General features: G+C 43.8%; 2 protein-coding genes across 6 annotated transcripts; both read left to right on the top strand.

The window, feature by feature from the left end:
* Window positions 1-10,034: 10,034 nt before the first annotated feature.
* CHI3L2 (chitinase 3 like 2) lies at window positions 10,035-34,815 on the top strand. 5 transcript variants are annotated; one of them, XM_059885039.1, is made up of 11 exons: window positions 10,036-10,225; window positions 20,558-20,587; window positions 21,093-21,294; window positions 21,592-21,648; window positions 25,787-25,937; window positions 26,448-26,572; window positions 27,018-27,147; window positions 28,414-28,596; window positions 32,340-32,456; window positions 33,335-33,474; window positions 34,341-34,815. In XM_059885039.1, the coding sequence occupies exons 1-11, from the start codon at window positions 10,117-10,119 to the stop codon at window positions 34,342-34,344; spliced, it is 1,248 nt and encodes a 415-aa protein (XP_059741022.1). In that variant the 5' UTR covers window positions 10,036-10,116; the 3' UTR covers window positions 34,345-34,815. The 5 variants fall into 5 exon arrangements, with proteins under 5 accessions (XP_059741024.1, XP_059741022.1, XP_059741023.1 ...); XM_003585850.6 differs by lacking the exon at window positions 10,036-10,225 and adding an exon at window positions 11,882-18,427; XM_059885041.1 differs by lacking the exon at window positions 25,787-25,937 and having other exon boundaries at window positions 10,035-10,225; window positions 21,093-21,325.
* Window positions 34,816-38,547: 3,732 nt separating this feature from the next.
* On the top strand, window positions 38,548-51,697 carry LOC101903127 (acidic mammalian chitinase-like). Its single transcript, XM_024989854.1, is given in 14 exon segments — window positions 38,548-38,563; window positions 43,336-43,359; window positions 43,454-43,655; window positions 45,166-45,222; window positions 45,319-45,325; window positions 45,826-45,953; window positions 46,403-46,526; window positions 47,375-47,402; window positions 47,405-47,559; window positions 48,382-48,457; window positions 48,460-48,497; window positions 49,359-49,390; window positions 49,392-49,498; window positions 51,471-51,697. Coding segments are annotated over 14 exon segments (1,221 nt in total).
* Window positions 51,698-53,205: the final 1,508 nt, after the last annotated feature.

Here is a 53,205-nt window from a genome sequence, read left to right as displayed (position 1 = left end):
AAGTATCAAGTTTACTTTCTACTTTAGGATCTAATCTACTTTTATGCCCATCCAGTTCATCATTTTGAATATTATATTTTTTAGCTCTTGAGGTTCCTTTTTTTTTTTTATGGTTTCTATTTCTCTCTTCATTATTTCAACTGGTATACAAACACAGTGTGAAAGATATGGGTTACAGTTTTTTCTGGGGACTTACTGAGGACTCTAACCATAGAGACAGTCTCTCAGAGAGCTCTGAGGGCCTGCTTGGAAAAAGAAGGGGGAGACAGCATACATGTGATTTTGCAGAAGGGGGTACATTCAGTCAAGCATGCTGTTAGTCACACGGCAGGAATATCTTAGCTAATGATTTTAGTGCTTTCTAAGTATGGGAAGATGCAATAAATTGGGTTCATAAAATTATCTCCTGAAAATATCTGTCTGAAGGCCTGTTCTGCCAATTTTCACAGAGCACAAAGTGCCTCATTCCTGATTTCTGCCCTAAACTGCTTTCAGGGCATGTTGAAGGTCAGTGACTTTAGTGGCTAATGACTCAATCATTGTAAGGCCAGATGGTGAACAGCATTCTTTAGTTGCCAGTTGTATTTCTGTTTTTCTTTAAGTTCCTGGACGTGCTAATTATAGCTGCTTTAAGGACTTTGTGTGTCAATCTCCATTTTCTATGTCTATATACATATAACATTCTCATCCTGGTTGTTAGTCATATTTCCTGTATTTTGGCATATCTAGTAATTTTTTTATTGGATGCTGAACACGGGAACTGTTATGTCATTGAGTGTGTAGATTTTGTTGGCAGGCAGTCAATTTACTGGCAGATTGGCTTCAGTGTTTTGAAGCTTGTGTTCAGGCTTTGTTAGAGAAGGTCTCCAGCGTCTTTGGGCCAGCATGTCCTTTACTAAGGATTGAACCTTCTGAGGTCCCAGTTTAATTTACCAACTGCTCAACCAAGACTTTCTGCTCTGGTCAGTCTTACTTAATGTCTCCCAGCCCTGTGCAGGCTCTAGTGGGTGTTTAGTTTTCGGCTCTCTAGCGGTTTTTTTTTTTTTTTTTTTTCCCCTCTGTGATACATCTTCACCCATTCTTCTAGAGTTTAACACTTTGTGCATACACTTTGCGTTCAGTGAGGATCCAGAGGAAACACAGATTCCTGAAGCTCTTTTTCTGTATTGCTCCCTTGTCTCTGGGACTCTGTTGCACAATTTCTGTATCTCCCAGCCTCTTCCAACTCTAATCTTTGTCCTCTCAGCTCAGCGAGATCACGATTCTCTTAACAGGTTACCCTTCCTTGTGCTGCAGTCAGGAAATGGTCCCAAGGCGGAAATCCAGGAGAGCAGCTGGGCTCACCTCACTTGTTTTCCTTCTCTCTGATGTCATAGTCCTGCACTGCCTGCCGCCTACTGTTTGCCTGCATTTAAATATGTGAAATAATGGTTTCACAGTTTGATCTAGTTCTCTAGTTTATGGCATGAGGGTTACTCAGTCATCACTGGAAGTGGTGACAAACCCTTTTTAAACGTACAGTGCATTTCAGCCTCTGCACTAGCTACTAGGATATGGAGCTGAGTGTAAACATACTGGCACGTGGTGGAGGAACTGAAACTCAGAGTGGGGAAATAATTTGCCTAAGATAAAGCTGTTGCTGGTAACAGAAGGTGTGTCCAGGTGTTTTTCATTCTCAGGCTGGTCTTTATGTTCAGCCATATCATTTTTTCCCCCAACTTAGCGCCTCTGAGCACTTTTCCCTACTTGGTCCCTGTCTTCTAATGCTTGGAATACTGACTCTTCTTCAGCCAGCTCCCTTCCAATGCTTCCCCAACCCTGCTTTCAGACTATCTGGGAAAGGTCTTTCAGGTCCACATGTAACAGACCATTTATTTATTTATTTTGGTTTGAAACATAAGAAATCTGTTCTCCAGAAAGTTCTGGAGGCCAGAAGTCCAAAATCCAGATATTGGCTGGGCCACACTTCCTCCAGAGCCCCTGAGGAAGGACCCTTCCTTGTCTCCTCCAGCTCTGGCAGCCCCAGGTAATCCCTAACTTGGGGCAGTGTGACTTAATCTCTGCTTCTGTCTTCATATGGTCATCTACCCCCTGTGTCTGTGTCTAAGTCGTAACAGACAATTTAGAAGCACTGAGACACTCCAGCGGCAGCCAGTGGGATGAGCTTTGTGATTCTCCCCACTTGGACATCTGCTTCAAGTCTGTCCCAAAGGCCCTTCACACCAACATGCAACAAGATGAGCCCGGGTCTAGGAAACTGTGAACAGTAACATGTTAGCAAACAGCATGCATCAAAAAACAAGTAGAGTAATAAAGACCTGCCTCTGTGTGTCAGGCCTGGAGGGGCTGAGAGTCACAAATAAAAGGCCTCTTTTCTCCAGGAGCACGGAGTTCGAGGGACTTGTGTTTGGAAGCACATCTTGCTGCTGGTGCTTCAGGGCCTGCATCAGGTATAGATGTCTCCCTTTGCCAAGGTCATGCCCTTACCAGGGCAGCCCATATATGGGGGCTAATTTAGGTGGGAGGAGAAAGGCCTAGGCATTTCAGTCTGAAGGAGGACAACTCAGCTGGACACCACTTGTTCTAGAGCTCCTGGCCAGGTTGGCCAAAGCTTTGTCAGGGCTGCATCATGAGGCAGCTTCTCCCTCTGCCCCGTCCTGCCCCCATCCCTTCCTTTCACAGGTGATGACTCCTGATAAATGACTTGTGCTGTGATTCCACACCTGTTACTGGAGAACCTAACCTGTGTCATAGGGAACCACAGCTGGGCTTGGGCAGCTATGTGGAGTCCAGGTTCTCTGCAGCCAGGGTCTCGAGGTCAGGCAGTGGGTGATGACCTCACAGGAAGGTCACCCTACTACAGGTTCTGTCTCCTCACGGCTCTCTACCTCCCTTCTTCATCAGTGTGACAGAAAATGGAAATAAACATCCAGAAGGTGTTGGAAAATAACAGATTTATTGAGTGTACATTCTCATACAGGTACTATACTAAATGCTTCACGTGTATGATCAGATTTAATCCCTCAGACAACCCCACAGGGGAGGTCATCTTATTATACCTATTGTGTAAAGAACTTTGTCTTCTCTGACCTGCATCTGCAAGAATTGGAGCAGGTCCATGGGCAATGATGTACGCTTATCTCAGGCCCCTCCAGGACTCTGACTCCAACTTCTATGGCACGAACCCCCTCACAACAGCTTGCTTTTCATCTCTGGCTGGTGCTTACATCCTTCTTTTCCTCCTTCCTCCCTCGACTTTCAATTCTGCAGATCTAGCAGCCCCTGCACGGGGCCCACTAACAAATCAGAGGCTCTTTCAGTGCTCAACCCCCACCCTCAAAAATAGAAAGGCAAGACGCACTCAGCCCACATCCTGTATTTGAGCCAAGTTCCCACCAGTGGTTCAACCTAGGCAAGCCTTTATGCAACATCTTTCAGCTTCCCACCAGCTTAGCAACCACCAACTTGGGGTCTCAAGAGTTCACTTGCTCATTCATCTGTTCAACAACGATGCACTACTGATAATGGGCCTACTGTGGACAGCAGCCAACTGGAAGAACACAGATGAATGGCTTATTCATTTATTCTCACCCCTGTTTATTTAATAAAGACTTAACTGAGATCTTATTCTGTTTGAAGCAAAGCCTTGAAGTGATGGAGGAGGAGGGAGAGAAAGAAACAGTATTTTAAATTGAAGTATAGTTAATTTGCCATGTTGTGTTAGTTTCTGCTATCCAGCAAAGTGATTCAGTTATACATATGTATGCATGAGCACGTGCGTCTACTCAGTCATGTCTGACTCTTTGCGACGCCATGGACTATAGTTGCCAGGCTCCTCTGTCCATGAAATTCTCCAGGCAAGAATACTGGAGCGGGTTGCCATTTTCTGCTCTAGGGGATATTCCTGTCCCAGGGATCAAACCCACGTCTCTTGCATCTTCTGCATTGGCAGGTGGATTCTTTACCATGAAGCCATCAGGGAAGCCCCTATACATATCTATACGTTCTTTTTTATATTCTTTGTTTAAAAAAGATTTATTTATTTATTTTGGGCTGTAGTGGGTGTTTTTTTGCTGCCTGCAGGCTTTCTGTAGTTGCGGTGAGCAGGGTCTACTCCCTTGTGGTGGAGCACAGGCTCTAGGTGACCAGGCTTTGGCGGTTGCAGCAGGTGAGCTCAGTAGTTGCAGCCCCTGGACTCTAGAGCACTGGCTCAGTAGATGTGGCACACGGGCTTAGCTGGTCCTCAGCATGTGAGATCTTCCTGGACCAGGGATCAAACCTGTACCTCTGGCTTTGTGAGGCAGATTCTTAACCACCGGACCACCAGGGAAGTCCTTATATCTTTTCCATTATGATTTATCACAGGATATTGAATATAATTCCCTGTGCTACACAGTAGGACCTTGTTTTACACACACACACATCCATTCTATATATAGTAGTTTGCATATGCTAACCCCAACCTCCCACTCCATCCCTCCCCCTTCCCCCTTGGCAACCACAGACCTGTTCTCTACGTCTGAGAGTCTGTTTCTGTAAGAAACAGTCCTGACCTCACACTCCACTTAGCAGAAAGGAGAAGGGCTGTTGTTGTTATCGTTTAGTCACTAAGTCATGTCTGACTCTTGGTGACCCCATGGACTATAGCCCATCACATTTCTCTGTCCATGGGACTTTCCAGGCAAGAATACCAGAGTGGGTTGCCATTTCCTTCTCCAGGGAGAAGGGCTGCTGCTGCTGCTGCTAAGTCGCTTCAGTCGTGTCCAACTCTGTGTGACCCCATAGCCGGCAGCCCACCAGGCTCCCCCGTCCCTGGGATTCTCCAGGCAAGAACACTGGAATGGGTTGCTATTTCCTTCTCCAATGCATGAAAGTGAAAAGTGAAAGTGAAGTCGTTCAGTCGTGTCCGACCCTTAGCGACCCCATCGACTGCAGCCTACCAGGCTCCTCCGTCCCTGGGATTGTCCAGGCAAGAGTACTGGAGTGGGGTGCCATTGCCTTCTCTGAGGGAGAAGGGCTAGAGTCCATTATTAAACTACATTACTGTTGTCCTGTCTCATACACAAAGTCCAGAAGACATTTTTAGTTCAGGTTTAACAGCAAAAAGGGTTCTCAGACAGATGGGTACTTCTTTTGAGAGGTATGGGTCTTTCTGTTTAGGTCCTCTGGGTGTGTCACAGGCCAGTTCCTCTCACCAGGGAGGAAATACCTCTTTCTGAACCTGCTCTCGCTCCTCCCCGTCATGGGCCCGAGGCCTGGCCTCATTTAGCCTCCCTGCCCTGTAGTGGGGCCTCTCTCAGCACACATCCCATTTGTCCCCAGGCTGACATGTGCTGAAAGAGCCTGTGTCTTCCTCTGCCTTGAGACACATTAACAAAAGCCCCCTTTCTGTTGCACCAAGCCTAGGCCTGAATCGGGTCCCAGATAGCAAAGTGGGAAGGTGCCAAGCCTCAGGAATGTGTGCAAGTTGGGGCAAACAAGAAAAACCCACTTGCCATATTTAAAACAGAACATTTCTTCATCCTTTTTCCCTCTGACTTTCCCTGGTGTTCTACCTGTTTCTCCCCACCACCCCCGCTTTTTTGGTTTGTACCTATTTCCACATTGAGTGGTGTCATTGACTCACTCCTATCTCCCTATTCCCTTCCCTATTAATCCTCCCAACTTTTCAGACATTTTTTATCCCAGGAAGAAACCGAGGGCGAGGGGGAGACAGTGCCCAGGAGTTGAGCCTCCCACAAACTACCACCAGAGGGCGCTACTCCCCCTGGCCTCCTGCTGCCCGCGCACTCTCCCAGTCCAGGCTGGTGATGGTTCAGCCGCAGGGCAGGGGCCTGGACCCAGAATTCTACCTAAACCAATGCCAGTGCCTCACTTTCCTCACTGACTCATAAAAAGTCATCCTTCACGTGTATTTCCTCTTCTGGCAGAACTGGGTTCTGAATTTCCTCCTCAAGCAAATCCCTAAAAAGTGTATTTTTGACCAAACCTTGACTTAGTAAATAAAATTTTTTTCCCCACCTTTAGAAATTTGAGTCTTTCCTGGGGCTTGAAACAGAGCTGAACTTTGCCTTCCTCAGTTCAGTCTCTCAGTCGTGTCCGACTCTTTGTGACCCAATGGACTGCAGCATGCCAGGTTTCCCTGTCCATCACCAAATCCTGGAGCTTACTCAAACTCATGCCATCGAAACATCTCATCCTCTGTCATCCCCTTCTCCTCTTGCCATCAATCTTTCCCAGGATCAGGGGCTTTTCCAAGGAGTCAATTCTTTGCATCAGGTAGCCAAGGTATTGGAGTTTCAGCCAAAGTATTGGAGTTTAGTTTTGCCTTCCTGGCCCCTGTAAATCAAGGTGACCCAGAGTTGGCATTGAAATCTGGCTGTATAACCAAAATGGACATCCTCACACTCCCACTCCCCCGCCCCCATCTGGTGATTCTCGGTTCCTGTGATGCTGGTGAAAGCTCTCAGTGACTCTTGTTTCCACCTGAGACTTGCCTGAGGTCTGGCTGCAGTGCATGTTTCTGACTCTTCTTCTGCATCCTACCTAGCAAAGCCCACACCCTCTCTCTCTCGACCTATCTGAAGGTTTGCTGTTGGCAGGAAACCAGTCCTGTTCCTTTCAGGGCACTGCAGCCATTCTCCGGTTAGTCTTCATTTCAATTTGCACTACTCTGCTGGGTGCATTTTATTCTCTCTTCCTTCATCCTGCGTCTGACATAGCCCTCACCTATGTCCTCTTTCCTGGCTTAAATGCGTAAGACATAAATGAAGATCAACAGATAAGATTTCAAAACAAATTTTTTTAACTGCACAAAGAAGATATAAACAAAATATAGAGTAAACAAAATGATAACAATTGAAATAAATATGAGAAAGAAAAGGTTAATATGTGTAATATAGAGAAAACTCCTAAAAAACAATACCAAAAAAAAAAAAAAAAGGACGATCCAGTAGAATGGTCAGGCAATAGTACTGGCCAATAAATAAATTAAATAGTTACCCAATATTTAATTTTAATATAAATTAAAATAAGGCATCATTGTTTAATTGAAAAGATATAAAAAACTGATAATAACTATTATTTGTTAGAAAGGGGATGATGGACACATTCTACATACTGTTAGAAGGAATATAATCGAGTAGCATTTTGAAGAGTAATATAGAAGTAGCAAATGCATGTTTTCTTGGTACAAACTCATCTCATTGAAGTATTTACTGTAATTGTGAAGTTTAGGAACTAAAACATCCGTCAGTGAGGAATTGTAGCTGTTGAAAAAGGCATAGAAATTGATATATCCTGATTGACCATTGTGAGGATGCTTTATCATAAATGGTTGAATGCATGTGTGTGAATGTGGAGAGAGAGAAACAGGGAGAGAGAAAGAAGAGAGTTAGGTGTGATATGTATTAAACAGTCACAGTGGTTTCTTTAGAGGATGATGAGCTACTTTAATTTTCTGCTTGGTATACTTTCTTACATATTGAATACTTGCATATACTATGCCAAAGCCTTTGACTGTGTGGATCACAATAAACTGTGGAAAATTCTTCAAGAGACGGGAATACCAGACCACCTGACCGGCCTCTTGAGAAATTTGTATGCAGGTCAGGAAGCAACAGTTAGAACTGGACATGGAACAACAGACTGGTTCCAAATAGGAAAAGGAGTACGTCAAGGCTGTATATTGTCACCCTGTTTATTTAACTTATATGCAGAGTACATCATGAGATACGCTGGACTGGAAGAAACACAAGCTGGAATCAAGATTGCCAGGAGAAATATCAATAACCTCAGATATGCAAATGACACCACCCTTATGGCAGAAAGTGAAGAGGAACTCAAAAGCCTCTTGATGAAAGTGAAAGTGTAGAGTGAAAAAGTTGGCTTAAAGCTCAACATTCAGAAAACGAAGATCACGGCATCTGGTCCCACCACTTCATGGGAAATAGATGGAGAAACAGTGGAAACAGTGTCAGACTTTATTTTGGGGGGCTCCAAAATCACTACAGATGGTGACTGCAGCCATGAAATTAAAAGACACTTACTCCTTGGAAGGAAGGTTATGACCAACCTAGATAGCATATTCAAAATTAGAGACATTACTTTGCCAACAAAGGTTTGTCTAGTCAAGGCTATGGTTTTTCCTGTGGTCATGTATGGATGTGAAAGTTGGACTGTGAAGAAGGCTGAGCGCTGAAGAATTGATGCTTTTGAACTGTGGTGTTGGAGAAGACTCTTGAGAGTCCCTTGGACTGCAAGGAGATCCAACCAGTCCATTCTGAAGGAGATCAGCCCTGGGATTTCTTTGGAAGGAATGATGCTAAAGCTGAAACTCCAGTACTTAGGCCACCTCATGTGAAGAATTGACTCATTGGAAAAGTCTCTGATGCTGGGAGGGATTGGGGGCAGGAGGAGAAGGGGACGACAGAGGATGAGATGGCTGGATGGCATCACTGACTCGATGGACGTGAGTCAGAGTGAACTCCGGGAGTTGGTGATGGACAGGGAGGCCTGGCGTGCTGCGATTCATGGGGTCACAAAGAGTCGGACATGACTGAGCGACTGATCTGATCTGATATACTTTAGGGTTTTGTTGCAATGTACATTTGCTACAATTATCTCTTTTTTCCCCCCAAATTTTCAGTTTTGAATGAAAAGAACAATTTGTTTATGCATTTGTCTCCACCACTAAGAACATAAGTTATTGGAAAGCTGGAACCATATCATATTAATATTTATAAAGTAGATGACATAAATTAAACATTCTGTTAATCTATTTTGAATTGATTTTCTTTTACACAATTTAAAAGTTGCTGTTCAGTTTAGCATTCCTCCCTTGCCTATGGAGTATAATTTCTAAGACCACCAGTGAATGCCTGAAACAGTATATAGCACTCAACCTGATATATACTTTTTTTTTCTATACGGACATACCTATTGTAAAGTTTAGTTTATGAGTTAGGCACAGTAGGATAGTGTCCTAATGGCCTGCATCTCTACTCTTTCACTTTGGGCTATTATAAACTAAAACAAGGGTTATGTGAACACAAGTGCTGCAGTGCTCAGACAGATGTGATATCCAAGGCTCCTAAGCGACTAAGCGAGTGCAGTGGGTAGAGGACATTTACACTCTGAATAAAGTAATGATTCACATACCAGGTGTGCTGGAGAGGGATGGACCAAGGTTTTATCATGCTGCTCAGAACAGCTCTCAATTTTAAACTTACGAGTTGTTCATTTCTGGAATTTTCCACGTAATATTTTCAGATCCTGGTTGACCACAAGTAACTGAAACCGTGGAAAATGAAACCAAGGAAAGCAAAACCATGCAAGAGAAGGGACCACTATACTTCATTTCCTGTAACATTAGTATTATACTTAGACGTAGAATTGATTCTTGAATAATGTGGGAGTTTGGGATGGCAGCCCTCTGCACAGTCAAAAGTCCACATAAAACCTTTACAGTTGGCCCATGGGTTCATGTCTGCGAATTCAACCACAGATTGTATAGCACTGTAGTATGAGCTTATTTTTTAAAATCTGCATATAAGTGGACGCATGCAGTTCAAACCTGTGTTGTTCAGGGGTCAACTATATTTATAAATTTGTCTCCATAAGTACAAGTTTGTTGAGGCAGACCACATGCATCCTTTATAAAGCCTCTAGCAATTCATTGCAAAGTATAGACTTTGCATAAAGTTTGCTGAACTTGTTGAATGCTAAATAATTGCAAACCTTACTCACTGCTCAGACCTCATTTTTTTTCACTCATATTCTTCTTTTCCGCAGCGGAGCTTTGAGTCTAGAACATACTAATGCCTGTTGTAAAAGCATGAATCTAGTAAAGAATGTCTGTAATATAAGCTTTTTGAACAATGTAACAACAGAGCAGAAGTCCCTCTATTGTGGGACTTCTGTGAATAAAATCCACAACTTGAATCTGGAAGACTTGTTTAAGAAGAAAGTCTGCAAACAACTGCCATGACCTTGATAGAGAAAAGCAAAATATTATTGACTAAGTTTCCTTTTTTAGTCTGTGCTGTGTGCTAAGCTGCTTTAGTCATGTTCGACTGTGGGACCCTATGAACTTCAGCCCACCAGGCTCCTCTGCTCATGGGATTCTCCAGGCAAGAATATTGGAGTGGGTTGCTATGCCCTCCTCCAGGGGATCTTCTCAACCCAGGGATCAAACCCGCATCTCTCACGTCTCCTGCATTGGCAGGTGGGTTCTTTACCACTAGTGCCACCTGGGAAGCCCTTTTTCAGTCTTGGGGACAAATTTATTATTTTCCAGAATTAAGATAAAGGGAGAAAGAAAAGATACATCTCTTCTGCTGCTGCTGCTGCTGCTGCTGCTAAGTTGCTTCAGCTATGTCTGACTCTGTGTAACCCCATAGACGGCAGCCCACCAGGCTCCCCGGTCCCTGGGATTCTCCAGGCAAGGACACTGGAGTGGGTTGCCATTTCCTTCTCCAATGCATGAAAGTGAAAAGTGAAAGTGAAGTCACTCAGTCGTGTCCGACTCTTAGCGACCCCATGGACCGCAGCCTACCAGGCTCCTCCATCCATGGGGTTTTCCAGGCAAGAGTACTGGAGTGGGTTGCCATTGCTTTCTCCATCTCTTCTTCTACCAACATATTAATAATAAAGTATATTAACTTTATTATTATATTATTATTATATTATTAATATTATTATATTATTATCTCCTCTTTCCTGGAAAGAGGAGATAAATCCTGAATTACTTTGTTTAACATACTGTCTGTGGACCTGGCCATCTGATTAAAAAACTGAGATGAACACGATCAAAGAAATGCAAGCCAGTGTATAATTCACAGAGACACTCATGAAATACTAAGGTTAATTTTCTAGAAAGGCAGGAAATACCTGCTACAGGATGGGAAGACCTCCATTCAAACCATATAAATTATTGGTCAAACAAATTAGATTAAATGATGAGATCTTGTGGAAATATCAAAAACAACCAAATTGATGTTAAGAAGTCAAGGGTTTAATTTCAGGTTCTGTCTTTAATTAGAGGTATAATCTTGGACCTGTAATTAAACATTTATAGGCCATGATTTTCTCTTCTTCCAAATGAGGAAATTAAAACTGATAGGTTGTTTACAAAAAAAATGTGTTGTTGTTTTGAATAATCCAGCACGCTGTCTTAAAATATAAGTTTAGAGAAGCTGCATGTATACAAACATAAAAATGAAACTGTTCTGATTGAAGCTGGCATGAGTGCCTGGAACCATCTGTTCGCACAGGCTGCCTTTGAGGGAATCCAAGGAATTCCAGACTCCATGAAGCTCAGTGTCAAAGTTGCTGGACAGCATAATCCTTGGAGTCACCTCCATTTCTGACTGACTACAATTCAAGGGCCCTCATAAAATTAACTGCTCAAAGTAAAAAATTCAGGTGATATGTTGGGTGTAGATTTCAGCCTGGGAAACACGGAAGCACCACCATCCAGTGATGACATAGTTATTTTTCACACCTTGGTTGCCCTGTGACAGAAAATCTTTCATAAGTACTAGGAAATTTCTATAAGATCTTGACAGGAATCGAGTAAAGGGACAAAGCATGTAGTTAAATAGTTAATCCCACTAGGAGATTGTAAGTAGAAAAATATAGGAGACCCCTGTAAGTTAATGATCACTCAGGAAAACAAGTTTGCTTAACCTCAAAACCAAGCAAGCTTGCTTAGCAATGAAACTATGCTGCAGAAGCACAGGACATGACCCCAAACAATAAACGAGTAGTGGCATGAGCCTCACCTCCTGCCCAGCGAGCTCCATAAGTTAATGACCCCTAGGACATGCTCTCTACACACAGTAAAAAACAATTTGTGAACCTAACTTGACCATTCAGGAATAAGAAAACTCCCCTGCTTAACCTGGAAAAGGAGCTGATGATGAAAGTATGACATCTGCTCAAGAAAGGCAAACAAATTCTTCTTCCCCTCCCCACTTTTCCTTTGCTTATAAAACTGTAGCCCAGTAAGTTCTCAGGGCACGGTCTCCACCTGTAAGCCTAACAAGCATCCTATTCTAATGTTGTCATTCAGTTGCCCGGTCATGTCTGACTCTTTGAGACCCCAGGGACCGCAGCATGCCAGGCCTCTCTGTCCCTTACCATCTCCTGAAGTTTGCCCAAGTTCATGTTCATTGCATCGGTGATGCCCTCCAGCCATTCTAATAAATCACTTACCTATCACTTTGGCTCACACTCAATTCTTTCTGTATTAAGACATAAAAGGCTATGGTACTGGAGTTCTTTGGAGCCCCAAAAATGACACCAAAACAGTTTCAATCTTATCACCTATTCTAGTTTACTTGACTAAGTATAAGCCACTGGAAAGATCCTAGGTGATCTTTGTCTACTGAAACTACTGAAATCTAATTCTGATTTTTATAGTAAGTCCCCTACTTTTCCAAGTTCTAACTAAACAAATGTGATTGTATTAGGATAAACTTAACTTTTCCCAGGCTACCTAACTCTGACTGTAGCTAGTTCATCACTGGCCAATGACAACTATTTGGGAACCATTGATCTAGTCCAGTTTCAAAAAGTACAAAGCTCTATATTCACCCAAAACACAAACACACTGGTTTTCTATATAAATTCTCAGATCTCCATACTGCTTTCTCCTAAACAATAGATGAACAAACAAACAAAAATGCTTTCCAAAGTCTCACTTTAATTTGCAAGGAGAATGAACACTTTTGTATGCATAATGCTAATACTATACACAATATTAATATTTTTCTCTGCTATATTTTGTAAAACTCACTGAAGAAACTAGAAGAAAATCAAGGCTTTCTACACCATTTTCTTGACTCCCTCTTAGTGGACTGAGCTGAGTGATTTTCAAATTGAACCAGGTTCTGCTGGCTTCTGGGGCCATGAAGAATCAGCATAGGTAGGAATGGATTCCAGAATTAAAACTGTTGCTTTTCGTGTACACGTCCCTCCTCTACAATATGGCTTGATGAATATCAGCTTTTTAATATTCTATGATTTGGTATCCACACAAAATGACTCCATTTAATATTTTATTTTATTATCTTGGGTCTATGTTTCATATCTAACTCATTTGGAGAGCTCCTTTAGATATGCACGCATGTAAGAGAAAATGTTCTCAAGAAATGTACATGGCATAATATAATGTTACATATTTTAAAAAGCAGAAATAAAGTGTAATGAGATAAGCTACATGTTAAAATGCACAGATTCATCAATGAACAGAATATAGGGGCAAAGAATAAGGAAACTTACCTAGTCAGTTTGCCACCTGAAAGTGACATTTCAAGTCAATGAAGAAAAAAAGAATTTTCAATAAATAATATTGAAGCATGTAGTTAACTTTCTGGGGGAAAAAAGCTGGATCTACATACATTAAAAAAAAATTAACTCCACATAGATCAAAAATGTAAAAAGTAAGTCACAGATGTTAGAAGAAAACATAAAGTAACTTTTAAAAATATAATCTTGGGTTAAAAAGGCCTGTTTGCTTAAGCAAGATACCAAAGCTAAAACTCACTAAAAAAAAAAAAAAGATTAGTTTTCATTACATAAATATAAAAAATACTATGTGCAAAAGCACCACAAACGAACAAAAAACTGAGAAAATACATTTACAACATATTGACAAAGCTCTAATACACTTTATATATAAGTCAGGGTTAATTCATTCATTGCATAGAGGTCTTTCAAATAAACAAGTATCCAATAGAAAAATGGACAAAAAATATTCAGGCAGTGCTCTGAAAATGAAATGTAAATGATTGCTAATATAAAATACTTATTTAAAATAATGCAAATTAAAATAATGAGGTAACATTGTCAACTATGAAATTGGCAGACATAACAAGTTGAGAGATATGAAACTCTTTGGAAGGCAGTTTTACAATAGTTCTCAAAATTTAAAAATTCAAATGCCCTTTGACCTATCAATTCTACTGCTAAGGATTTCTCCTATAGTAGACTCCTGCACATATAAAGAGTAGATATTTTCAAGGATGCTCATTTTAGCTTTATTTTAAATAACAAAAATATCTAGAGATAAGTTAAATGTTTATCAATGGGAAATGGGAAGTAAATAAAGGTATAGCCATACAAAGGAATGCAATGAAGTTGATAAAAAAAATTTAAAAAAAAAGACTGAGTTAGACAGGGGCTGATTTGGAGGGGTATCTAAGTGTATTGCTGTTATTGTTTAGTTGCTCAGTTGTGTCCGACTCTGCAACATGGACTGCAGCATGCCAGGCTTCCCTGTCCATCACCAACTCTGGGAAGTTGCTCAAACTCATGTCCATCAAGTCAGTAATGCCATCCAATCATCTCATTCTCTGTCATCCCCTTCTCCTCCTGCCTTCAGTGTTTCCCAGCATCAGGGTCTTTTCCAACAAGTCAGCTCTTCACATCAGGTGGCCAAAGTATTGGAGCTTCAGCTTCAGCATCAGTCCTTCCAATGAACATTCAGGGTTGATTTCCTTTAAGATTGACTGGTTTGATCTTGCAGACCAAGGGACTCTCAAGAGTCTTCTCCAACACCACAGTTCAAAAGCATCAATTCTTCAGCGCTCAACCTTCTTTATGGACAACTCTCACATTCATACATGACCACTGGAAAAACCAGTCCATATAGCTTTGACTATGTGGACTTCTGTCGCAAAGTAATGTCTCTGCTTCTTAATATGCTGCTTAGGTTGGTCATAGCTTTTCTTCCAAGAAGCAAGCATCTTTTAATTTCATGGCTGTAGTCATCATTTGCAGTGATTTTGGAGCCCAAGAAAATAGTCTCTCACTGTTTCCATTTTTTCCCCATCTATTTGCCAGAAGTGATGGACCAGATGCCATGATCTTAGTTTTCTGAATGTTGAATTTTAAGCCAGCTTTTTCACTCTCCTCTTTCAATTTTATTAAGAGGCTCTTAGGTTCCTCTTCACTTTCTGTCCCAAGTGTGGTGTCATCTGCATATCTGAGGCTATTGATATTTCTCCTGGCAATCTTGGTTCCAGCTTGTGCTTCATCCAGCCCTGCATTTCGCATGATATACACTGCATATAAGTTAAATAAGCAGGGTGACAATATATAGTCTTGATGTACTCCTTTCCCAATTTTGAACTAGCCCACTTTTCCATGTCCAGTTCTAACTATTGCTTCTTGAGCTGCATGCAGGTTTTTCAGGAGGCATGTGAGGTAGTCTGGTATTCCTATCTCTTTAAGAATTTTCCACAGTTTGTTGTGATCCACACAGTCAAAGGCTTTAGCGTAGTCAATGAAGCAGAAGTAGATGTTTTTCTGGAATTCTCTAGCTTTTTCTATGATCCAGTGGATGCTGACAATTTGATCTCTGGTTCCTCTGCCTTTTCTAAATCCAGCTCATATATCTGAAAGTTCATGGTTCACATATTGTTGAAGCCTTGCTTGGAGGGTTTTGAGCATTCCCTTGCTGAATGTGAAATAACTGCAATTGTGTAGTAGTTTGAATACTCTTTGGCATTAGAATGAAAACTGATCTTCTCCAGTCCTGTGGCCACTGCTGAGTTTTCCAAATTTGCAGGCATATTGAGTGCAGCACTTTAACAGTATCATCTTTTAGGATTTGCAATAGCTCAACTGGAATTCCATCACCTCCACTAGCTTTGTTTGTAGTGATGCTTCCTAAGGTCCACTTGACTTTCATCTCCAGGATGTCTGGCTGTAGGTGAGTGATCACACCATTGTGGTTATCTGGGTCATGAAGATCTTTTTTTTGTATAGTTCTTCTGTGTATTCTTGCCACCTCTTCTTAACATCTTCTGCTTCTGTTAGGTCTCGACTGTTTCCATCCATTTTTGCATGAAATGTTCCCTCAGTATCTAATTTTCTTGAAGAGATCTGTAGTCTTTCCCATCCTATTGTTTTCCTCTATTTCTTTGCATTGTTCATGTAGGAAGATAAGAAATTATCTCTCCTTGCTATATCTAAATATATTAAGTGGGAAAAAAGTAAAGAAAATGAGTATTTTATTTTATGCTTCTATTTAGATATAACTCTAGATTTCTTGGCTCAGTGGTAAAAAAAAAAAAAAAAAATCTGCCTACCAATTCAGAAGATGCTGGAGATGTGAGTTCAAGGATCCCTTGGTCAGGAAGATTCCCCTGGAGGAGTAAATAGCAACCTACTCCAATATTCTTGCCTGGGAAACCCCAGGAACAGAGGAGCCTGCTGAGCTACAGTCTATGTGGTCTCAGTCTCGTGTCTCTTGTCAGACATGACTGAGCACTTATGCACCCACACAGTAGATTTCTTAAGATGTGAACCAGTACGGCTGATACATTAAACTAGCAGGACTTACTAGAATCATCAAAACAACTTTATTTTTTGTTCTGGTCCCTTTAAGCTTATTTCTCAGTGGGGATAGTTCTGCCCTCTTCCTGGATTTTTCTCCTGACTTGTAGGTAATAAAAGTTCTGTAGTCACTAAGTTCCAAACCCAGTTCAGTTTACTAGCCAGTCCAGATGGTAATGTCACCTAAAAAAAGATGCACAACCTGAGAGTTGAGAGTTAAGTTTCATTTGAGGGAAAATGGGGACTTCAGCCTAAGAGACAGAACCTCAGATAGCTCTGAGAGACTGCTCCAAAGATGTAGTGGGGGAAGGTCAATATATATGATTCTAGCGAAGGGGGAGTTCAATGCAATCAAGTGTTTAATTTATAAAAGGTTTTCTGCTAGTCATGAGGAGCTGATATCACCATAAGGAATTTAGTGCTTTTCTAGATATGAGGAGATGCAAGGACTGGGATCACGAAATCAGTTTCTGAAAATAACTATCAAAAGACCTGTTCTACCAGTTTCCCTGGAGCACAGAGTGGCTCATTCTCCACCCTGAGCTTCCTTGAGGCGTGCTGAAGGTCAACAGCTGCAGCAGCACAGGGTTCATTCTCCACAGAGGCAGACAGCAAACATCCTTGTTTTTGTTCAGTCACTGGCAAATGCCCTTGGCAAGCACCAATTTGTAATGGACAATAACCAAGACTCCAAGCTTGATTGAATGTTGAGTTGGATCCTGTTCCCCAGCCCAGCCTGCTATGGGATGCTGCTTAAACTCACCTTCCTTTTCTTTTTTCTTGGTCTACTCTTCTGCCCTGTCTTTTTGCAACTTGCTGTTATGATTTCTAAACCAGCACTAGTCAGAGGTAGGGGAGGGAGAGGAGTGGAAAGAGGAATAGGATAGTTGTCACTTAACTGGAGTGGGCTTAAGAGGGCATCATGCCTCCAGGACCTAGCCGATGTTTGAAGCTGACATTTATCCCTCCTGAGAGTCGAACATGACAGAGAGACTGAACTGAACTCAGAGAATTTGTGCATTTCCCTCCAGGTGCTGCTTCCCATCTGCCCCAGCTTTTCAGGTGTGTCCCTTCAAACAGCAGACTTTCTCTGTTGGAGTCCCGTTGCTCTTCCTTGGGCAGGAATTTAAATGGATCTAGCCCATTTTTCTTTTCCATGTGACCCACATCTGATATGTGAAAAACAACAGGCTCAAGGCTGGAGAGAAGCCTCCTGGGACTAATACAGAGCGAGAGAACAGGGATAGGAAAAGGGAGAGACACACCCATAGAGAAAACCAGGAGATGAGAGAGGAATGCAGGGAGCAGACGGCATAGGGCCTTGAGAGTCTGCACCTTAGAATCTGGGGTACTATTCAATTCTAACAAGTTAATGGAGGTTCCTCAATAAGTACTTGTCGAGGTTTTTGTTTTTCTTGTTTCACTTAATTCTTGTACTTAAGAACTACACAGTCAAATTGGGGAGATAGACATGTACACCAGTGCATTACAGTATAGTATGGAGACATGAGAAGAAATTCATTGCACTGTGAGCAGAAGAGCCAGCTTCCCTGGGCTCAGGGAAGAGCAAGAAGGGCTCCACAGAGAAGGCATCACTGGGTGGTATCATGTGAAGAAGAGCTGCTAGGGTAGAACCAACTGGGATGATGACCAAGCATAAGTAGGCCACTGGTGATGTGAGTGTGGAGGGAGGTGAGGGAAAGAAGAAGGAGACAGATCCTGGATGAAGGGGTAGCAAGATTTGGGAGCCAGAAAGCAGTACAAGGAGGCAAACCAAAGTACCATCTCCTTCCCTTCCCAGGGACCATATACCTTCGGGTGAGACTGGAGGAAAAGGACCTCTCAGTGGTTTTCCCCACTGCAGCATATTTTTTTGGACAATTGGCATTGCTCAAACCTGAGTCTCATTGCCAGGAAGTTTCACAAGGCAGCTTTGCCAGGGGAAGTCCCTGGAATGTCCTGGACTTCTTGCTTCCTTCCCATAAAAACTCAGAGGCATAAAAGGCCCAGAGAATGAGCATCCCAGAGAAACTGACCAGGGATATGGGAGTGATCGCCATGGATCAGAAGTCTTTCTGGGAAGGTGAGCTCTGGGCTGATAATTCAGCAGAAGGTTGGAGAGGAGAGAAGGTATAACCTAGATAACTTGGACCAATAGAAGAAGTGGTCGTCTTCTTCTGGGACTCCAATCTCTCTGTTTACCTCCTTATCAATACCTATTGAGCCAAGACAACTGCATCAGGGACCATTGGATCTTTCCCAGATGGGCAAGGGAGCAGCAGAGGCCAAAGCCCTTCAGCCCATCAAGGGTATCGTCAGTCTGTATGCATTTGCACAGAGGTGTCTCTTGTCCAGATGGTGATGTATGAACACTGTCTTGGGAGTCCCATGATTCATGGACTATACTTTCTGCACATTTTAAAACTTTGGAGACCTCATATTTCTTGTCTGCAGAATGATTCATTGGTAGATGCTTTCTAAAACCATCTCTCAGTTCTAAAGTTCTGATCCAAAACTCTGACTTTCATGGTGGCTGGGAAATTGGATAAAGGTGAGGATGAGACTAAATACACAGGGCTATGGGTGAAGAAGAGAAGTGTGCCAGGAGGAGAAAGAGTGTGCCTTATGGAGGAAAAGGACCCATTTCATCATGTCCTTACCTCTTCCTGCTTGTCCATGCTCCTGAGCCATGCCTACCCACTTGGAAATGGCAAGAGCATTTTGAGTTTCCTGTTGAGGTTCTCAGCCTTGAGTCCTTGGGGGAGCAGCCCACAGGGAGCCTGCATTTTGAAAAGGGCCTGGAGGCCAACCTGACAGCAGATGAGGCAATGAGCATTCTCCTACCTGCTTAGCTGGTGTGCGGAGGACCAGATCCCTACCTGCTCTGCCTAAAAGTGACATGAATCAGCAGGACAGAACCCTCGAGTTCAGTTCCCCAGCCCCAAGCTCTGTGAGGAAGGCACCCACTTCAGCAGCTGTCACCCAAGTTTCATCTCATTTTTTTCCAAGGTTTATTTATTTATTTTTGGCTGTTCTAGGTCTTCATTGCTGTGCGTGGGCTTTCTCTAGTTGCGATAACCAGGGGTTACTCTGTAGTTGTGGGGCACAGGCTTCTCATCATGGTGGTTTCTCCTGTTGCAGAGCACAGGCTTTAGCGCATGGACTTAGGGGTTGTGGCACATGGGCTTTGTTGTTCAGTGGCATGTGGGATCTTCCCAGACCAGGGATTGAACCCTTGTCCCCTGCATTGGCAGGCAGTTTCTTAACCACTGGACCACCAGGGAAGCCCTGTCTATGAATGTTTTATGTTCTTTAAGACCTACCCCAAGACTATAATATGCCAAGCAGCATTCAGCATATTATATGCCAAATGTCATATGTCACTGCCAAATATCTCTTCCATTGCTGTTCTTGCCACCATTCATTTCATTTTTAAGTGCCTTTTCCTTCATTTTCAAACCCTTCAAATGTCCTAGTGTGGGTAATTCTAGACAATGTCCCCAGGGAAGGGGTCATAGTTCAAGGTCTCTTGCCTTTTGGGTGAGGTTTCCAGGACAAAAGTCCTGCCTTAGCAGAATAAATGAAGTCCTTCCAGGGGAGGTGTCCTGTGGAGAAGAGGCTGGACAGGACCTCAAACAGGAAGGCTTAGAGCACTACCAGAGCCAGCTCACACTCCTCAATTCACCTTAAGAGTTAGCTGTCTGTACACAGGGTGACTATTCATCTCAGTTCACCCAGGAGACTTCTGGTCCCCACTGTTGCCCACAGGGAAATGATTAATAATGCTCCTTTTCACTCTCCAAAGAGTCCGATTGGACAATAAACTATTTGGTCACCTTAACTTTATTCAGTTCTAGACTAGGCTGTGAGCCCCTTGAATACAGGGACGGCATTGACTTCATCCTTGTTTCTCTAGTATCCAGGGCAACACTTGGCATAGAGCAGGTGGTTCGATAAATTTTTGTTGGATTAATGAATGAGCGAATGAATTCCCAGCTTGGAAAATGTTTTTCTGTAGGGCTGTAGACTCTGCAAGACACCCAAGGGCTAGGTACCTCAAAGCCTATAGAGGGACCTCAGCAGCTGTGGTTGGATCGCTCAGAGGAAGCACAGCTATATGTTTCACGTAGGCACACCCACACACTCACTACCACAGTCTGAGGCAAGAACCACGTTGGGCTCAACAAATGTCCTTCCTGTCCACCTCTTACAGGTTTAGTGGTCTTGCTGCTTCTTCAGGAAGGTAAGTAATCTGTGAGTTTACATCTTCCTGGGTCCCTTGGGCTGTGTCCTTTCTGCTGTTGGGTTTATGTCTCTTCTTACGACTCTCCTAAGTTCTGACATTAACATATTGATGACTCTGAGTTTTCATTCTGTGTATCTCTTTGTGCATCCATGGCTCTGTTCTGTCCTTTGAGCCTCTCTCTATGTCTCTCACCAACCTCAGTATTGTGTATCATCTCTCTATCCACTTATATCACTGTGACATCCATCTATCCATCCACACTAAATCTCAGTGCTCTGGGAATGTTTGCCACGTGAATGATATATATGTCTCTCAATATGTCTCTTAACTGCAGTCTGGATGCTCAAGAGACTCCAGCACAGAGGGCCCAGGCTGAATGACCCTCAGAGGCTCTGACTGAATAAGTAAAGGAGGCAATGGCTTTGGGGAAGAAACTTGTGGCAGTCTGGGCTCTGAGGTCATCACACTGGGTTCCCCATTGTCCCTCTTCCCTCTCCTCCAGGATGTGCCTACAAACTGGTTTGCTACTTTACCAACTGGTCACAAGACAGGCAGGAGCCAGGGAAGTTCACCCTTGAGAACACTGATCCCTTCCTATGTTCTCACCTCATTTACTCATTCGCCAGCATCAGTAACAACAAGGTCATCATCAAGGACAAGAATGAGGCGAAGCTTTACCAGACCATCAACAGTCTCAAAACCAAGTCAGTAGGAGAGGAGTGGGGAGCACCCAGGGTGGGTTTTGGGGGAGAGAAGATAGCTCTAAACTGGGCCTAAGGCCTTCTGTCTCCATTCACTCATTTGTGCATTTATTCATGTGTATTTCCTTGGGTATAACCCCAATCCTTCCTGTTCTTCTTCCCTCTGCCTCGTCCTTTCACTAAACTTAGCTGCTAAGCAGACAGGGCCCATTTATCCATACTCTAGCCCTAACTCTCTAGGCAAAGTTTTCCCTGGCAGCCAGCAAATAAATGATCAGCTTATTTATTCTTCTATTCCAGGAATCCCAAACTGAAAATTCTGTTGTCTATTGGAGGGTATCTGTTTGGTTCCAAAGGGTAAGTTCACAGTCTCTTTATTTTTTGTTCATTCCGCCATGTTCATTCTTCTCTGTTTTCCTTTTCTGGGGGTGGTGTCCTGGGTCTTTGTTGCTATGCACAGGCTTTCTCTAACTGTGGTGAATGGGGCTGCTCTTTGTTGTGGAGCTTAGGCTTCTCATCGTGGTGGCTTCTCTCTTTGTGGAGCACGGGCTAGAGCACACAGGCTTCAGTAGTTGCGGCATGTGGACTCAGCAGTTGTGGTGCACGGGCTTAGTTGCCCCATGGCATGTGGCGTCTTAGTTCCTTAGACCAAGGATCGAACCAGCATCCCTTGCCTTGGCAGGCAGATTCTTAACCACTGGAGCACCAGGAAAGTCATGGTACGGGCAGTTTCTAATTGTCACTGCTTTTCCTACTCTTCAAAAGAGACACTGAATTGGGCTTTAGAAAGGTCCTTCCTTGGCTTAGATGGCAAAACCGATCTGAGTTTTGTCACAGGTTGGGAGGCATCGCCCTGTGTTTTCTGACATCTTGGAAGGAGCTCTGCAGGAGCTTAGGAAACTGAGCCGGGAGCGGCGTTCAGTAAACTCAATTATTCACATGAAGGTTGCTCACCTGATGGACTATGGGGAGACAGCTTTAGTTGGGAAATTTAATTTTTTAAGGGTTTAAGGGATTTGAAGGCTTGCCTTTCACCTTGAGTGGGGGTCAGGCGAGTGCTTTCCTAAAACCAAGTCCTTGACTAGCAGCTGTCAGGAAACCATAGTTTCCTGGGCCATGGTTGTGTAGCTGGATGGCCTGAAAGTGCAGAGCGTAGGAACAGTTGGGTCGGTCTTGCTTAAAAGCAGAACAGCTATTAATTTGAAACATATATTACAAATTATACTTCTATTCACAAGCAAATGATACTCCATTGGCATCAAGAGCTAAATAAACACAAATCTGTAAAGAAGAAAGGCATCTTTTTGCAATTTTCAAATGCAGTTAATCTAACTTTGAATTTCTTCTGCTTTAATTTTTTTTTAAGTGCCAGGATTTTAAAAAAGCTGAGAGAGCTTAATCTTAGCCAGCAGAGGTTTTCAGCTTTCACAAGAAATCTGATAAGACTTTTTTGTGCAGCTGGTCTGTATTCTCTATAGCTGGAGTAAGCAGGGGAAAGAAGTAACATCAGAAGACCTATGTAGATGAGTTACCTAGGGGAAGTTAACATACCTCTCTGAGCTCAGTTTACCCATCTGTAAAATGTACATCACAACATCTATTTCATAAGGTGTGGGCAAAGATTTTGAATGAGGTAACGTATATCGTGTGCCTGCCTTGGTTATCATTCAATTAACTAATGCCAACTTTTCCTTCCTTTCTCTTCTTCTTTTATCCTGAATACATTCACCTATGAAATAATAGGATTGACCTAATTAATTTTTAAAGTCTTTACCAGTTCAAAACTTATAAAATACTTAGCAACACAATTTCTACACACAGACAGAAAAAAGATCAACCTATCTAACTTATTTGGTTCTACATTAACTTCATAATGATCTCCTGTCAGTTTTTAATGGGTTTTCATGGTAACTATCCTTCTGATTCCCAAATTCTCTCTCATTCGTAATACTTGGTTATCCTTGATTCAATTAAAAATATCTTCATTCATTCATTCTTACGTGCGTGCATTCATCTTTCAATAAGTAATTTGCTAAGTACTCCTTGTATATTAGTTTAGTGGTTGAAACCAGGACTCTGGAGATTAAAAAATTTGGTTTGGATTTCTCTTTAGCTATATGCAAACTGTGTGCAAGTTGTTCGACTTTAGGCGATTTCTTCTCTCATTTTTTAAAGGCAATTTTATAATGTCACTATGCTTCATTTTCTAAAAAAATCCACAATGAAGAAAATAACAGAATCAACTTAAAGATGAAGTTGTGAGGGCAGGCAATACAAACAAACTGTTTATGCTGTGCTGGTGTGCAATAAGATCCCAGTGGTTGCAATAATTATTGTTATTCATTAACTTTGTCACTATTATTAGATAAATGGCAGCCTTTGTGTCAGGTGCGTGCAGCAGTGCTTCAAAATGTGTACCACACAGACTTGCTTCTCTGTTGAATGGTTGTCTTTCCTTAAACTGGAGGTTTCTGCCCAAAGCATCAGAACACCTCTAATCGAGCATCAGATGCAACTGCTCTCTAAAAGGGGTATCCCTTGCTTTTCTTCTAAGCACTGGGAACACGTTTGAAATACAAGAGAAAAGTTACAAACCTACTTCTACCATTGGTTTTCAGCTAATAGGCCTGGTTTTACTATTTCCTCCACTGTGCTGCTGAGTTATATTCAGGAACAAAATCCTCATTTTTAAAAAAAAATTTATGGAAGTATAGTTACAATATTATATTAGCTTCAGGCATACAACATAGTGAATCAATATTTCTACAGGTTATACTCCATTTAAATAATGCCTATATTGTCTTATACTGTATAATAATATCTTTATTTATTTTATACATAGTAGTTTATGTCTCTTAATCCCATACCTTTATCTAACCTCTCTACCATTCCCTTTCCCCACCGGTAACCACTATTTTGTTCTCTACATCTGTGAGTCTCTTTCTCTTTTGTTGCATACACTTGATTGTTTCATTTTTTAGATCCCATGTATAAGCTATAACATAGAGGCAAATCCTCTATTTAATATTGATTGAAACAAATGAATTCAAGACTCTGAATCTTTCTGGGATGGGGGGTATTGCGAGAGGTGGGAGGTGATTCAAGTCAAAGGATATATCCTCTGGAAAATACTGATATCTTGTCTACAGATTTGGATTTTAAATCTTGTTGTGGAGCACAGGCCCTCTGCATGGGCAGCTCAGAGTCAACTTCCTGGTTTAAGAATTCTAGTTCAGATGAAAGCCCTGGAGGGTTGCTGTGGCTCAGGGTCCTCCTGGTTTTTCACGAGAAGGGACTGCAGAGACCTGGGTTGCTTATTCAGGACTGGGTTGCTTGTGGGGGGAAAGAGAAGTTCCTATGAAGTCCAGCTTTCTTTTTAGGAAGCTTTCCAAAATAAGGTCACTTTGAGATAGATGAGGCAGGATCAGTGTCTTCAGTCCCATTTTAAAGATGGGCCAGACTGAACCCAGAGAGCTACTTGGTGACAAAGAGGTCACTAGAAAGGACTCTGACCTGGAACTCAAATCTAGATCTCTTGACCCTCAGCCCATCACATTGCAAATTGCTTTTTCAAGGGTGTAAGGTGTTAAAGAAAGTCAGAGGTGGATAGTAATTAAAGAGAGAAAAACAGATTTTATTCAGGAAGTATTGTAATAGGGGAAAGGAGACCTCAGGATAGTACTGGACTCAATGCTGGATATAGCAGAGACAAAAGTGGATTTATAGCCAAGAAGCAGGTTGTTTGTGGGTGTTGGTGGATGGAAAATTCCTAAGAGGAAACATTAGGGCTAGGGAGATTCTTGCTAAACTGACTCAACAGAACTCTTGCTAAAGGCAGGCCAGGATGATAAGATATCACCTGGGGGATGGTGGGGGATGAGGATGATACTGAGGGTGATCTGATATCAAGGGTAGGGGATTTTCATTAAGCTGATTTAGGATTCTGCAAAGATAGGGACAGAAGCCCAAGGTCAAGGCCAAGTTGAGAAGAGAATTCAGAGGACTTGGACTAAAGTTTGGGCTTCCCCAGAGGCTGTGGTCAAGAATCCATCTGCCAATGCAGGAGATACCGGTTTGATCCCTAGGTCAGAAAGATCCCCTGGAAAAGGAAATGGCAACCCACTCCAGTATTCTTGCTGGGAAATCCTATGGACAGAAGATCCTGGCGGGCTATAGTCCACGGAGTTGCAAAGAGTCGGACATGACTTAGTGACCAAATGACTTAAGTTTGGTCAAGGAGAGTCTCTGCCATAGGCAGCTCCATTATCCTGCAGAAAGGGCTGCACAGAACCCAGTCCTCCTCTACCCAACTCCATTGATTTTCTGGCCTAGCAATCCTTTCTCTCCCCATTTGTTCCAAAAGAGGCAGGGGTTGGGATAGAAAAATGGTGAGAAAATATTGGGGAAAGGAAGACTATATCAGGATTTCTGTAAAAAAAAATGTGTTGTGTTATGTCTACTTCTTCCCAAGAAACAACTGTCTTGCTTCTACCAGGTTCCATCCTGTGGTTGAATCTTCTTCATCAACCTTGAAATTTGTCAACTCTGTAATCCTATTTCTGAGGAATCATAACTTTGATGGACTGGACATAAGTTGGATCTACCCAAATGTAAAAGACAACACTCATTTCACTGTGCTGATTCATGTAAGGCAAACTCCACATTACCCTTATGTGAAACCCACAGCCATATCAGGAGAAAAAAAGGAAGAGACTGGCTCTTGTTGGAAGATAGTCCCTTCCTTCCAGAAGCCCCAACTCATGAAGGAAACCTAGTTTAGTGCAAGGACAACATCAAAGAACAGAGTCTCCTTATAGAACAAACAACACCGAAACAAAGCAACATCCATGTAACAGAGTATAGGGCCATAGACTCTCCTGAGCGCCGGGATAGTCTCATAAAGTTCTATCACATGGATCAGAGAATCTACTAGGAGGAAACCCAGATAGTTCTTCTTGAGTACAGTGAGACTGGTGGTCCCCCTGCGTAATGTGGACATTCCTGAGCTTGAGGCAGGAGGCATCCCCATATGGGAATGGGGAGAAAAGTTTCTATCTTTCCATCTAATGTGGTTCTAGAAATTTCAAATCAGGTAAGAATCTTAGGTCTGTGCTCTGGGAGGGAGCACTGACTTGTGGGCTTTTTGTTTTTCACAGAAGTTAGCAGAAGCTTTTCAGCAGGACTTTGTAAAATCCACCAAAGAAAGGCTTCTCTTGACTGCAGGAGTTTCTGCAGGGAGGCAGATGATTGACAACAGCTATCAGATCAAGGAATTGGCAAAGTAAGTGCACTGGATCACCCCCTCCATCTCTTTGCCGCCAGCCTGGCCGACGCAAGTGATGCGTGTCAATATGTCTGAGGGATGAAGGGAGAAGGGAAAGCATGAAGTCACTATCCTAACCACATCATCCAGCCAGGAACTTCCCCTTTATGGCTAATTTCAATCCTTCTAACAGCATCCAAAGCTCTACATAAATATGTGTACAGTTTACCCTCGAACAAAGCGAGGGCTAATCCATGTGTAATTTACAGTCAGCCCTTTGTATCCATGGTTCCTCCTCATCTGTGGATTCAGCCAACCCCAGACCATGTGGTTCCATAGTATTTACAGTTCTGTAGTATAAAAGTGAACTGTGCAGCTCAAATGTGCAGTGTTCAAGGGTCGACTGTAGTTGCTTCTACCTCTGCTCATCGCAGAATCTCTTCTTTTGCTTTTGGCAATCTAGAGACCTGGATTTCATCAACCTCCTGTCTTTTGACTTCCATGGGTCTTGGGAAAAGCCCCTTGTCACTGGCCACAACAGCCCCCTGAGAAAGGGACAGCTGGACAGAGGGACAAGCTCCTACTACAATGTGGTGAGTCTTAGGGAGAAACAGTGCTGGGTACACTGGCTGTGAGAGGAGCTGAGGCCAGTGCAGGTCATCTAGAGTTAATTCTGCCTCGAACTGAGGAAGACATGCATTGCCCAAGAGGGACTCAGATAACCCTGTAAGCTGGGTTTCCCTGAGAACAGGGAAAATGCATGGACCAGGCATAGTAAAATGTCACCTAGAAAATGTCAGAGGACTTTGCAACTAAAATGTCCTAAACTTTTCTCTGACTCGAGGCGTCAGTCACCCCAGTCTTCTCTTAATTCTCCATCCTCAATACATTTCCTGAAACCCACCTGGATGCACAGAACTTAGTACTCTCCTGTATGTGCCCACATTCCCTATTTAATTTGATCTTCAAAATAATCTGAGGGTGGCTGGTCAGGAAGCATTAGTTTCACTTCACAGATAATGAAATGGAAACCTGGCAGATTAATTGGCTCTTCAAGTTCTTGCTGATGTGAATATCCTGAAAAGGTAGAAAATGGAAAATCAAGGGGAAAAAGTCATTAACAAAACAGTTTTGTTGTCATGGTACATGTGGATGTATTCCTAAAATTGGGCAGGAAGAAATGTCTGGGTTGTATATTTCCAAGCCTTCATATTTAAAATTACAAAATGGATCAGTCCAAGCTGGGTATACTGATTTCTAGTCTGGGGTTTTGTAGAACACCATATGATCAAGTCACATCAAACCAAGCCCCCTTCATTCTTTCCTCTCTCTCGACGATTTTTAAGGATGAGGAGACGTACCCTTACCTTCTGTAACCCCTTTTTCTTTTCTGGAAGCCAGTAAGGCCCAAACTAGCCTCTAACCTCTTATCTTGCCTCTTGGACCTGATATTATTGTAAGGCCTCACAGGCTAGTGTCTGATGGCCACAACCCCCATCACCTTCATCAGTAATACAACCCATCATAGTGTAGAAAAATTCCACAGGCTGTTGACTCAAAGGGGAAAGATAGATGGTAACAACCTTGATTTCATGTTTTCTAGGTCACTTGCCTGATTTCTTTTCTGATTCATTGTTCAGTTTTCTTTCATGATTAGAAAAAGCTGACTTGGTTACTTAGTGCTGAAGAGCATTAAGAGCATTAGAGTAAACACTCTGGTTCCAATGGGATCCTCCATAGTTACTGATGTAGAGAAGGAATCATGGAGTCCCTTCTGTGAATTTGGGTTGGAGGCTTAGTAAGGCCTAACATGTTTCTTTGCCATACATGCTGTGCCTCAGTCTATCTTCTCTTTCTAGGAATATGCTGTGGGATACTGGATAAACAAGGGGATGCCTGCAGAGAAGGTGGTCATGGGCATCCCCACGTATGGACGTTCCTTTACACTGGCCTCTGCAGAAACTGCCGTGGGGGCCCCTGCCTCTGGTCCTGGAGCCGCTGGCCCCATCACCAAGTCTTCAGGCTTCCTCGCTTATTATGAGGTATCTGGAGCTTCCCTGTGCCCTTAGCTGCCCCCTGTGTCTAGATAGGCATTCCAGCTTCAATCTGACAATAATAGAGTAACACATCCTGAGTGCTGGGAAGGAAAGTATGGAGTGCTATTGGAACATGTAAGAGGAGCTCTGCACCTGACTTGAGAGGGAGTCAGGGAATGCTTCCTGGAGGAAGTAACGTTAGCTGAAATCTGGAGAGGAGGTGGCACTAGTGAGGAATGGGGATAGGTGAAACAGGTATGGGAGATTGAAAAAAGGAGACTGTTTCACGTTTTTGACTTGGGCAACTAAGTAGAGGGTAATGCCATTTTTACTGAGTTGGGGAAGATATGAAGGAGCAGAGTGGGCATTGGTCCCAATCATGAGATCAGTTTTGGACATTCTGAGTTTGAGGAGCAAGTGGGACATCCAAATGCCTGTGGGATGTATAAATAAAAGGTGAGTAGTTTGGTATGTGGGTTTGGACCACAAGAGGCCAGCCTGTGCTAGAGATGTAGCTTCTAAAGCTATCAGCATAAAGATGGTACGTGAAGCCAAAGTGCAAGAAACAGCAAAACCCAAGGACCTCTTGTACTTAAGTGTTAGGCAGAGGAAGAGGAGAACTTTAATGAAACTGACAAGATCTACAAGAAGGTAGGCAGAATCCAGAGTGTTCTGTGCCAAAGAACAGAGTGAGAGGTGGGTGTTTCAAGAAGAGAGGAGCCAAAAACCAACACAATACTGTAAAGCAATTAACTTTCAATTAAAAATAAATAAATAAAAAGAAGCAAGGAGCAGTCAAATATGTCAGATTCTGTCCCACAGTCAGACAGACTTAACATCATAGAGATAACTATCAAAGGTGTTTGGCTGTTTTTTTTTTTTTTAATTTATTTATTTTAATTGGAGGCTAATTACTTTACAATATTGTATTGGTTTTGCCATACATCAACATTAATCTGCCATGGGTGTACATGTGTTCCCAATCCTGAACCTCCCTCCCACCTCCCTCCCCATACCATCCCTCTGGGTCATCCCAGTGCACCAGCCCCAAGCATCCTGTATCCTGCATCGAACCTGGACTGGTGATTCGTTTCTTATATGATATTATACATGTTTCAATGCCATTCTTCCAAATCATCCCACCCTCTCCCTCCCCCACAGAGTCCAAAAGACTGTTCTATACATCTATGTCTTTTTTGCTGTCTCGCATACAGGGTTATTGTTACCATCTTTCTAAATTCCATATATATGTGTTAGTATACTGTATTGGTGCTTTTCTTTCTGGCTTACTTCACTCTGTATAATAGGCTCCAGTTTCATCCACCTCATTAGAACTGATTCAAATGTATTCTTTTTAATGGCTGAATAATACTTCATTGTGTATATGTACCACAGCTTTCTTATCCATTCATCTGCTGATGGACATCCCTGGCTATTATAAACAGTGCTGTGACGAATGTTGGGGTACACATGTCTCTTTCAATTCTAGTTTCCTCGGCGTGTATGCCCAGCAGTGGGACTGCTGGGTCATAAGGCAGTTCTATTTCCAGTTTTTTAAGGAATCTCCACACTGTTCTCCATAGTGGCTGTACTAGTTTGCATTCCCACCAACAGTGTAAGAGAGTTCCCTTTTCTCCACACCCTCTCCAGCATTTATTGCTTGTAGACTTTTGGATCACAGCCATTCTCACTGGCATGAAATGGTACCTCATTGTGGTTTTGATTTGCATTTCTCTGATAATGAGTGATGTTGAGCATCTTTTCATGTGTTTGTTAGCCATCTGTATGTCTTCTTTGTTTTTTTTTTTTTTATGTCTTCTTTGGAGAAATGTCTATTTAGTTCTTTGGCCCATTTTTCGATTGGGTCATTTATTTTTCTGGAATTGAGCTGCAGGAGTTGCTTGTATATTTTTGAGATTAGTTGTCAGTTGCTTCATTTGCTATTATTTTCTCCCATTCTGAAGGCTGTCTTTTCACCTTGCTTAGAGTTTCTTTTGTTGTGCAGAAGCTTTTAATTTTAATTAGGTCCCATTTGTTTATTTTTGCTTTTATTTCCAATATTCTGGGAGGTGGGTCATAGAGGATCCTGCTGTGATTTAAGTCGGAGAGTGTTTTGCCTATGTTCTCCTCTACGTTTGACTATTTAGACCATCATTCCTTTCTGCTCCTCAATCTTGAGAAAAAAATTTTTTAATGTATAGGAAGCTCTAAGATTCAAACAGTAATTCAACCAACAGAAACTCTTGGGTTGCTCCCATATCGCAAAGACGGTCCTGTGAGAGCTAGAACTCATTCTTCATCCTTATCTCAAAGGGCTTACAGTCTAGGTGGAAAGAATGTAGAATACAAATGAAACTAGTTAAATAAGAGTTTTAAAACTATCAGAGTTAATAACATTACGTAGGTACTGCAAACTAGATATGATTAAGTGGCCAATGTGGAGGGCCACAAGTTCAGAAATGAGTGATGGGGAAGGCTCCATAGAAGAGGAGAGATGTATTCTGGATCTTGAAGGATAGGAAAGAGTTTGATCAGGTAAGGAAAGAATAACACCCTACATCTTGGTTTCCGCTTGGAGTCCTAGTATATTCCCTCATCACTGGCATGGGCATGCTATGAACTGCTACTGATGGTCTTGGCATCCACTGAGATATTCTGAGTGTAATGCTCAATTTTTTGTCTCACCTCACACGGGAGAATGACTGAAGAACCATCAGTTGAGTTGACAAGGGGAAAAGGGAATGAGTCACCATCAGAGTCCTCACTGAATCACTTAATATAATGAATAAGAGAGGTCAGAGCTCAGAGTCTGCTGGAAGGATTTAAGTGTAGACCACTGGATACACACTCCCCTATTGCATGGAAAATTTAAACTGATTGTTCAGTGTATCACCCTACATCATTATAACTTTGACAAATTTGTATTTCCTTAAATATTAAACTTTCCATTTATCACCCTCATTGAGGCAATAGAGAAGGAAATGGCAACCCACCCCAGTATTCTTGCCTGGAGAAACCCATGGACAGAGAAACCTGGTGGGTTATAGTCCATGGGGTCTCATCGAGGCAAACATGAGTGTAAATAATCTAAAAAGAGTAAGCAAAACAAAATGAGTTTTCTGTGTGGCTTTAAAATGCATTTTTCAATGAAGATTTATCTTTTTTAGTAGCTCTTACTTCTGCTAACAAGAAGAGAAAAATAGCTGATGATAGAAGGGGAATCCCAGCACAGGCACATTGGGAGGGGGAAGGGACAGAGGGAGAGTAGTGGAGTTGAAGTGGGGATAAGCTACAAGGTGGGGAATGATGGTGATGGGCATTGTGACGCTACGTGTCTGTAAAGCACTTTATTGTTTTCAAAGTTGTCTTTTTTTCCTAACATGTATTAGTTCCGTTGATCCTAACAATATGGTAAGGTAGGTATATAAGATGCATAATTATAATTGCTTCTGTTTTGCAAATGAAGACATGGGAAGATTTACTGATCAATACTGAGGCCTGATGTGGAATTCAAGTACTCTCTGCCCTCTATCTGTTTGTGGTTCCTCCTGATGAGGCCTTAGCATCAACAGTTTCCAAAGATTGACCTTGAACCATCCATTCTGCGTGTTGTATCTGATAATTTCTCTCATTGATTCCTGGAGTAAAGATTCTGATATTGTCCCCAAGACCCTTACCTTCCCCTTTTATCTCAATAAACTTAAAGAAGAGCCCATTAGTGAACCTCTTGCTCCTCCTTTCCTTACCAGATCTGTCAGTTCCTACAAGGAGCCAAGATCACAAGACTTCAGGATCAGCAAGTTCCCTATGCGGTCAAGGGGAACCAGTGGGTGGGCTATGATGATGTGGAGAGCGTGGAGACCAAGGTACGTCTGGGTTCTGGGGGAGCAAGAGGCTCTGGGACAGTTGTCCCCAAGCGAGAGGCTCTTGCTTAAGCAGCTCTAGGACAGCAGAACACTCTGGTGCTTGGGGGATAGGGTGTGTGATCAAATGCCTCAGTACTCTGTGCGGAAGGAGAGAAGCCTCTGTGGTGCAAAGCTAGTCATGATTCTAAGTCATACCTGTGAGCACCTGATAGAACGTGCAGGAGAGGTGGAAAAGGTGCAAGAAAGAATTAGGAATAAGGGAAGAAGCAAGGAGTGGAGAGAAGGGAGGAGGGAGAAGAAGGGGAAAAGAGCAAAGGAGACATTGGTGCCTATACAGAATGGTCACCCATCTGGTTGACCAGGACAGACCCTTCAGTCTTTCTCATGGATTACGAGGCTCCAGATTTCTGAGACTACCAGTTCTTTGGAGAAGGAAATGGCAACCCACTCAAGTTTCCTTACCTGGAAAGTCCCATGGACAGAGGAGCCTGGCGGGCTACAGTCCACAGGGTTGTTCTTAGACCTTGCTAAGATGTTTGCTTTCCAGGTGCAAAGTGGGACAAAGGCATCAGTGTAATTGACAACCCAATTGTAATTGAAATCTTGCTAGTGATTTCCTAGTTTCTACTCCTCATCCTAGAGGCCTAGGTTTTGGACCTGGGATGTGATTATTCCATGACAGGTGGTTAATAGTGGGTGGCTCTGTCTTCATTTTATAAGCCTTCCCAAGTAACCCTTTCCTTCAGAGAATCCATGACTCCATAGGGTGCAAATCTACTGCTACATTCTAAGCTCAAACCCTCCTGCAAACCTGACTTGGGTCTTGGGCCTTTAAGGACCCCTTCTAACCTCAGTATACCCTCCTGTGCTCCACTCAGGTTCAGTTTCTAAAGAATCTAAACCTGGGAGGCGCCATGATCTGGTCTATTGACATGGATGACTTCACTGGAAAACTCTGCAGCCAGGGCCCCTACCCTCTTGTTCAAGCTGTCAAGAGGAGCCTTGGCTCTCTAGAAAGGTAACAGAATTTAGGACAGACTGAGAGTGGGCAGAGAGCTGGGCAGAGCGGGACACAGGAGACTGGGGGAGGTAGTCTTCATGTATTTGGACTGATGAATTCTCAAATTCCTTTGGACCTTCTGTTCTCCTTTTTCTTATTGATTAGTCTGATTCTGTTCTTTTGGTGAGCTTCCAAAGACTTCCAATATATAACAATAGTAATTTGGCTACCATTTATTGAGCACAGTCTAAGCTAAGGGTTTTCTTTTCATGTAGAGTGGGCATTAAATATTTACTCCACTGCAATTCTTCACTACAAAATCATCAGCCTGTTTTAATTTTCTAAATCAGAATAAATCTGACTTTATGCTCCCAATTGACTGCTGAGAGATCCAATCTCAGTTGTTATTAATGGTCTATTCATCTCTCCCCATCCACAGTTTTTTTTTTTTTTTTTAATTGGAGGAAATTTGCTTAAAAATGTTGTGATAGTTTCTGCTATACAACAATGCAAATCAGCCATAATTATACATACATCACCTCCCTCTTGGGTCTCCCTCCCCTCACCCCAGCCCACTCCTCTAGGTTGTCACAGAGTGCCTGGCTGGGCTTCCTGTGTTATACCGCAACGTCTCATCAGTTATCTATTTTACACATGATGATGTATATATGTCTATGTTACTTTCTCCATTTGTTCCACTCTCTCCTTCCTCCGCTGTGTCCACAGGTCCATTCTCCAGATCTTGCTTTAGTGTGGACAGTCAGGAGGTCTCATGGTCATTATTGATGACCATGCCCATTATTGCCTTAACAGCAGGTGGTTTGGCTGCTGCTCCATCCCTGGGTCCTGGGTTCTGTAAGCAAATCCTATATCTTCTTGTGCAGGTGAGGGTGCTGCTGACCAACCAGGTGTGCTGACATCATCTCAGTGGAGGAGCAGGACACTGGAAATCACTGCAGACAGACAACTGGAGAGGACTGGCCATATTGTCCTGGAGAAGGGCCCAGAGCAGTGCAGAATCTCCTAAACTATATGATTGGGCAGCAGCCTTTCAACTCTGAACATCTATGTCTTAGTAACTTGACTGAGGCCTTATGTTACTGATTGGATTTGAAATACTTTCTTTTTCTTTCCAGGCTTAATTCATAGCTAAGTAGGAAAGGTGACCTTGCTGCGTACTCCTGCTACAGGAATTCATGTGTGGGATTCTTGGAGGTTAGATGAGGCCCTCAGGATGTCTCTTCTCCAAGTCTCCCCTTGACTTTCTCTCAGACCTCAGACTGGGTCTGGCTTTGTTCTCCTGCAGCGCTGACTGCTTCCCTTGAGGCACAATAAAGAAAAAGCATGTTGTTCCAGCCAGCGTGGCCTCCTCTGTGCAATCTTGGACCTTGTGGTATAAGGCTGTCCTCTCCCACCATTTATGGGTACAAGTGTAGGCCTGCGTATCATATGTCTAAATATTTAAGAGCCAAGGGTTAAAATATGATTTATACTCTTAACGAACATGATTTTGCAATGACCCAAAAGACCAGGTTTGAAGTTAGAATTCCCAGACTCCTGGGAATTCTGTGCCAGAATGCAGCAGCTTGTGCCCTTGGTTCCCAGCCCACTGGTAGCCCCTTTCCCTTCACATCTAAAGCCCTGACTCAGAGAGCAAGGACCTCACATACACACTGGCAGATGTTGGAAAGGGGAAGTTGTTAGGGGAAACAATGACTGAAACTGCCCACCCTGTCAGGCACTACAGTAACTATTTGCATGAGTTATTTTACAACAGGAGGTCCTGGTAAGGAACATAGAACTAACAAGCCATCACCAACTGGAAGAATTCAGGAGAACTCAAAAGGAGACTCCATGTGTCCTACCACCTCCCAGAATCCTCACTGAAATCCATCTCGGCTGAGCAATGCATGTGCCACCAAGAAGCACCCTGATTCAGAGTGAGTGGCTGGAAACAACCCAGAAACTAACCCCATCGCCATAAAATCCGAGACTGAGGGCCATGTGGTAGAGCAGCCCTGCTGGGTTCCCCTTACCTTCCTGCTCTCTGCCTGGGTGCCTTTTTCCAATAAAATCGCATGCTTTGTCAGAACATGTGTCTCCTCGGATGATTCATTTCTGAGTGTTAGACAAGAGTATACTCTTGGGTCCTGGAAGGGGTCCCCCTTCCTGCAACACAGACATCTCGGCTTTTGCATCCAAAGTTTGTCTTCACTCCACCCCAGTGCGCGTGCACACACACACGCACGCGCATACACAGATCCTCTGGCAAGGGTGTTCACACCAGCCTTGTGGTCCACACTCAGGATAGGTGAACAGGGAAAAGGGCTGCACAGGATCTGAAAGTGGGAACAGGCTGTTTGGCTACTTGTGCAGGAACCCTGGGTATTCGGATTAGAGTTAAAAAGAGCACAGGTGTGGGCTTCAGGGCTAAGGATGTGCCCTTCGCCCTGCCATCTACTCAGGTCATAGTGAAGGCTGCAGCTGGAGGAGGACCAAAGTGGAAACACCAAAAGCAGGGAGGAGCAAACTGTGGCAGATGGGTCAAATCTAATTCACTGCTTGCTTCTGTGAATAAACTTGTATGGGAACACAGCTGCACCTAATTTGTTTACATATTGTCTATGGCTGCTTTCTCTCCACAATGGCAGGGTTGAGAAGCTGCAACAGATTCTGTGTCCGTGCATACTAAGTCACTTCAGTCATGTCTGACTCTTTGCAACCCTATGGACTGTAATCCACCAGTTTCCTCTGTCCATGGGTTTCTCCAGGCAAGAATACTGGAGTGGATTGTCATGCCCTCCTCCAGGAGATTTTCCCAACCCAGGGATCGAACACACATCTCTTCTGCTGCTGGCATTGGCAGGTGGGTTCTTTCCCACTAGCGCCACATGGGAAGCCCTCAGAATGGCCTGCTGCTGCTGCTAAGTCACTTCAGTCGTGTCCAACTCTGTGCGACCCCATAGACGGCAGCCCACCAGGCTCCCCCGTCCCTGGGATTCTCCAGGCAAGAACACTGGAGTGGGTTGCCTTTTCCTTCTCCAATGCATGAAAGTGAAAGTGAAGTCGCTCAGTTGTGTCCGAATCTTAGCGACCCCTTGGACTGCAGCCTACCAGGCTCCTCCGTCCATGGGATTTTCCAGGCAAGAGTACTGGAGTGGGTTGCCATTGCCTTCTCCCAGAATGGCCTACAAAGCCTAAAATATTACTATGCAATTCTTCATCTAAAGCATGGTACCCAAAGCAGGGTCTAATGCTGCTTGAAGTCTAAGGCTGTTTTTTAATTCAGACACCCTAATTCCAGGATAAATTGTGTTTCCCCTCTTTTCCCTTTCTTTATTGAAAATGATTTTTACCCTAAACTTTCTTTTATCTGTCTATCTATTTACTTTTGGCTGTGTAGCATATGGCATCTTAGTTCCTCAACCAGGGATCCAACACATGCCCCCTGCAGAGGAAGTGTGGAGTCTTAACCACTGGACTGCCAGGGAAGTCCCTTATTAAACTTAAGCAACACTTTGCTGTGCACATTTAATTCACTTGGCTGATAAAGGTGGTATATAAGCCCAATTTGCAGATGAGCTGAGTGGGGCTCGGGGAATGTAAGGTCATATATTTAAGTGGTGGCAGGACCAGAATTTCTGCAGAGGAGGTGCTTAGAGATGGCTATAGGATCTGAAGGAGAGTGAGAGTGGAACTACTTGGGTGTCAACTCTAAATTGGCACTTGACATGGACACTTGCCATCTACCTCTAGAGGATTAAATCATGTGCTGCTGCAGTTGCTGATTTTCAATACCCCCTGAAAGGAGCTCAAGATGGAGAGCAGAAATGAGGCACTCCATGCTCTGAAAACAGACAGAGCAGGTCTTCAGATAGTTAGACATTTTGAGGAGCCAATTTTATGAGCCCAATCCTTGTATCTGCTCATGTCTAAAAAAGCACTAAAAATCCTTCATGGTGATGACTGCTCCTCGTGACTAACAAAAACCTTCATTAAAATAAATATGTGCTCGATTGCATGTATTCCTCTTTCACCAAAATCACATGTATACTGTCCTTCCCCCTACTCCTTTGGAGCAGTTTTGAGAGGAGAATCTGAGTTCTTGTCCATGGAGCCGAAGAATGGAATCCAGGAACATGCAAACACTCACAGAAGCAAGCAAATAGAATTTATTAAAGAGGAGGAAAGTACAAAGCCCTCAGTATAGATACTGAGAGGAGGTAAAAAGTTCCCCCAAGGTGGATCTTACACCAGTTTTTATATCCTTCCTTAAATCACATTATTTCTAACCAATCAATTTAAAGGTCAAGATACTTAATATCTTTATGGCTTCTCTTGATCCTTGGATTAAGTCACCACCCTTTTTCATGCCCTTTGGCCATTTTACCATGGACCAGATGTATGGTTTAAGATTAATGATCCTCAGTTGTTTTACCCTCAAGCATATGGAACAGAATTTGTTTACTGCCCTTCCCTGGATCTGAGTGCTGATGATTTATTAGACTAAACACACATTCCAGGAATTCAGGACAATGGAGTTGGATGTTTACTGAAAACAAGACCGAGGTCTCAGAGTTCTACACTGACTGCCTAGTAATCTCTACTTCAGTTTCTCAGAGGTATCTGAAGTGCTATCTCCTAGGCTATAGTCCTCATTTTGCCCCAAATAAAACTTAACTTGAAACTCTCATATTGTGCATTTTTTTAAGTTGAAAAGGGGATTTATTCCTTTATGATTGAGAAAATGTCAGATGCACTTGCGAAAGAACAGAGGTGGCAAGCGGTGCTGGAGACTAGGGGAACTTTGTCCGCAGGGCCCCCTAAATGCTGCCCAAGATCTGCAATCTTTTTACTATAAATTAAACATTGCTTGAGGGCACTTCTCTGATTTTCTAACACTGGCTCAGTCCTTTGCTTCCTCTGATTATTGCATTCTCCAGAAGCAGAGGAGTGAAATAATTGAGTCAGGCTGCCTGAGTGCACATCCTGGCCTTGCTCTAACTTGCTGACCATGTGACTTTGGTCAAGTTCTTTACCCTCTCAGTGCCCTGCCCCTGCTGTTTTCTCTGTACAATGGGAATAATAAGCATGCTTGCTGCCAGAGGTATGAGGGGTAAGGAATGCTGGTACTTGTGTTTGTTGTTACTTTGGTTTTCATGGACAGCTGCCCAACATATTAACCTTGGCCTTTCATGGAGCCCAAGAGTCCATGGAAGGTCTGTGTCTTGAGCTCTAAGCCCTGAACTCTATGCATTCCTTTCTCATACTTGCTGTGAGGAGAGAACCATTTGCTTTGCAAATATCCAGGAGAAGGGTAAGGATATTAGGACCTTTTGTTCAGCTGGGATTGGAGAGAAACCCTGATCAACCTTCTCCTCCTCTCCCCCACCCCTAAAACAACTCCTTTAAGGAGATCTTTTAAGGCTAAGTGTTCTCTACCAAAGAGGAACCATTGATGTTTTAAGAGCATTTGCCACTTGCCTCTGCAGACACTGAAGCCTGTGCTGCTGCAGCTGGTAGAGAATGAGGCCCTCTGTGCTCCAGGGAAACAAACATAAATTCTGCAAAAGTCTCATTTGGAAAATTCTCCTATTAAGTGACCGATCTTATCTCATTAACTCTCAGTTCAGTTCAGTCACTCAGTCGTGTCCGACTCTTTGCAACCCCATGGACTGCAGCACACTGGGCTTCCCTGTCCATCACCAACTTCCGGAGTTTGCTCAAACTCATGTCCATCGAGTTGGTGATGCCATCCAACCATCTCATCCTCTGCCATCCCCTTCTCCTCTTGCCTTCAATCTTTCCCAGCATCAGGATCTTTTCAAATGAGTCAGTTCTTCTCATCAGGTGGCCAAAGCATTGGCCAGCTTCAGCATTAGTCCTTCCAATGAATATTCAGGACTGATTTCTTTTAAGATTGACTGATTTGATCTCCTTGCTGTCCAAGAGACTCTCAAGGGTCTTCTCCAACACCACAGTTCAAAAGCATCAGTTCTTCAGTGCTGAGCTTTCTTTATGACCCAACTCTCACATCCATAAATGAGTGCTGGAAAAACCATAGCTTTAACTATAGCTTTGACATAGCTTTGCTTCATATCTAGGAAAGTACTAAATCCCTTCTTGGTGACATCAACTCCTCATGACTACAGAAAACCTCTTATAAGGTAAGCACTTGATTGCATGGAACTCCCTCTTCACCAAAATCTTATATATTGACCTTTCCCTATTACCCCTTTGGAGCAGTGTCTCAGAGCTAACTGAGGTGCAGTCTCCAGGGCTGCAGTCCTCATTTTGCTCCAAATAAAACTTAACTCATAACTCTCAGGTTGTACATTCCTTTTAGTTGACAGTTGCATGAGATGGTATGGATGAAGGGGAGTGGAGTAAGAGTTTCCAGGTCCCAGGGGCAGGCTATCTCTGCTTGGATCTGAGCTCTGCTTCTCAGTGTGACCTCGGGCATTTTACTTAAGTTCCCTTAAACCTCAGTTTCCCCAATCTGTAAAAGGGATGGCAAGGCAATAATAGTATCTGCCTCAAAGGGGTTTTTGTTTGTTTGTTTGTTTGTTAGCATTAAGTGAATTAATCACCTGGCACATTGCATGTACTGAGTAAATGTTATTACTCATAAAATGTTACTTATTTATAAATAAGCTGTTATTATTTTCAGGACTGGGCCAATTCTAGTTAGTTAATTCATCAAGTTCTTGGCAGTCAATGACCAGAGGCCAAGTGAGTCTAAGGCCTGGGAAAGGTCAGAGGAAACTGGATAATAGCCCTGGGAGTACTTGTATTGAAGTCTGTATGTTCCTTCCCTGTATTCTCTGTGAATCCAGATTGAGTCTGGATTAGAAGCTCCCAACAGTCTGATCAGCATCTTTCTGAAGACCTTGAACACTCACCTGGTAGATCTCTAAGTCAGAGGTGTCACCCGGAGTGCAGCCAGTGATACCACCCACAACTGGGATTTTAGGCAGACTAATTGGATGTCCTGGGGCTGGTGTAAACACCAAAGGTAAAACCACACTTTTGCTCCTCTCATTGCCTTCTGGGGCTGAGTGATCCTGAGACACAGTGTGGACACCTGGGATATGACCTTGTGGTGGGTTTCCTGTAGGTGCATCCCCTTCTGTCTGGGTAGTTAGGCTGGGAGTGGAGTGGAGTGAAGGGAGGCAGATCCTAAAACATTGAGATTCTCAGCCTTGATCTGCAGCCATTTTTACAGCTATGTTTTCTCTGATTTTTATGGCTCTCTGGGGCCTTGTCCCAGCCCTTGCTACTTCTCCCTTCTGAATAAAAGCCTAACTAGAAATGTGTGCCCCACCCCTCCTTGAATTTCTTCCATCCTCTGTAAACCAAGCAACCTTCAATTAAACAGAAGCAAGTTTGGAAAGTGATACTTTCTCACTCCAGACTTGGTGAAACCTCACAAATTTCTAGCCATTACCTGACATATGCTGCTACAAAGAGCAGGAGGCTGGGTAGGACCATCTCCCATTGTCCAGTCAGGGACAAATCCTGGTCAAATGGCAGACTCACTTCGCTTGTCCACACTCCTCCTCTAGAGTCCAGATGGTCCCTTTTGACCTGTGGGGCCCACTCTGACCTGTAGTGACTTTGAACCCAAGGCCTGCTTTATTCCTGTGCCAGGTAAGCCATTTTCCTAAATGTATCTTCAGTCAATAATCTTTTAAGGTTGTTCCTACCAAGTCTCCATTGTGTCTTGGGGTTGATTGTCTAAGAAGGAAAACACAGATAAGATTCAGAGAGTAAATGGGAACCATGTGACCCCTCATGTCCCTTTATTTCTGGGCTGCCACCTTGCCACCTGGGAGCCAGGTATGCGGTGGCAAGGTCTGCAGTGCTACCTATAAAAAGCTGTTAAGTGCCCATTCAGCCTTGGAACTCGCATGGAGCACTTTCCATTAAAATGGCAAATTACTGCTTCTTGGTGGTGAGTCTGTCCCAGGAGGCCCAGCTGAGCTTTCAAAGTACCGGCTTCCTCTCCTCCATTTACTCTGTCTCTACCCTAGCTCTCTTCCAAGGCTTCCTTGTCCCCTTTCTCTCTGGAAGCTTCTTTGGGTTCATAACATAGTGGGGAAGGAAGGGAAGAAGAGGGAAAGAGGGAGGAGGGAAGGACTAAGTGACCACCCAAGAGCTTCAGAGGTAAAAGAAAGTGGATCTTTCTGGTGTAGGAGGACAAGGCCATTTCCTCATGTAGGATGATGAAAAGACTTGGGCTAGCCATTCTGATCCCAATGTTCTGCCAACCACAGAAGGAGCTCAGTGCATAGACTGGACTAAGATTAATTAACAGGAACAATTAGCAGAAAAAAAAATGGATGAGGCAGAGGTTTTTCTGAATGAACACTCTGGGGACAGGTGTGAGGGTTCTAAGGAGGAAGGCAGACAAGATCTAAAAGAGCTCATGCAATTCCTCCAGTGCTAACTCACCCCCAGAGATGATGCCCAGACTGTGGATAGGAGCCCAGTGAGACTGGCCACTGGGCCAGGCACAACGACTCATCCTGGGTATGACTAGGTATTAATAGCTTGGATGAAAATAAAATTTAAGACCATCATTTTAGTTGAGAAGTAGAGCAAAGCTTGTTCTGGAAAAGGTGAGTTCTAGTTCTCAGTGCTACCAGAAGTGACCTCTGCCTGCCCACCCCTTCTCCACCTTTATTGTCTCTTATGCTCTTCTCCACCACTTTGGATTATCTTTCGAGTCTGTTCATTCAACACAGGTTAATAGAGAGTAGATCATGTTCCAAACACTGGACTGGGTAGTGGAGTTTCAGCAGTGTAAGCACAGTCCTTGCCCTCAGGGAGTTCATAGTCTAGTGGGCAGACCAATAAACTAGTGCCTTCAGTGTAATTCATGCAGAGATAGGGGTGTGTGTGTGTGTGTGTGTGTGTGTGTGTGTGTGTGTGTGTGTTAGTCTCTCAGTTATGTCCAGCTCTTTGGACCTCTATGGACTGTAGCCCACCAGACTCCTCTGTCCATGGAATTCCCAAGGCAAGAATGCTAGAGTGGGTTGCCATTCCCCTCTCCAGGGGATCTTCCCGACCCAGGGATCAAACCCTGGTCTGTTGCATTGCAGACAGATTCTTTATTGTCTGAGCCTCCAGGGAAGCCCTGTCACAGGGAGAAGAAAGCACAAATCCCGAAGAAACCTAGAGGAAACACAGAGAACATTACAAATATTCTCTCTCTTGGGGAGGTCTTCCCTGATTTGTTTTCTATAATACTTTGCATATCCCAGTTTTATTGCTTGTGTCATTGCACTGCACTGAGGTTTGATTGTGCTTATAGGTTTGATTTCCCACCAGGTTCTGAGTTCTTTGAAGGCAGGGAGCTTGCCTAATTTTTCTTTTTGTTTACAGTAGCCAATATTTGGGCTTCCCTGGTGGCTCAGGGCTAAAGAATCCGCCTGCCAATGCAGGAGACTCAGGAGATGCCAGGTTAATCCCTGGGTTGGCAAGAACCCCTGGAGAAGGAAATGGCAACCCACTCCAGTATTCTTGCCTGGGAAATTCCATGGATAGAGGAGCCTGGTGGGCTACAGTCCATGGGATCACGAAAGTGTCAGACACAACTTAGAGACTGAACAACAAACCAGTACTTGATATGACTTTGTTGAATAAATAGCAGGTAAATAACAGCTAGTTCCTGAACTGCTCACTATCATCTGAGCTTTCAGGTAGCTCACTGAATGCCTACCTTAGCCACCTTCCTTGAAAGCATCACGCAGGGGTCCATGTTGGGAAAGGACTTACAGCAGGCCCCAACTCCCCTTCTCACTTTACTGCTCTGTGCTGTCCCAGGCCAGCCAGGGAAATAATGACCCTGCTATTTATCTCTTGTCTTCTTTTTAGGGCTGGCCCTCCTGCTGCAGCTGGGTAAGTGCCCCATGGATGCAGAGTATCAGGGGTCCCTGGGTACAAGGGACATTAGTCAGGGCAGGGACCATCTCTTATTTCCCTGCCAATCCAGGCACAGCCACCAAAATTGTCTGTTACTTCACTAACTGGAGCCAGTACTGCTCTGGGGTTGCCTGCTACATGTCCAAGAATGTGGACCCTTGCCTCTGCACACACATCATCTATGCTTTTGCTGGCATGACCAACTACCAGATCACAACCATCGAGTGGAATGATGAGACACTCTATGCCAGCATTAACGGACTCAAGCACTAGTGAGTTCTGTGCTTGGGCTCTGGGCTGAGTTGGAAGCCTTTCAGAAGTCCTTAAAGATACCAGTATCAGAATGCCCAGTCTTTGAGTCCTGTTTGCAATCACCCTCATGCTTCATTGGCAGAGTTGTTAACATCACTCTCCCCAGGGGAGGCAGGTTGCTGTCATTTGCCTAGATTATTTTCTTAGCAGACCCTCTGCATCATATTCTATAGGTCCCACAAGGTACTACCTACAAGGGATTCATTGTGAGTACAGTTCCTGGAGTTTGCTGCATTGCAGTGAAGTCCCACACCACCCTATGAGCTAGCTACCAGTTTAACTTAAGATGGCTCTCATGCCAATTAAATACATGGCATATTTATTGGGTGACTACCTATGAATTGGGTGAGCCAGGCTTTATGCTAAGTGCTTTTCATTTTTTTTTAAATGTAACCTTCAGAACAGAAGCAAAGTTTTAACAGATATTTTAAATTGAGGACACTGTATCATATAGAGGTTTTCCTTAGACCATACAATTAGTAAGTGGCAGAATCCAGGAATGCTTGGCCAGTTTATCAGATAGGTTAATTGACGCTTTGGTCCAGTTGGGAATCAGTGGGTAGGTTTTAAGATCAAGCTCAAAGGACCTGGTGCCTGCTGGGAGTCACCATGGAATAGAGGAGTTAGGTTTGAATCCTGCTCTGCCAGCCTTGGTAGCTGGGTGATGTGAAACAAATTGCTTAACTTTTCTGAATATTGCTTAGAGGGCAATGTGAGACTAATAGTTCCTGCCTGATTATAAGTGTGACAGGAGCAGTGAGTGTGACATGCCTGGCATTTGGTAAGCATTTAGTAAATTGTAGACACTTCTACTGCCCCTATTCCCTGCTGTTTCCTTTACAAGACTCAGACTTTCAGCTTTCCAGTCTTGTGTGTCCCGACAACTCCAGCCCACCTACCATCTGTGTTAAGGGACTGCTTTTAGAGTCTTTCATCCTCCCTAGGATGGCCTGCCTTGTCTTCCCCTGAAGCTTCCTGTCAAAGCAGAATCCATCAGCCCACTCTCAGGGCCAGAAACAGGAATCTGTTCAATGAGTATTAATTAATACTGTGTCCTGGAGGTACCTATAGTAAGAGAGTGCATGTGTGCTAAGTCACTTTAGTTGTGTCCAACTCTTTGCCATCCTGTGGACTCTAACTCACCAGGCTCCCCTGTCCATAGGAGTCTCCAGGCAAGAATGTGAGGGTGGGTAGCCATGCCTTCTTCCAGGGGATCTTCCCAACCCAGAGATCGAACCCACGACTCCCGTGTCTTCTGCATTGCAGGCGGATTCTTTACTGCTCAGCCACTGGGGAAGCCCCAGTAAGAGAGTACCTTGCTCTTACAGAGAGCTTTGCTCCCAGCACAAGAGCATAGACTGGTAATAGGGCAAACCTGGGGCTGCTCAGGTGTGGGATAAGAGGGTGGTCAGCAGATGACTTCACTCTCCCTGGGGAATTTCATTTACACTGGAATCTTCCTATCTCCAGCAATACAGAACTGAAAACCCTGATATCTGGTGGAGGCTGGAACTTTGGGACCCAGGGGTAAGACTTTGTATTCAAGGCAGAATCACTCCCAGATTACTCAGTCTCATCCAGACGTCAAGTGCTCTAAAATTCTCTGACACAGGTTGTCTCTAGATTTCAGGTATCAGTTTAGGTATCCCTTAACTTTCTCATCAGAGTTCTCTTTGAAGTTTTTCCTTCCTTGATCATAGCTCTTACCAGGCTGTATTTTAACTGACTGTCTACTTATCTATACCTTCCTCCAAAAAAGCTCCTCCAGGGCAGAAACTATTTTATTCATCACTATACCCCAGCACTGCTACTGCTAAGTCACTTCAGTCATGTCCGACTCTGTGTAACCCCATAGACAGCAGCCCACCAGACTCCCCTGTCCCTGGGATTCTCCAGGCAAGAACACTTGAGTGGGTTGCCATTTCCTCCTCCAAAGCATGAAAGTGAAAAGTGAAAGTGAAGTCGCTCAGTTGTGTCCGACTCTTGGAGACCCCATGGACTGCAGCCTACCAGGCCCCTCCATCCATGGGATTTTCCAGGCAAAAGTACTGGAGTAGGATGCCACCAAATGTCAAATGAACGCCTTGTAACTTCAGTCCAGTAAAGCTTGATCTTTCCTCTGTCTCATAGGAAATGTATGAGGCTTTTGGGCACGAAGTCACCCAGAGCAACAAGCCCAGGTTGCTGATTTCTGCGGCTATGTCAGCTGGCAAAGGTACCCTTGAGACTGTCTATCAGATCCCCGAAATTCAAAGTAAGTAACCTCCAGGCCTGTGGGCCCAAGTTCAGAGCTAATTAACCCTGAGACCTCCCCCATAGATTGGCTAATGCTCAGATACCCTGGAGAGAGAAGGCTCTGTCCCAAAAGAATAAGATGATCTCAAAGCCTGAGAGAGACATGGGAAGCCAGTCAAAATTCTTAATGACAAAAGGCTACTTGGAAAAGTTAGTTGAGTTTCAAACTTCTATAAGACCTGAAGGTCTGAGTGCAATGAGTTATTGGTTATAGATTGTGCGTCTTCTATATATCAACTTTTCAAATAAAGGTGAGACAGAATGGAGTAAAGAATACTAAAGCATAATCCTTCATGACATGATTACAAACCATATTCAGTTGGGACTAGGACCTTTAGGGGAAGTAGGATGGAGAGTATTATTTTCCTTGGGTCATTTTTCTTCTCTTGTATCCTACCCCCCACTTCCCAAGGTACATGGACCCCATCAATGTGATGACCTATAACCTTAGGGTCTCCTGGGATGGTTCCACAGGAGAGGACAGCCCCTTGTTTTTAGGACCCTACGACAAGGGAGACAACAAATACTTTAGTGTGGTAAGTGAGGATTTGGGCCAACCAGCTCTGATGGATATTTTCAACCAAGTTGAGATCTCTGGCCAAGGAGTAAAAGGGAGCCTGAGGAAGCTTTATGGACAAGATGAAGATGATAAGCTTTCTTAACTCAGTTCATGTTGCCTACTTCCTTATGCCTATGATTAATTGTACTCATTTATCTTTTACACCAGAGGAAGCAGCACTGTGGTTTGGGATAATCCCAAACATTGGGGAAAAAATATAACTATCATTTTCACTGATGTTAAGAATACATTTCATGATCTATCTTGCCCTTAATCTTCCTCACTTTTCATCCACTTTCTCCCGATTCTATAAGATTGATCTTCCTGACTTGTATGGCATAGGTAGCTATATAATAAACCTTCTTAATGATTAGTAGATGTATAAATTGATTAGATGTGATTTCAGTGCAGAATTCAACCAGAGACTTTAAAATTGGCATGGGAAAGTCTCCCAGGGGAAAACCCTATGCTTAAACATTCTGAGATGCCATATTTTGCCAGTTGTGGAAATGAGAGGATGCATGACTGAACTCCAGTTACATCCCAAATGCCAAGTCTAGTATGAGGGGAAGAAGGATAATGGAACATTTCATTCCTAATTGACACTGAGCCCTGCTACCTACATAATGTACCTCTTAACAAGGGTGCCTATAACACCCAGTTCCAGAAGGGAGGGTACACCTTTCCCTTCTATGAGGCTGGGTTATGGAAGAGTCTATGTCCAAAGTGGCTGGGAAACTGAGTAGAAAGTGTTGACTATTCCACAGGCCTCTGGGCACAAGCTTAGCTGCTTCTTAGTAAACATCTTCCTTACCTTTCCTCTAGGATTATGCAATGAACTACTGGAAAAACCAAAATGCCCTGCTGAGAAACTGATGGTGGGCTTTGGGGCTTATGCCAGTACCTTCACTCTCACCAACCCTGCCAACCGTGGCCTGGATGGTCCCACCTCTGGCCTGGGGGCTGCCAGAGCCTACACTCAGGAGGCAGGGACTCTTGCCTACTTTGAGGTAATGTCCCAGAGGGCTGGGAGGACCAAGGAGATTGACTCTCTGTCCTAAAGGGTAAAAATACTTCCAAAAAAGAGAGAATTTATTCTTTGATTTCTAATCAGGGTACCCCATGTTGCCTGCTCTGAGTGTATGTGGTGGGGAGGGAAGGGTAAACTATTAATAAAATATCTTAAATTTTAATCTTTTAGAGTAAATATGCATGATTAATACTAGTAATGGTTAACATTTACCAAGTCCAAATGGATAGCCAGCTCTGTTGTCAATGATTTTTATATATTATCCTATTTAACACTCACAATGGTGAGATGGATTTAATCATCTTACACAGAAGACAGGGAGGCACAGGGGGATTAAGAAACCTGCTCAAGGTCACAGAACTACTAAGTGGCCAAGCTAAGATTCCAACTAAGGTTGTCTAGCTCCAGCATGTCAGACCCTAACCACTATGCATTAGCATCCCCTTGTTGGCTCTTTTGTGACAAATATTCTTTCAAATAAAGGAACAAATAAGCTAGATTCAAAGGGTAACTGGGGCACAAGGCACAAAGAAGCTGCCCTGTTCCTTATGCACATATGGGTATTGGCACACCCAGGAATGGCAGGAATTCAGGCCTCATCTTCCCAGCCAGCGCCCTTTCCACTGTGCCACCCACAGGAGGAAGAGCAAGGAACCTGGGTGAAATGGGAGCCATGCACTCTTGTTTCCAGTAAAGAGTGGGTGGGGTGGGAGTGTATTCCAGAAAAGAAAGAGAGGGAGAGGGAGACATGAGCCAGGCAGAGCCAGGTCCATCTGAGCCGTGATTGCTCCTCTTGCCCCAGGTTTGCTCCCTCCTGAAAGGAGCCACTGAAGTGTGGAATGCCCCCCAGGAGGTGCCCTATGCCTACAGGGGAATTAGTAGATTGGATATGCCAACCCCAAGAGCTTCATGATCAAGGTAAGTCCCTCCAAACCCTACCTTCTGTACACCTGGGAGAGGCAGGGAACCTCCCCTCCAAGTATATTGGAATTAGTACAAGAAAATACCAAAGAGAGGAAAAGCAAAACCCAAAGTGGCCCCAAGGTCTTGACCCAGCTGCAGAGCCCAGCAGTTGGAACAGCCCCTCTGCCCCTCAGCAATTGCAGCTGTTTCCTCCCTTCCCTCAGCCCCTCCCCCTTCCCATACCCGGCCCCCATGCCCCTTCCTGAACTCTCCCCTTTGACCCCCTGCCCTCCTCAACTCTACAACTCTACTCCTGATCCAGCTCTCTGACACTCTTCTTGCCACAGAACCACGGAGTAGATCTGAGTTCCTTCCTCTCCTCTGCTCCTGCTTATAGTAACTTCATGCAGGAAGAACCCAAAATCTGGAGATGAGAGATCCATGGGGCCATTAGGCATCTGCCCACTGGCCTTTCATGCTCTCATCTGGATGGTTACTGTTTATCAGACCCAAAGCCCTTCACTCTATACCTCATAATCACCAGCTCTGTCTCTCTGCCCAGACACTTGCCATGTGAAGGGCCCTGTGTATCTTTTGCCACTGCAACCCACTCAAGCTCCATTTCAGACAAGGCTTCTCAGAAGGTGGCTGGTAATACAGAGAGCACAGGTAAGACTCATTCTCCCTGACTTGGTAGTCCTAAAATCTCTCCCTGTCCACAGCTATGTTCATGAGTCCTTCAAAGTACCCGGGGAAAGCCATTTTCCATTCCCTCCTCTCCATGGCTGGATCATGGCCTTCCCTGTCATTCTGCTGGAGTCACTCCCTGTGCTTGTGCAAAGGCCACCCTACAGTCCCCCTGATTCTCTCCCACAGGCCCAGTGGCTGCTGAAGAACAGGTTGGGGGGCCATGGTCTGGAACACTGGCTTGGATGACTTCACAGGCACTTTCTGTGGACAAGACAAATACCCTCTCATGCACACCTTCAAGTCTGCACTTGGCGTCTCCACTCCTGGTGAGTAGTGATGCACCTCTCACCATCCACAGGATGACAAACTGGACATGGTTAAGGAGGAAAAAAAGACTATCCAGTGCTCCCCTCAGCCTGGCCTCAAAGGAAGCCTCCTTCAGATCTTCCACCTGTCCTAGCATGTCCATGGGCACTGGCATTTGTGACTCAGAAAGAAAGACTCAGATGGCTGCTATGGGGCAGCCCTTGGGTGGCTGCCCTTACGAAAGGTCCATCACTGTTCCCAAGAATTCTTCTTGTAGAGCTGTTCTGGGAGCCCCTGGAGAACATCCGGGAGCCTGGGTAGGGAGGGGACCACAAACACCTTGTTTCTGTTCTCATCTGTCCAGCTCCAGCCCTAGGAACTATGTGGAGTAAAGAAGACAAGCCAAGGAAGGGATGCCAAAGTTAGATGATGAGGAAAGGGATGGAAAAAAAGACAACTCTAAAGGGGTCCAACTGGCCCTTTTTCTGAGAGTGGAGCAGAGTTACAATTGGTCTCAGGATACAATTTTGCCCCTAACATAAGGTCCAGGGCACATGCAGAAAGCAGAAGCAAGATTGGGGTGGGGGGCAGGAAACCATGGGGACAGCCAGTGCTGACTGATGGACCATGTCAGGTCTGCCGGTTCTTTCAAATTTCAAGTTATCCTTACAGGTGCTCTTGGAGACCAGGCGTAATTAGTCTATTTAAACATAAAAACTAGGGAGGTATTAGTCAAAGGGTGTGTTTCAGTTGTACAATATGGATAAATCCTGGAGATCTATTGTAGAAACAGTAACTATAGTTAACAATGCTTTATTGTATACTTTACAGTTTGCTAAAAGAGTAGATCTTATGATACGTGCTCTTATTGCAAAAGTTAATAATAAAGAAGGTGAGAGGAGACTTTTGGAGGGGATGAACATGTTTATGGCATTGATTGTGGTAACCATGATGCGTACTTATCTCCATCTCATCAAGTTGTGTGCATTAACAGTTTTTTATATGTCAGTTCAGTTCAGTTCAGGCACTCAGTCATGTCCGACTCTTTGTGACCCCATGAACCGCAGTACGCCAGGCCTCCCTGTCCATCACCAACTCCTGGAGTTCACTCAAACTCACTCAAACTCATCACCATTGAGTCGGTGATGCCATCCAGCCATCTTATCCTCTGTCGTCCCCTTATCCTCCTGCCCCCAATCCCTCCCAGCATCAGTCTTTTCCAATGAGTCAATGTCAGTCATACCTAATAAAGTGGTTTAAAAAGAAAGGTATTAGTGTAGTTGGCATTGCACAGGCTCTGTGCTCAAGACAGAACTGGTTTTGAATCTCAGTTCTCACCTTAGCTGACATGAATAAAATGATTTTTAAAATTCCTCCACTCTGTAGGATTTTGGTGGGGAGGTATGGACTTTCCAGCTGGTGCTAGTGGTAAAAAACATACCTGCCAATGCAGGAGATATAAGAGACCCACGTTAGATCCCTGGGTCAGGAAGATCCCCTGGAGTATTCTTGCCTGGAGAATCCCCATGAACAGAGGAGCCAGGCAGACTACAGTCCACAGGGTCGTAAAAGAGTCAGACATGACTGAAGCAACTTAGTACACATGGAACATAGTATTTGGGCAAGCATTTAAGTGATGGAGGTAATAAATAAGCATATTCTCTCCTTAAACTAAAAACAAAACTAATAATTGTGCTGCACTTACTATTTTATATACCATACACACTGGAAAGTGCTTCACAGAGTAATTCTAAGATTAGTGTCTCTAATACAAGTAAAGGGAGGAAATTGAGGCTCAGAGAAGTTAATGATTTGTTTGTGGTCACTGAGCTCATGCCAGAGCCCGGCTATGAACTTGCATATCACTGATTCAGGCCCGGAGCATGTAACCACTGGTTCAGATAACAGAACCCCCAGTGACACTACAGACATGACACTTGTGCTGGGAAAGACCACTCTAGCACCTATGGGTTCCTTTACTTACTCTCTCAGGTTGCACAGTGCCCACCTCTACTGTGGGCTCCTCCACAAACACTGAAGCTCCCAAGACTGGCAGTGCTGATGATAGTGGATTCTGTGCCAAAAAGTCTGATGGTCTCTATCCCAGCCCCACCAGCAAGCATGCCTTCTACAACTGCATGGATGGACATACCTATGAGGAGGCTTGTCAGACAGGCCTGGTCTTTGACACAAGCTGCTCTTGCGGTAACTGGGCTTAAGCTATCCCCTTGTGGGGTCCACCGAGGACTCTAGGAACAGAATGATGATTAAATGGAAGTTTTGCCTCAGAATGCCAAGTGTCTGCTTTGATTTATGTCTGTGTGATACTCTCCTGCATGTAAAAGAGAAGTCCTGCCTTTCTGCTCCCTAGATGGCTGGAGAGGTTGGGACTGGGAGAGGAGGGGTAGTGACTGGGACCTCTCTGAACATCTCTGTGGGAAGTTCTGGAGCTCTGGGCTCCTCCTGAGGCAGAAGGGGAGTGGAATTGGGAAGGTCTAGGAGGAAAGAGAGATCAGATCCATGTTCTTTCTCATAAGTATGCCTCCAGATGGTCTTGCAAAAGGACCTAGAAAAGTGGCTGAACTCAGAACACTTAATTTACTATATCTTCTCCTTCAGGAAACTCTTCTTTCACCAGGTTTACTCATCTCCAGACTCCAGGGCTATACAACCCAAGCAAACCATACTTGTTTGAGGACAGAGCGTGATAGCCAACTGCAGGACAGTCCACAGACTCCACTTCCACACCTGTGAGCCTAGGAATAAAGTTCATCAGCATGATTTCTAAATTAGCTCACTTAAAAAAAATTAGTTCATCATCTTCATTTCCACAACACACCTAAATGTACCTTCAGTTCCCTAAGGGAAAGCACAAAGAAAATGAAAATGCACATTATAACAGGGGTGGGAGATCTCGCTCCTGACATCTCCAGGGTGGCATGGCCCCTGCTCCAAGGAGCTGAGGAACACAGCAGCTCACCAAGCCAGGAAGAGCTTCCACACTAACCAGCTCGTTTTTGGGGCCAGGGAAGGGTGGTTCTGTGCATCGTGCTCTTTGGACAAAACCAGTGTAAACAACAAGCAGAACCCCTGGAAGTTAATTTCTTTCCTTCCCATCTCATCAGCTGAAAATTAGCAGGGTTTCTATCCATCTCAGTTTGTCTGGGATAGTCCTGGTTGCTAACTATTGTCCTTGCCTCCTGTTGATTTAATAAGTTCTACTGGTTTCAAAATTTTACTTAAAAAAATTTTTTTACTAGCCATAGCAAAGTTATCTGGAATGGATTGGACACACCTCCACTTTATATTACTTCCAATTTCTGCCGTCGTCTGTACACACGGTTAAATCTAAATGTTCATTGGTGATAACCCATCTCTCTTTTCCTGGTTCTTTTCCAGGTGGTGCTGTGCTTAGTTGCTCTATTGTATCCAACTCTTTGCGAGCCCATGGACAGTAGCCTTTCAGGCTCCTCTGTCCATGGGGATTCTCCAGGCAAAAATACTGGAGTGGGTTGCCATGCCCTCTTCCAGGGGATCTTCCTAACCCAGGGATTGAACCCAGGTCTCCCACATTGCAGGCGGATTCTTTACCATCTGAGCCACCAGGGAAGCCCTGTTCTTTTCTGACAAAGATTAAATTATTGCCTCTTACAATGACCACTTGCAGATGCTCACTGACAAATGAGCATGTGCTTAGATGGAAGTGGCTAAGGACAGCTATTTCCTC

This window comes from Bos taurus, chromosome 3 (assembly GCF_002263795.3).
Source record: "Bos taurus isolate L1 Dominette 01449 registration number 42190680 breed Hereford chromosome 3, ARS-UCD2.0, whole genome shotgun sequence".
Taxonomy (NCBI): Eukaryota; Metazoa; Chordata; class Mammalia; order Artiodactyla; family Bovidae; genus Bos; species Bos taurus.
This window is presented reverse-complemented; position numbering and strand designations above follow the sequence as displayed.

Excerpts from the sequence above, each read along its gene's own strand:
- CHI3L2 (XM_059885039.1), top strand. The coding sequence starts at position 10,117 with ATGGGATTCTCCAGGCAAGAATATTGGAGTGGGTTGCTATGCCCTCCT. Across the intron at positions 25,938-26,447 it reads ATTTCACTGTGCTGATTCAT|AAGTTAGCAGAAGCTTTTCA; the intron begins GTAAGGCAAACT and ends TGTTTTTCACAG. Across the intron at positions 32,457-33,334 it reads TGGAGAGCGTGGAGACCAAG|GTTCAGTTTCTAAAGAATCT; the intron begins GTACGTCTGGGT and ends TGCTCCACTCAG.